A 72,089-nucleotide genomic window follows, 5' to 3' on the forward strand; every position below is an offset into this window, starting at 1 on the left:
ATAATAATAATAATAATCAAGTAAGCATAAACCATAGCTGGAATATAGTAGCTACCCAGGTAATTATAAAATAAGACTATATCTGTATAAAAATTATTGATTTTAACATTTACATCAATTTTAGAAGAAACACAAAAATAGAGTAAATTAAAATAATCTAATTTGTAGTTTGGTAAAGGATATTCATTTACAGACAGTTTCAAGAAATTGAGGCAGATAGACCAGCATGTGGTCCTCTTTTGACTCATTCAAAAGAGTCATTTTTACCCCAGGTCAGTGCATCTGAGAAGAGCTCCATCACTTCATTTCACTCAATGGCTGCTCAATTCTTCTAGTCAAAGAGCCCCACCAGAACATATAAAAAAACACAAAGGCCACAACGGAAAAGCAACACCATGTTTAGTGAATTAAGAGGCTAGTTCTGAAGACCCAACTCGTGTCAATCACCTATGCAGCTCTCAGATCAGAACTATAGAGAGGAAATGTTAAAGATGTTCAAGGAACTCAAAGAAACCATAAAATGGCAGCCAATAAGACTAACGTGGGTATTAGAAGTAAAAATGTGAAAACGTAAAAGAATAACAGAACTTAAAAACTTGGTAGGTGAAATAAAAAACTCATTGGAAGACCTCACCAGCAGAGTAACAGATATGAGAATAGAATCAGTTTGTTGTAAGATGAGCTGCATCTAACTAACAGCAGATGATTTAAAAAAAATAATAAATAAATAAATAAATAAATAAATAAATAAATAAATAAAAATAAAAAGATTCCTAAAAGTAATGAGGAGAAAATGGTGGGGGAAATCCTCAAAACAGACAACAATAGAACTTTGGGATAAATTCAACAGAAACTATGTAAGAATTACAGGGTTATCAGAAAGCCAGGAAGAAAGCCCCTTTGAAGAACTAACAAGGATATCATCTGGGAGCTCATTTTCCAATGTTTTGAGGAATATCCGTATTGTTTTCCAGAAAGGCTGTACAATTCAGCATTCTAATCAGCACTGAATGAGAGAGTTCCTTTTCTCCACATCCACACCAGCACTGGTTGTTCTTGTTTGTTTGTTTGTTTGTTTTCTGTAATGGATGCCAGTCTCTGTGAAGTGAGATGATACCTCATTGTTGTTTTTACTTACATCTCACTGATGTAGAGCATTTTTTTTCATGTGTCATTTGTCCATCTGTGTTTTTTCTTTGAAGAAGTGTCTGTTCATTTCTTCTTCCCATTTTTTGATGGCATTAGATGTGTTTTTCTTGTTAAATTCTGTCAGTACCTTATATATCTTAGACTAGTGGTGGGCAACCTTTTTTTCCAACTGAACCAAATCTCGCTAAAACCACGATTGAAATTTATTTTGAGAGCCACACAGGGCGTGCACTGACAGAGGCTAGGAGCAGAGTCCTGACTCCTGGAGCGGCTGTCTGGCACACAGAAGAGCCAAATTAAAAGTGTACAGAGCCGCATGTGGCTCGCGATCCACAGCTTGCTGACCACTGTCTTAGACATTAGCCCTTTATCTGATGGGTATTGGGTGAATAATTTCTCCTATTCCATCAGTGGCCTTTGTATCCTAGTCGCTATATCCTTTGAGGGGAGGAAGCTTCTCAGTTTAATGCTTCTTCTTATTGCAGTATAATGCTTCCACTTCTTTGGACACTAGATTAATTTTTTAATTTATATTTTGAACTAATCAACCATATTATGTAACAAGACTTTTAAAAAGTATAATTACATTATTAAAATCTAGCTGTTGTGCATAACTTTATAATAAGACTTTATATGAAATAAATATATTTTAACCTCGAATCATTCATAAAATTTGGTGGTCTCAAATCAAACTCACTAGGTTGATTGTATACTTAGCATATTTTGGTTTGAATATTATATTGGGCATCATGATAAGCTTTATGAGCATGATTAAACAAAATATAACTAAATCATATGTTGCATTTCTAATAATTAATTCCATTTATATTTTCTCAAACATGGAAATAGTCAAAATGGCTGATTTTTTAAAAAAAACTTGTTACACTTAGCAAATAAATAAAAACATAGGGATTCCAGAATAAGTCCATAATGGTGGTCTGAACATTTCAACTGAGAATAATTAGGTTTCATTTTAAGTGTTAATTAACCTACCCTGAAATTGAATGCAATATGGAATAGAGTAGCTACATTTAGTTTTATTCATTTGTGATTGTTTATTTTTTGCCCTATTAAAATGGTTATCACTTCTAAAACTTTTGCTGGCATCTGCATTGATGGTTTTGTTTTGTTTTGTTTTGTTTGTTTGTTTGTTTGTTTGGTTTTTCAGGCCACACCCATTTGATGCTAAGGGGTTATTCCTGGCTACACGCTCAGAAATTGCCCCTGGCTTGGGGGGACCATATGGGACACCGGGGGATCGAACGGTGGTCCTTTCCTTGGCTAGCGCTTGCAAGGCAGACACCTTACCTCTAGCGCCACCTTATCTGTCCCAGACAATTTTTTTTTGCCACAATCTAAGAATATAATTTTGCAGTAGCAAAAAAAAAATTACTATTACTTTTTACAAAACAGAATATGGTGATTAAATTATTTTAGTATTAGTGTCACTATACAAATATGAAAACTAACTAAAGCTCCTCTCTCATATTTTATATTCTTTTAGAATTGTTTTACAACACAATTTTAGGACATTAGTTCAATCTCTGGACAGGGATAGAACATCCCGTGCCATCATATAGGTGTCTTTGTTAAGCCAGCACCAAAAGAGAGCTTTTTCTCCATTTTACCATGTCAGGAGTTCTCATATTTAAATTAGTAAATAAATATTTAAGGTAGTATGGACTGTGGTAATGTTATTATTTCTTGTTTTATAACTGAATCAATATTTTAAAAACAAACAATTCCTTGATTATTATTTTACCATAATAATGATTCCAGATAAGGAAACATGAAATAAGCTTATTCTTATGTATGTTTTTCATGAGTTTAAACTCTTAAATTTAGCCATAAGACATCCTTTCACTCACCAAGAGTTAAGGCATGAAAAATGTACCCCATTCTTTCATTCTGAATGTGCTTTCACAAGTGTGAGAGCAGCTTCATACCTCATGTCAGCATCTATTAGAAAGCTCCATGCAATGTCATATGACACAAGATGACCTGACCAATATAATCAAATACAATATTGTATCTGGGATGATGATGAGATGCAAGATTGTACATTTGCACCACAGCAAAAATGCCTTGGAAAAGTATATTGAAAATTATTTTGTTGTAGTAAAAATTAAAAATATCATGATTTTCTTCTCAAAATCTCCAAAGGAATTTCAAAGTTGATTCGTAATTTATTTTGCCACAGCTTTGAGAAAAGCTTTTATGTTAATTATTAAAAAAATTTAATTAAAAATTCTATGCAGAATAAATATTTAAAGAGAATAAATAAAAATAAGTATAAAAATATTTAAATATATTTATTTTATAATATAATGTAATAGAATATAAATAAACCATATTAAGACTAAAAGTAGTTCAGATTAATTGGGTATTAATTTCTTTACAATTTTGTCTTAAAATTTCTTAATTAGTGTTTAATAATATATAACATAATATTCCTATAGATTTAATAGTCTTCTAATAAATAAAACAGATTCAAAGTTTTGATTCTTTAACATAAACATTTCAAAACTTTAGCAGTTTATATCAGATATTGGTCAATTTCCCAACTGAAGGATCATCTTCATAATTGTAAGAAATAACTTTATAAATTAATGACAAAAAATGGAAAGGATAAAAATTTTGGACTATGAGTGACTACTTTGTACACTTAAGTCTATAACGTATAAATAACTTTTTGCAATACTAATATGATGGTGTGTATTTTACACACTATTAAAGAATATAAATGTTTAAAATGAACAACTAAGGAAAATTTAAGATTAATAGTTGAAAAACATTAATTGCTAGAATTTTTTTTTAATGCATAATTTTTTTTTATTTAAACACCTTGATTACATACATGATTGTGTTTGGGTTTCAGTCATAAAAGGAACACCACCCATCACCAGTGCAACATTCCCATCACCCAAGTCCTAAATCTCCCTCCTCCCCACCCAACCCCCGCCTGTACCCTAAACAGGCTCTACATTTCCCTCATACATTCTCAATATTAGGACAGTTCAAAATGTAGTTATTTCTCTAACTAAACTCATCACTCTTTGTGGTGAGCTTCCTGAGGTGAGCTGGAACTTCCAGCTCTTTTCTCTTTTGTGTCTGAAAATTATTATTACAAGGGTGTCTTTCATTTTTCTTAAAACCCATAGATGAGTGAGACCATTCTGCGTTTTTCTCTCTCTCTCTGACTTATTTCACTCAGCATAATAGATTCCATGTACATCCATGTATAGGAAAATTTCATGACTTCATCTCTCCTGACAGCTGCATAATATTCCATTGTGTATATGTACCACAGTTTCTTTAGCCATTCGTCTGTTGAAGGGCATCTTGGTTGTTTCCAGAGTCTTGCTATGGTAAATAGAGCTGCAATGAATATAGGTGTAAGGAAGGGGTTTTTGTATTGTATTTTTGTGTTCCTAGGGTATATTCCTAGGAGTGGTATAGCTGGATCGTATGGGAGCTCGATTTCCAGTTTTTGGAGGAATCTCCATATCGCTTTCCATAAAGGTTGAACTAGACAGCATTCCCACCAGCAGTGGATAAGAGTTCCTTTCTCTCCACATCCCCGCCAACACTGTTTATTCTCATTCTTTGTGATGTGTGCCATTCTCTGGGGTGTGAGGTGGTATCTCATCGTTGTTTTGATTTGCATCTCCCTGATGATTAGTGATGTGGAACATTTTTTCATGTGTCTTTTGGCCATGCGTATTTCTTCTTTGTCAAAGTGTCTGTTCATTTCTTCTCCCCATTTTTTGATGGGGTTAGATGTTTTTTTCTTGTAAAGTTCTGTCAGTGCCTTGTATATTTTGGAGATTAGCCCCTTATCTGATGGGTATTGGGTGAATAGTTTCTCCCATTCAGTGGGTGGCTCTTGTATCCTGGGCACTATTTCCTTTGAGGTGCAGAAGCTTCTCAGCTTAATATATTCCCATCTGTTAATCTCTGCTTTCACTTGCTTGGAGAGTGCAGTTTCCTCCTTGAAGATGCCTGTAATGTCCTGTAATGTTTTGCCTATGTGCTGTTCTATATATCTTATGGTTTTGGGGCTGATATCGAGGTCTTTAATCCATTTGGATTTTACCTTTGTACATGATGTTAGCTGGGGGTCTAAGTTTAATTTTTTGCAAGTGGCTATCCAATTCTGCCAACACCACTTGTTGAAGAGGCTTTCCCTGCTCCATTTAGGATTTCCTGCTCCTTTATCAAAAATTAGATGGTTGTATGTCTGGGGAACATTTTCTGAGTATTCAAGCCTATTCCACTGATCTGAGGACCTATCCTTATTCCAATACCATGCTGTTTTGATAACTGTTGCTTTGTAGTACAGTTTAAAGTTGGGAAAAGTAATTCCTCCCATATTCTTTTTCCCAATGATTGCTTTAGCTATTCGAGGGTGTTTATTGTTCCAAATGAATTTCAAGAGTGTCTGATCCACTTCTTTGAAGAATGTCATGGGTATCTTTAGAGGGATGGCATTAAATCTGTATAATGCCTTGGGGAGTATTGACATTTTGATGATGTTAATCCTGCCAATCCATGAGCAGGGTATGTGTTTCCATTTCCGTGTGTCCTCTCTTATTTCTTGGAGCAGAGTTTTATAGTTTTCTTTGTATAGGTCCTTCACATATTTGGTCAAGTTGATTCCAAGATATTTGAGTTTGTGTGGTACTATTGTGAATGGGGTTGTTTTCTTAATGTCCATTTCATCCTTATTACTATTGGTATATAGAAAGGCCATTGATTTTTGTGTGTTAATTTTGTAGCCTGCCACCTTGCTATATGAGTCTATTGTTTCTAGAAGCTTTTTGATAGAGTCTTTAGGGTTTTCTAAGTAGAGTATCATGTCATCTGCAAACAGTGAGAGCTTGACTTCTTCCTTTCCTATCTGGATTCCCTTGATATCCTTTTCTTGCCTAATCGCTATAGCAAGTACTTCCAGTGCTATGTTGAATAGGAGTGGTGAGAGAGGACAGCCTTGTCTTGTGCCAGAATTTAGAGGGAAGGCTTTCAGTTTTTCTCCATTGAGGATAATATTTGCCACTGGCTTGTGGTAGATGGCCTTCACTATATTGAGAAAGGTTCCCTCCATTCCCATCTTGCTGAGAGTTTTGATCAAGAATGGGTGTTGGACCTTATCAAATGCTTTCTCTGCATCTATTGATATGATCATGTGGTTTTTATTTTTCTTGTTATTGATGTTGTGTATTATGTTGATAGATTTACGGATGTTAAACCAGCCTTGCATTGCTGGGATGAAACCTACTTGATCGTTGTGGATGATCTTCTTAACGAGGCATTGAATCCTATTTGCCAGGATTTTGTTGAGGATCTTTGCATCTGCATTCATCAGTGATATTGGTCTGTAATTTTCTTTTTTGGTAGCGTCTCTGTCTGGTTTAGGTATCAAGGTGATGTTGGCTTCATAAAAGCTATTTGGAAGTGTTTCTGTTTGTTCAATTTCATGAAAGAGTCTTGCCAAGATTGGCAGTAGTTCCTCTTGGAAAGTTTGATAGAATTCATTAGTGAATCCATCTGGACCTGGGCTTTTGTTTTTCGGCAGACATTTGATTACTGTTTTAATTTCATCAATGGTGATGGGGGTGTTTAGATATGCTACATCCTCTTCCTTCAACCGTGGAAGATTATAAGAGTCCAAGAATTTATCCATTTCTTCCAGGTTCTCATTTTTAGTGGCGTAGAGTTTTTCAAAGTAGTTTCTGATTACCCTTTGAATCTCTGTCATATCAGTAGTGATCTCTCCTTTTTCATTCCTGATACGAGTTATCAAGTTTCTCTCTCTCTCTTTCTTTGTTAGGTTTGCCAGTGGTCTATCAATCTTGTTTATTTTTTCAAAGAACCAACTTCTGCTTTCGTTGATCTTTCGGATTGTTTTTTGAGTTTCCACTTCGTTGATTTCTGCTCTCAGCTTTGTTATTTCCTTCTCTCTTCCTATTCTTGGTTCCCTTTGTTGAGCATTTTCTAGTTCTATTAGCTGTGTCATTAAGCTACTCAGGTAAGCTCCTTCTTCCTTCCTGATGTGTGCTTGCAAAGCTATAAATTTTCCTCTCAGTACTGCTTTTGCTGTGTCCCATAAGTTCTGAGAGTTTGTGTCTTTATTGTCATTTGTTTCCAGGAACCTTTTTATTTCCTCCTTGATTTCATCTCGGACCCACTGGTTATTGAGCATGAGGCTGTTTAACTTCCAGGTGTTAAAGTGTTTCTTCTGAGTCCCTTTGGAGTTCACAAATAATTTCAGAGCCTTGTGGTCAGCGAAGGTAGTCTGCAAAATTTCTATCCTCTTGATCTTATGGAGGTATGTTTTATGTGCCAGCATGTAGTCTATCCTGGAGAATGTCCCATGTACATTGGAGAAGAATGTGTATCCAGGTTTCTGGGGATGGAGTGTCCTATATATATCCACTAGGCCTCTTTCTTCCATTTCTCTCCTCAGGTCTAGTATATTCTTGTTGGGTTTCAGTCTGGTTGACCTGTCCAGTGTTGACAAAGCCGTGTTAAGGTCCCCCACAATTATTGTGTTGTTGTTGATATTATTTTTCAGATTTGTCAACAGTTGTATTAAATATTTTGCTGGCCCCTCATTCGGTGCATATATGTTTAGGAGAGTGAATTCTTCCTGCTCTACGTACCCCTTGATTAATATAAAATGTCCGTCTTTGTCCCTTACAACCTTCCTGAGTATAAAGTTTGCATTATCTGATATTAGTATGGCCACTCCAGCTTTTTTTTGGGTGTTGTTTGCTTGGATAACTTTTCTCCAGGCTTTTATTTTGAGTCTATGTTTGTTCTGACTATTCAGGTGCGTTTCTTGTAGGCAGCAGAAGGTTGGATTGAGTTTTTTGATCCATTTAGCCACTCTGTGTCTCTTAACTGGTGCATTTAGTCCATTGACGTTGAGAGAAAGAATTGTCCTGGGATTTAACGCCATCTTTATTTCAAAATTTGGTGTGTCTTTTGGGTAGTCTTGTCTTAGATTAGGTCTTTCAGTTTTTCTCTTAAGACTGGTTTTGTGTCTGTGAAGTTTCTGAGCTGTTTTTTTTCTGTGAAACCATGTATTCTTCCATCAAACCGGAAAGTGAGTTTTGCTGGGTATAGTATTCTGGGTGAAGCATTCATTTCATTCAGTCTTGTCACAATATCCCACCACTGCTTTCTGGCATTGAGCGTTTCTGGTGACAGGTCTGCTGTAAATCTCAGGGAAGCTTGCTTGAACATGATTTCCCCTTTTGATCTTGCTGTTTTCAGAATTCTGTCTCTATCTGTGGGATTTGTCATCGTGACTAGGATGTGTCTTGGGGTGGTTTTTCTGGGGTCTCTTTTGGTTGGTACTCTTCGGGCATGCAGGATTTGATCACATATATTCTTTAGCTCTGGAAGTTTCTCTTTAATGATGTTCTTGACCATTGATTCTTCCTGGAAATTTTCTTCCTGGGTCTCTGGGACTCCAATGATTCTTAAGTTGTTTCTGTTGATCTTATCATAGACTTCTATTTTCGTCTGTTCCCATTCTTTGACTAATTTTTCCATTGTCTGCTCATTTGCTTTAAGTTTTTTGTCCAATCTCTCCTGCTGTATGGAATTGTTATGTATCTCATCTTCCACAGCACCAAGTCTATTCTCAGCTTCTGATACCCTGTCCCAGAGCTTATCCATTTTGTCATTCACTTCGTTTACTGACTTTTTCAGTCCTGTTAGTTGACATGTTATTTCAGTTTGGAGTTTTGTCATTTCTGCCTTCATATTTTCTTGGTTCTTATTAGTGTTCTGTTCAACTCGATCCATGGTTTCTTGGAGTCTGTTGAGCACCTTCCATATTGCTAGTCTAAAGTCCTTATCTGAGAGGTTGATTAGTTGTTCAGTCATTATCTGGTCCTCAGAATTGTCATCTTCATTCTCTATGTCTGATGCTGGCCTGCGTTGTTTCCCCATTGTCACACTTGTATTGTGGGTTTTTCTACGTGTTGTGGTGGTATTCATTGTCTATGTGATGTAGGCAGCACACTCCTCTGGCTCCTCCCTTTCTGGATGGGCTGACTTGCCTCTAAGGGAGGGGAGTCCTCCGTGGATGAAGCCTCACACTGGGTCAAATCTTAGGCCCGAGCATGCAACAGAGAAGACAGTCCAGAGAGAAATGTTTGCTTCTGTGATATAGCGCCGTTCTTAGTGTGATTTTTCCTTCTTGTTGCAATGGAGTTCTTTCCTTAGAAAGAGTGCACGGCCGCATAGCGAAGCGGAGCGGCCATGCTCCTCTGAGCCTCTTTTTGCCCCACTCGCAAGAGTTTCACGCAAGAGGACAGTAGACAGACATAGACAGGTCACACTCACAGTCTTTCACAGCTGAGCCCCACTGGGCCGGTGTACTTTCGCGGATTTTCCCCGCCTGGTGTCACACACAGGGAGCCAGCTTTTGCAAAGGTTAGCCGGTTTTTATGCTCTGAAGTCCCTCCCTGAAAATATATTGCACATCTTCTTACTAAAGTACATGGTGAAGTGCTCTTAAATTTAGCAATAAGGGTAGGACCATTTCTTGGTAACAGGAACCCCTTCAGAGAGTATATGATGAGATAACAATCCAATGGATCATTCCATTTTAAAAATGGCAAGGACTGAACTAGACATGGGGGAAGGTGGAGTATGAGCAATTTAATTAAGGCGAGAGCAGAATACTGGCAAGAAAATGAAGAACATCAACACAACCCTAAGTTGGTTCCCCAGAAATACTAACATAACCGTTCCATTGCAATCTTCCTCTATTACAACCATCTTTGAGTCAATATATATTTAAATAAAAATAGTACTAACCATTTTTATTTTTTCTTTTGCAATGCTTTTAATCTTATATTTTATCTTTATTCTTAAACTTTTTCAATTTTTTTTTTGTTTTTGGGCCACACCCAGTGATGCTCAGGAGATACTCCTGGCTGTCTGCTCAGAAATAGCTCCTGGCAGGCACGGGGACCATATGGGGCACCGGAATTTGAACCAACCACCTTTGGTCCTGGATCAGCTGCTTGCAAGGCAAACGCCGCTGTGCTATCTCTCCAGGCCCAAGTTTTTCAAATTTTTACCTATGTGACTTCTGACAGTTGTTGTATAACTTATATGTTCTTTTTTATGCACGTTTGTGGAATGTCTTGTATTTTTGAAAATCTTATTCCAATTATATTTTAACTCTTTAAACATAACATTGACCAATAAAATCAACTATTTAGTGTTTTGAGGTGGGTATGTCATATCCTTTTATGCTCAGGACTTGCTCTTGGCTCTGTGGGTAAGGGTAAGTCTTGAGATTTTTTCAGTGGACTATGTGTGTTCCCAGGGATTAAATCTTTCATTGGTTGCTTGCAAGGCATTTATCTTACACCATGTAGAATCTCTCTGACTCCCAGATATCTTTTTAACACTATTTGCTCTTGTAACAATATTCAAATGTGATATTACGTGTTTGTAATTTCCAGCACATAATATTGTTGGATTCAGTTGTTACTAGATTTCACCAATGGAAACATTATCTCCTGTGTATCTGACTTTTAATCAATGAAGGCATTACACAGATTATTGATTTTAAACAGATTTCTTGGCAAGAGGAATGTGACTACAATTTCACAGAAGATTATTATAATACTTTCAACAATACAAAAGTTCTATTTTCATATATTCCCTAAAAAGAATGGATTTTTTTTCTAGATAGTACATTACAAGTGATGGAAAATATTTGCTATTCTTATTTTGTGCCTGTATGCTTTTTATTAGAATTTACCACCTTGCTATGAACTTAGCATTATTCTCCTATCAAATAGACCCTCAGAGTTCTAAACCACTGAGTCTATGCTTATCATATTCAGTAGATATTCTCTAAATTAAAGTCTATTACATGTCTTAGCTTGCTGCAAACCAGCCCTGAACGGGGCTGGATGATGGTGGGATGGAGGATGAAGTCTTTCTCCTCCAGCTCAGACCACGCATCTGCCACCTTGTTCAGCCGGCGAGTATCTGGGTTCAGGAGAGCGGCAGGTAGAAAACTCACAGGCAGTCAGGCTTCAGGAAATATCAGCTTTATCGAGTGGATAAGGCTGAAGTAAAAGCCCCAGAATAAACCCCAGCCAAAAGCCCTCACCTTCCACAGACCCTTGCTTTTATACACAAGAATCAGATACCACCCTAGGGTGGGAGCAGAATGCCAAGTAATAAATAATCCAATATACTATTACCAAGTCACACCCTAGGATAGGGCACATTATTGATTAGGGTAGGACCAGTAACCCAACATTAGCTTATCTTCCTTAAATCCCTTTTTGGAAAAAATTAGTTGCAATCTGAATGTTCATTTCTTACCAGATCATTGATTCACTAAAGATCATTATTTATATTTGATTTAGTATTTGTTTTTAAGGTTTTGAATATTACCCAACTGTACTCAGGGGTTACAACTGGTGGCACTCAAGGGTCCATATGTTGCCAGAAATTAAACCCTTGTAGGTCTTGTTGCAAGGCATGCACCTTTTTTTGCTAAAAATCTTTTTAGTACTTGCTCAACACTTTTTTTATTAAATATATTTTTTATTTAAGTAACATGATCATATTTGGGTTACAGTCATAACCAGAACACCCCCCTTCACCAGTGCATACCCCCTCCCCACTTCCCATCCCCTGCCTGTGTTCGAGACAGGCATTCTACTACAGTAATTTGTTTTTAAGTTCAGTAAGTTGTATTTTTTTTCCTTAAAGGATAAGAGTAAAAATTATAGTAAAGGTGTGATAGTGGCAATCGCCAATGTTTGCATAGATCCAGAAAAATGGAGAAAATGGAAAAAAAAATCCTTGACCTGATTACAAAAAGGCCTCACCCCAGAAGTCTATTGGCATAAGACAGACTCTGGGTTCCAGACATACCAGTCTATCCAACTCCAGTTCTTCTCAAGGTCCCGGTGAAACTTTTTCACACTTTAACTATAGTTGGTATCAGACTCTTATATTTAAAGACTCTGGATTCTGTGCATTTCTTTCATCGATGTCAGGCTGATGTAGAGCATCCTCTAGTTTCAGCATATCATTAAATGTAGAGCGATCTGCCCTGCATGCAGACTGTTGCTGCTTGCTCAGCATTTTTAATTGATTTAGACAACTAGTCTTCCAGCTATTTATCTTTCATTTTTGCCAAAATAAAGAATTCTATATAATATTTATATTTCATATTAGAATTGGTGACTGTCTGGACACATCTAAATAGGCGATGAGAAATCTCGTATTTCACTAACACAATTTAAGGTTATTTCCACTTAATGTAAGTAACCTCAGAGATATTAAAGAATCAGAAGAACCAATTCTTTTCTTTCGAACTTTTTACTGCCTTTTCTGAAATATACCTGATTCTAGCCTAGCTTTTCTGCTTCATTCCTCCATTTCTACTCATAATAAAGGCTGCTGTGATAAAAATCTGTGTGAAATGATCAGCTATCACAAAATAATCTCATGCTTTCAGTCTCAAAGGGTTATACATACTTATTGATTATTTAATGTCTCAAGTAAGTACAGAGATATCTATTTCTACAAATTTATAGCAAGTATAAATATATATATATTTCTATAGTATAGATACTATATATAAAATATACTATACAATTTAGATAATGCATGTTATCTTAACTAAATTGGGACTCCATTTCCCAGAACTCCCTTCTCTGAAATGCATTGAGAAGCCTATGTTTCCCAGAATGCCTCATTTGTGCTTTTACTCAAAGGTCATGACTAGGTAGGCACAAAATTCTTTGTCTCTGCACCAATTATTTTGTATCTGGTTCTTCTTTGGCTGTCCTGGTAGATGTGAGAGAGACATCAGTCTCACTTGAACTCTGATTTTCATTGCTAATCCTCTCTGATGGTTAATTTTATGTCAGTGTGACTGAGGTCACTCTCAACTCTATTTCTATGTGTCTCAGTAAGGTTTTTTTGGGAAGATGTTTCAGTTAGATTTATAAAATTGAGTCAAGATTTTCCTAGCCAATGGGGTGGCTTTGAATCAATTGGCTTCTCTAGTGGAATCAAAACCAAATAAAGGAATCATGTACTTTCTGCCTGCATTCACAATCAGAGTTCCTTTTGCTCTGAGATATGGGAACTTCCAGTTATAGACCTCCGGACTCAGACTGAAGCTCATACTGTACTCTCTTCTGTACTTGAATTTTTAAACTGGCAGCAAACACCACTGGTGTCCCCATTTTTCATGCATTTCAAAGGCCACTTTCTGCATAACAGATGTGGAAGACTTGTGGGCCTCCAGAATGACCCCAGTTGATGCTCTTGATAAACTTATTGGTGCATCTATCAACTTTATCACAACCTTCAAAGAGAAGAACAACTCATAAATATGTAAATTTACAGACAGATCCAGCATGGCCTCTCCCTTAGGAATAATAGAATAAGCCCTTCAAGAAGAATTGAAGGTGAGGCTCATTGACATGACCACGGAGAAACTCTTTCCAGTTCTGATTATCTCTGCAGGGGATGCAGGTGGGGTCTCAGATGGAGGGAATCATGCATTACCTTGACCATGAGTCTTCTCAGGTTATCCCTCCCTCGCTGTTGGATGGAGGGCACCATGCTTATGTATTACCCTGACCCTGTGTCTTACCTGGATGTCCTTCATTAAGTCTTGACTGGAGTCAATTATGCCTATGCATTACCTTGACCTTGTGCCTTCCCTCAATTCCTCCATCTTCCACTCCCTTCTAATTTTTCTAAACGTGTTTCTTCTCACCTCAGATCTAATGGAATAACAAAATCCAGAGCCTTGTATGTAACTGTTTTACCAGCTTTCATGCTGATATCAGTGCTTATTTTATCAAAGGTTCCTTGTTCTCTATCATTCATCAAATTTGCTGATCAAACTCTAATTATGTATAGTGATAGGGAATACCAACAGACAGATTTTATTTTTTTTATTTTTTATTATTTTTTACTCTTATTTTTAGTTTTTTTCTTTTATTTATTTTTAATAATATCTTTATTTAAACACCTTGATTACAAACATGATTGCGATTAGGTTTCAGTCATGGAAAGAACACCCCCCTTCATCAGTGCAACATTCCCACCACCAATTTAAAAGCCTAATGATACTCATCTGCAGGCTGGTCAACAAAATGACCTAGCTTCATTGTGTTTCTAGCATCTTCCTCTCAAGAAAAAAGAATTTGTTTTCTTTGGTTAGCTGTAATGTTTAAATTTATTTTGTATGAAAAGAGCTTATCTGATCCCTGCTTATAGTAAAATCTCAAAGTTATCACTATTGAAAGCTACAACAGTAATTGTAGTAGTAGTAGTAGTAGTGATGGGAAAAGAATTACCTGCATCTTATTAAAATTTTGGAAAAGAGTCCTTGAAATAAGAACTTATGATGAGCCATGTAATAAATATTTGCTCTAAGTAAAAACTCTTCAATTAAGTTACATGTTTTGTCTAAGTATACTATTTGCTGAAATATAAAAGTTTCTTTTTTAGAATGCACTTAGATGGAATATGTTTGTGTTATAAAATTGATATACATTGCAAAAAATGCATTGAGAAATTATTTAATCCATATATTCTTATATTAACATGAGTAATAAAGGAATTTTTTTGTTGTTGTTTGTTTGGTTTTGGTGTTTGGGCCACACCCAGCAGCACTCAGGGTTTATTTCTGTCTCTATGCTCAGAAATGGCTCCTGGCAGGCTCAGAGGACCATATGGGATGCCAGGATTCGAACCACTATCCTTCTGCATGCAAGGCAAATGCCCTATCTCCATGCTATCTCTCCAGCTCCGATAAAGAGACTTTTAATAAAAGTCTTTGCTGATCTTTCTTGTGGATTACAAAAAATATTAATGGCAGATACCTATATTTTTAACTTTCTAAGAGTAGCTATATCCAGTAGTAAGATGTTATAATAAATGCTTTTAAGATTTACTGTCACTTTAATTGGTGACTATGAAAACATTTTGTTTTAATTAATGTGTTCGGTTACATTTCTTTTTTTTTTTTTTTTTTTTTTTTTGTGGTTTTTGGGTCACACCCGGCAGTGCTCAGGGGTTATTTCTGGCTCCAGGCTCAGAAATTGCTCCTGGCAGGCACGGGGGACCATATGGGATGCCGGGATTTGAACCGATGACCTCCTGCATGAAAGGCAAACGCCTTACCTCCATGCTATCTCTCCGGCCCCATTCGGTTACATTTCTATAATCAATTTTTTATCAAAGGATTCAATTAAGGTTAAAATTACCTGCCTTAGGCAATATGTAATACTGCAAATAAAACAAAGGTACACAAAAAAAGTGAACTATATCAGGGACATTAAGTTCGCTTATTCTTTTTCTCATTTACTTGTTTGGTGGTGGATTTGTGGAGATAAGGGGGGTATATTAGCTATACACTTATACAGGTTATCTTGTACAGAATTTGCTCAAACTCCTCATACATAAAACACTTCAAAATTCTGTTTTCTGATATAAATATTGGGAGTTAAATTAAGTGAGTTACTCTTGTCTCTGCTTTCAATCATTAGTATAAATCATCCATGAGAGGCATATATATTATTAATCTTCATATGAAATAAACCCTGTTGTTGTATGATCCCAGGGCAAATACCTCACCAGTACATTTGGTATGACATACTATATCCTAATTATATTCTGAATTGAAGTTTCAGTGTTCTCTATATCTCTTGAAGACAAAGAGGGCAAAGTCTTTGAGGAAGTAAAAGCTTCATAGGGTTGTTGAGTTCAACAGTTTACAAAGGAGCAAGAAGGAAACAATTACTCACTGATTTTCAAATAAGAAAATACTTTACTCCTCTTGGTTGTAAAATGCTGTTATATATTTTTTCAGAATAAAAGACATACACACACAAGGTTTAAGTCACATGAATTTCAAGCATATGACTTCCGTGACTTTCAGAATTGAGATGCCTTAAGGATGAACAAATAAATAATTAGTTCTGTTTTTTCTTCTTCTTTCTTTTTCTTTTATTTTCCATTTTCTTCTTTTATTCCTTTTGGGGGCATACCCAGCAGTGCTCAGGGGTTATTTCTGACTTTGTGCTCAGGAATCTTTTCTGGCAGGTCCGAAGGATCAAATGGAATGCCAGAGATTGAACCCAGGTCAGCCATGTGCAAGACAAATGCCCTACCCACTGTGCTATCATCCAGCCCCTATCTTTTTCATCCTTGCAAAGAAATAGAAAAATCAGTTTGCATTGCATAATTTTTAGCAAAAATTTAGAATTATTTCTTCTGCATCACAAGAAAAATGGTCGGAAAATAAAGTATTTGCTGTATATTCAAAGATTTTGCAAATAAGTGAAATCTGGTATTTCTTCTCTGTACATTTGAAAGGCACAACTAGTTTGCCTAGGGGGTCTTTCTGCATTCATCTCTGTACTTTAGTTATTTAAACAATCTAAAGGGAGTTTGACTTTTTCCAGGGAAAGAACTTGGTTTATCCAAACAATTGTCAGATTTTATAAAAGATACTTAAGCCAAGCTGTTCTTGACATTTACTATTTTATTTAAGTAACCAGCATTGAAAGATGAGACAAGCTTGAATCACTGGGTGGAAATGAATACAATTTTAAGTTACTTTTAAGCTATGGCTAAAGGAATCTGAAATCTTTAACCCTTGGGTATGCATCGGTGAAAAACCTAACTATGTAGCCAGCTAATGGAAACCAATATTTGTGTGTTTAAATAGTATGTGCTATATAATAACTGGTGAGAATTTAAGTTTTATAGAGGAGTACAGTGTATCAAGCTTATTCATTAGCCCAAAATGTTCTTCCTCTAATAATCTCTTCTGAGACTCTGCAAGGTTGAAAAAAAAGGTTGAAGAATTGTTAACAGCAAACATCTTGAAATTGTGAATAGAAGAGAAAATGAATTCATGATTCATTTCAGTTATTTGAAAACAAGTTAGATTATCTTTAAAAATTGTCAAAATTTGGGGCCGAAGTGGTAGCACAAGTGGTAGGGCTATTGCCTAGCATGAAGCTGTTCCAGGACAGACTTCGGTTCCATCCAGGTATTCCATATGGTCCCCCAAGCCAGGAGTGATTTCTGGGCACATGGCCAGGAGTAACCCCTGAGTATCACCAAGTGTGGCCCCCAAAGCAAAAATAAATAAATAAATAAAATAAAAATTGTCAAAATTTAAAATAATAAAATATTAATTGGATCAGGACAGTAACCCTTGATGGAGCCATTAGCATCAGCATGGTCACTCCTTTTGATTATGGCCCTGTTGTGTGTGAACAGTTGTTAGTCTTTGAACTCTTGCATTGGACTTTAGTCTCTGTTGTTTGAGAAACACTGGGTGTGGCCTCAGGCCCATCTAATCACTACTTGGGAGTCATTTCCCTATACATAAATGATAAAAAAAATCATTAGTAATATAGTTTGAAATTATTTTATTTGCATTAATGTGTTTGTCCCTTCTTAAATTGAAAGAACTGTATTCGCAGGAGAGCACAGTTCTAAAATCTGAGGCAAACTTACAGTCATTACAAGAAAGGGTGACATACCAACAATAAACCATAAAACCTATCATTGGTAGTTTCTACCTGCGGAGAGAAGAGCCACACCCCACATTGCTCAGGGGTTACTCCAGACTCGGTGCACTGAGGTCACTGCTATGATACTTAGGGACTCCTGTGATTTCAAGGAGTTTTGCAGACAGAATCTGAGTATTCTACATGCTGAGTGTATGTTACAACTGTTGATCTATCTCTTTCTTCTTCATTACCATTGTTTTTAAACACACAGTAAAGATTGTCAGTTCCACCATGAGATTGGGACAAGGGAGAAGTTCTGGGATAGTCTGAAATGACTCACACCAGCCATCTATGCCCATCAGGAGCTTGGCAGGTAGAATTAATCTTCAGGGTCATCCTACATCAAGAGAAAATGTGTGCAATCTTTTCAATCCTTCACAGCCTGTTCACCAGGATGAGTGGCTATGTGAGGTCTGGTTCTGCTAGGAAGGGGTGCATTGCTGAAGGCTCCTCACACATGTCAACTCAGCAGGAATTTAGCTAACAAAGTCCATTATACACTTCACCAGCCCCAACAATACTGGAATGGCCCCACTTGTGCTGAGATAAACTCAGAGTAGCAGTAACCACTGCATAAATGGGAAGAGAAAGAGAAAGTCCATCAGTAACAGCTATAGAGAGGACGTCTATCCTACTTTGTTTCTTAATGTTTACAATCAGTAATATCTACTTTAGTAATATACTTTCAAATTGGCTTTATTTTATTTTGAGGGCTGGAGATTGAGCTCAGTGTCTCCCTCCTGATCACCTTAGTGAGTCAAATTAAGGTAAAAGCAGATAGACTCACATGTTCCATTTACTTTGCCTTCTTCCTCTTCTAGGTTGCAATAAAGTGTTTGCCATCATATTCAGGGCTGAAGCTCACTCATTTGCTGATGTTGCTCATCAAAGGTTTCATGCTCAGTTCACAGCTCCCACACTTGGTTTGGCACCGGGTAAAACTCTATTGTGGAACAGGAAGTTTCACATAGCAGAGCTTGGCATATGTGGGTAATCACATGATTCAAACTCATAGCGCCTCACTTTCAGAGCGGACATTTTAAAACTTTAAGGGGTGCTCAAACTTTTTAAACAGGGGGCCAGTTCACTGTCCCTCAGACCATTGGAGGATCTGACTATAGTAAAAACAAAACTTATGAACGAATTCTTATGCACACTGCATATATCTTATTTTGCAATGAAGGAACAAAACAGATACAAATACAATATGTGGTCCGCGGGCCATAGTTTGAGGACCATTGCGAGCCATTCTCTGGGCCAGAGGTAATCTATGCTTTTTATTGTTTTTCCTTTGCAGTGTGAGGGAAGGAACTGAGGACCAGGCATGTGCAAAAAACATTGGGTCTACAACTTGAACTACAGACAGTTTCCCAAATAGTTTTTATGAGTTTTACTGCTTTAATTTTGGATCCCATTACAGGGATCACTCCTTGCTCTGTTCTCAGGGATCACTTGGATAGGATATTGGGGAATTCTATGTAGTATAGAGGATCAAACTTAGGTCAACAACACATAGAACAAGCATGTAAACCTATATACAATCTCTCTAGTTCTTGATTTAAATTTTGATGTTTAAAAATGATAGGTGCCTGAATGGAAGATGAGGGCAGAAAGGACAGAAAACAGAGGGTAGGGCAAAAGAAAGCTTTTACAAATTTGAAGGACCTTTCTAGAAAAGCAGGACTATAAAAGAAAGCGAAATAAAAATAATAAAATAGTAAATGATAAAATAAAATTAAAAACAGAAAGGCATGCAATGATTTCTAGACTTTATTTAGAGAAAGTAAACTTAGCTTTAAAAATTAGATTAGAATGAGGTTGAGCTAGTTACTTAGTTAAACAAAGCTAGGACATATAACTTCATTTAACAGACGTGTGTGTTGTGTTCTTACATGTGTGTTGGGGTGTAGTGAAGGGTTTAGTTGATGAAAGTCATACTCCTTGAAGTGTAAATCCCTAAAAAATGTAAAGTGAGTTTCATAAAAACTTGCCTTGATACTGTTTGTAGTTTTAGAATGTAAGTTGGAGTGTCAATAAAGTTTGCATTTGATATTGACCTAGCAACTATGATGCCTTTTTAATTCTGCTGTTAAGTTTTTGGTAAATATGTAACTACAGATAGTAAAGTCTTATTATTATTACTTTTATTGTGATTTTATATCTCATGATCAGTATTAGGCTCCATTGTCACTGCTTTTAGTAACCCATTCTTTGAGCAAGGATTTTGGCATAGTCTTTACATATGGGCCAGATGAAGCAAACTAATCAAGAATAAAAAAATCGTAGTGAATTTGTACATGGATTTCTCAAATTCCAAAGCTCATGTGCAGTGTTTTTAATATTGTTTGGCATTTGAATACTTTGATTTTCTATAATTTCAGCTAGAAAATGATAATTTAAAAAAAATGGAGACAAATTTAGATATCTTCAAGACTTACTCATGACCCTGTGCTCTGGGAATACTCTTAGTAGTGCTCCGGTGAGTGTGATTATGTCCTGCTGGGATTGAACTGCTGTTCGTCAGATGCAAGACAATCCCTGATGATTTTTCTCTGGCACCTATGTGAGTTTATATTTTGTTTGTTTGTTTTGTTTTTGAGCCATACCCTATGGCATTCAGGGTTACTCCTAGCTCTGCGCTCAGAAATCATGCCTGGCAGGCTTGGGGGAACCATATGGGATGCTGGGAATCATAGCTAAATCTGTCTCAGGTCAGCAGCATTCTACACTGTCACTTTGGCTTCTCCTATGTGAGTATTTTTTGTTTTTTCTTTGTTTGTTTGTTTTGTTGTTTTGTTTTTTTTGGGGGGGGTCCACACTTGGTTAATCCTGGTTCTGTGCTTAAAAATTTCTCCTGGCAGGCTCAGGGTACCAGGATATGGGATGCCGGGGATTGAACGCTGATTTGTCCTGGGCTAGCTATGCTATCACTCTGGCCTCATCTATCCAAGATATTTTTTTTTGGACCACACCCTGTGACATTCAGGGGTTACTTCAGGCTATGCACTCAGGAATCACTCTGGTGAGGAATCAAACTGCTGTCCGTCCTAAGCTAGCACAGGATAGGCAGACGTCTTACTGCTTGCACCACTACTCTAGTCCCTATATGAGAGTTTTCATAAAGAATTTCATAGGGAACTTTAAATAAAGTATGTAATTTTTAATGATATTTTAGTTTATAATAAAGGAAGAGTGAGTAATGATTTCAAGTTATGATTTGATTTGATTGAAATTTAAACAAAGTAAGATATAAATGTATAAGTTCAACATAAAATACCTTATTTTTATTAAAATGAAATACAGGAATAATTCTTATGTTAAGACAACTATCAAAAATTAATACACATTTAGGACTTAAGATAATGTGTGGGGTGAGAGAAAGCCCAACTCAAAAAGAATGTGAAATAAAAATAAGTCATATCTGGCTAAATTCTGAAATGGAACATAATGTATTGGAGTCATAAGTACTTTATTTATAAGAGAAAGAATACATAAAGGAAATTTAATCTGAGGTTATGTGGTTTTAGTGAGCAAACATAAATGAAGTATGGACTTGAAAACTTATTTTCAATAGTTTTTGGACTAACCAAGTTAATTTGAGAATAATCATCAGATACATTATAAATTTCATTTAAACTACTTTTAGGGGAGATTAGGCATCTATTCATTTTAATGGATAATGTAATAAAATATTCAGTTTCAGTCTAAGGCATATTTTTGTCTTGTGTTAGATTAGAAGTTTTATAGGTTACAAAATTGTCTGTAAACTATTAACCTCATAAATAAAATGATTTTGGAAGGAGTAATAAATAGCTTTAAAAAGTCATAAACCATATAGAAAGGAACATTTCAATAATTTTAATTACAAGTTTTCTGCTTCTCCATGATACATAAATTTTATTTCTCATTTTACCTGAAATGTTACATCTTCTTATCAAAAAATCAAAGAACTTATATGCAATAAAAGGTTGTTTTTTGCATATTTTTCAAAACACGCTATTTAATTCCATAAAAATGAACAGTGAATAAAAGACCACAAATAGTGTAGTAGTTACTAGACAAATAAATATATTCTACACTGAAAGTTTCATAGTTATAAGATTATCAAATAGGAAGAAACTCTAAACAAAAATGGAATCTGTATTAATTCACTATCATATGAAATAATAGAGAATAAATATAAAGAATAAAGAGTAAAATTAATAGAAGAGAATTTAACTTTCAGCCATTAAATCTGATGATAATTACCAATAGGAAACAAGTATCTTCGCTAATTTTGAGGCTAATCTAAAATTGATGTTTGCCACTGAGAATGTAAAATCATGTTTATGAAAGTAATAGTTTCAGTTTAAGTATTTGACAACAAACTAAAATATTAGTGACTTTATACATATGTATTATTTATTTTGATTTTATTTATTTCTGTATTATTTAATGGTTTTGAGGGTCACACTGAGGGGCTCAGGGGCACCTTGTGAAAGTTTTGGAGGACTATTCTGTGGTGGCTCTTAAACACAGCCCCATCTACCTTACCGTTTTTAAAATTGTGCCATTTAAGTTAAACACTACAACTATACTATTCTTAAGCATTTAGTAAGTTATTTTGCTAAAATATAGAAAATTAATATTTTGTAGCTTACATTTTTACAATTATGAGATATAATTATATTAATTACAATTACATTTTTTTTTTTTTTACTTTTTTGGGGGGGGATTTTTGGGTCACACCCAGCAGTGCTCAGGGGTTACTCCTGGCTCTATGCTCAGAAATAGCTCCTGGCAGGCTCGGGGGACCATATGGGACGCCGGGATTCGAACCAATGACCGTCTGCATGAAAGGCAAATGCCTTACCTCCAGGCTATCTCTCCGGCCCCTACATTTATTTTTTAATATTCAAAGATATATTTTTTGAAATATTGTGTAATGTCATAAAGGTGTTAATTAGAATTTGGTATAGACACACACTTTACATAATTTCTTGAAAATTCTCATCATGTATTCAATAAAATATTGTTTATGTTCTTGGAGTCTTTTACTGCACTTTGTAATTTTTTTCTTTATATATATTTTTTCTTTGCTCCCACTCAGCTAAGCTTCAGGGTTATTCTTGGCTCTGTGTTCAGAGATTACTCTTGGATCTGTATTTAGAGTTCATGCCTGGTGGGACTCAAAGATTTGGATGTGATGTTGGGGAGTGAACTCAGTACACAATATAGTCATGTATCTATACATTGCTTTCCCTATGAGCACATATATGATTTTCTAGTCCAGTTTAGTAATATTGGTTTTGTTGTTTTTTTGTTTTTGTTTGTTTTGTTTTGAGGACACCAAGCTATACTCATGGTCTCCATGATGCTGGTTTTTAACAATAAATATTGACACTAGTGAGTACTAATTTATTCCTAATATAAATTTAGGAGAAATGTGTACATCTTGAATTTGTAGCTAACTTACGGTTAGGATGTCCATATCGATAAAAAATAACCTGAGTTTCACAGACAATTGCCATTGAATCATCTTCTTGGTCAAGTTGGGTGACCAGAAAGTAAGTAACATATAGTGAGATTTAAAAATGTAAAAAAAAAAGTCACAACTAATAAAACTATTTTATTGAAAAGATTTTCAGTGAACTTAATCTATTCCTTTAAAAAAACTCAACTTATTTTCAACCCAGTGTCCTAATTTTCTGAGATCACAGGACAAGAATCACGTATATTAGAGTGAATCTGTTAGAGGTTAAAACAACAGGAGTTGTTTATCTAGTATTTAATTTATTTACCATCTATGTTATAGAAAATAGGCAGGTTAGAGCAATATATGTTAGTATTACACACCCAGAGGTATAAGGGACAACATTGAAAATAGAGATCAAATCAAGCATTAGAAATAGACAGAGCTCAAAGAAATATTTTTTATGCCCCCATTGAAGGGCTTGGAAAGATAGATATGTATTTTAGGTTCAAAACATGCAAATTCTCAGCTTTTTTAGTTCCAATAAGAAATGTTTCAAAGAATTATTTACATTTAATTTCCTTATAAAATGTAAATAGTACTTTATAAATTTACTTTAAGAGAGATGTCTGTGAATTGAGACTTTTAATTTTCCTTTTTTCTTTTTTTTTTGTTTTTTTGGGACACACCCTGTGAATCTCAGGGGTTACTCCTTGCTATGTCCTCAGAAATCACTCCTGGATTGGGGGAATATCTGAGATGCTGGCGATCGAACTGCAGTCCATCCTGGGGTCAGCCACATGCAGGGCAAAAGCCCTATCACTGTGTTATTGCTCCAGCCCCTCTAATTCTCCTTTTTAAAATATTTAATATTATTATTTATTCAATTTGTTATATAATGTGCCATAATTTTTTTTTCTTTAAGGTAGCCTTATTTGGACATATAGTAAAATCCTCTTGGGAGCTAGAAAGAGAGTATAAGAACTAAAGCGGTTGCATTTCTTGCAACCAAACCCATTTGGATCAGGACACACATATGAGAACTCTGACTACTGCCAGGGGTCTCTCCTGCAAACAGCAAAATGTGGTCCATCTGCCCCACCCCCTAAAAATCAGTTTTAAATGAGCATGGTTTATTATAATTATGAAAGAAATATTGGCATCGTTTTATCTCCACCATCTCTCCCCAAACAAAAATGTCAGAAACTTCTTTCTAATGTGCAAATGAGCCATTTGCGGTGTGGATGTCGACCCTTTCTTCCTAATTGATTGCTTTCTATCCATGGTCTTTAGACACACACTTGAAAGTAATGAATCATTCTATTCTGTTTACCAGCTGATTTTTACCAAGAGCTTTTTCAGCAAACTGAGTTTAGAAGAAGTAGACTTGCTTGAGTAGAAATTATGTCTGGTTGTGCTGAGAAATTACAGAAAAAGTTTCTAAAATTGAGACTCTGATGTACCATTTTGATATTTATCCCAGCACTGACTTCTATTTAGCACCAGATAAAAATTTATGATGAACAATTATTTTTAACTTATCAAATACCATTAAAGAAATACATGTAGCCTTATTGAGTTCATAAAATAAGCACATCAATTAAAATACATTTGATGCAATATTATAGGCTTTCCTGAACACCTTGAATTTACTATCAGTCTTTCTTGGCTGAGTGCTTTGAACTAAGTTCTCTTCAATAAGGTTTCATCCTGATAAGCTTAAATATAGTCAGTTTTGCAATTACTATTTTCTATCTCTCTGACATCCATTCCCTTGACCCTAAAACACTTATCTCTCCTCTTTGTTTTTCAAAGAAAGAACAGCAAATGGCACTACGTTAATCTCTAGACCAACGTCTTTTAAGAAGTGACTCTGAAAAGGTTTAATGTCACCATGACACCTTGTATGCATGGGGTAAGCATTGTCGTTTTCTACCTCATTTCCTTCTTCAGGACACCTTGACATTGGGAAATAATTTCACCCAGAGAGTTGTTTATTTAAGTGCCTGGCAGACCATAGACAATTGACTCTTCTTGGAAAGGCCATTAACAGGGAGACGATCTTCTAGATCAGAGTTTCTGTGGGAAACTCATGAAGTTAATGACTCAAGATGCTAAAGGTTAATGTCTGTTCCTAATATTCTCCAATCCAAAATCAACTCAATGATGGGCTAGGCTATAGGACTTTTTCAGTGTCCATTGAACAATTTGTTTATGAAGTTAAGCAGGAAACAGTTTTACCAAACCATAAAAAACAGGACATTAAATTCAAGAAGCATGGACTTGAGTCATGGTCTGTTATATAACCAAATTTTTTTTTCATTTTTTTTACAAAGCAGGCAATATTTTATTGCTTAGTTCTTCCTCTATAATTTATGAAACATAGCCTGACAAAGTCATTAGGATTTTAGAGAGGCGACTAATGGACATTGTTAGTTAAGTGTGCAAGGCTGTTTTCACTGTGATTACAATTGTTGAATTTCTGTAAGGTCTCATCCACAATATAAATATAAATATATATTTTGGGTGGGACATGTCCATTTATCTCATCTCACCATTTTTAATGAAGTTATCTATTTTGTAGTTCTTGAACTTAGTGTGCATTTTATTTATCTTGGATATTAAGCAATATTTGTTGTGCAAATATTGTATCTAGTAAAGGGTCTGTGAATTTTAGGCTGAATTTATTTTGCAATATAAAACCTTTATAATTGAATGTAGTTTAATTTGCTTGCTGTTGTTTTTCTTATCTTTGTCCTTGAAGACAAATAATTGAAGACAGTATTGAGAAGACTGTCCTAGAAAATTATTTTTCTTCAATCTACTTTTTAATCAGGTCAAATGTCAAGATTTTAAATACACTTTTAGATAATTTTTTTTTTGTACTCTGTGATATTTGAACCCCTTTTCATCCTTCATGTGTGAACGTTCTTGTTTTCCCAATACCGTTAGTTGGTTTGCTCCCTGGCATCCGATATGGTACCTGAACTTGTTAGGAGTGATTTCTGAGCACAAAGCCAGGAGTTACCCCTGAGATCCACTGAGTGTGACCTCAAAATAGGAAAAAAAAAAGAGAAAGAAAGAAAGAAAGGAAGGAAGGAAGGAAGGAAGGAAGGAAGGAAGGAAGGAAGGAAGGAAGGAAGGAAGGAAGGAAGGAAGGAAGGAAGGAGGGAAGGAAGGAGGGAAGGAAGGAGGGAAGGAAGGAAGAAAGGAGGGAAGGAAGGAGGGAAGGAAGGAAGAAAGGAAGGAAGAAAGGAAGGAAGGAAGGAAGGAGGGAAGGAAGGAGGGAAGGAAGGAAGGAAGGAAGGAAAGAAGGAAGGAAAGAAGGAAAGAAAGAGAGAAGGAAGGGAGGAAGGGAGGAAGGAAGGAAGGAAAGGAAAGGAAGGAAGGAAGAAGAAAGAAAGAAACAAAGAAAGAAACAAAGAAAGAAGGTAACAAAGAAAGAAAGAAGGAAGGAAAGAAAGAAAGAAAGAAAGAAAGAAAGAAAGAAAGAAAGAAAGAAAGAAAGAGAAAGAAAGAAAGAAAGAAAGAAAGAAAGAAAGAAAGAAAAGAAGAAAGAAAGAAAGAAAGAAAGAAAGAAAGAAAGAAAGAAAGAAAGAAGAAAGAAAAAGAAAGAAAGAAAGAAAGAAAGAAAGAAAGAAAGAAAGAAAGAAAGAAAGAAAGAAAGAAAGAAAGAAAGAAAGGAAGGGAGGTAGGAAGGAAGGTAGGAAGGAAGAGAAAGAAAACGAGGAATTTGCCTTTTTTTTTAAATTTCTTTGGCTATTCAAGGAATTTAAGAATTCAGGGCCCGGAGAGATAGCACAGTGGCGTTTGCCTTGCAAGCAGCCGATCCAGGACCAAAGGTGGTTGGTTCGATCCCGGTGTCCATATGGTCCCCCGTGCCTGCCAGGAGCTATTTCTGAGCAGACAGCCAGGAGTAACCCCTGAGCACTGCCGGGTGTGGACCAAAAAAAAAAAAAAAGGAATTTAAGAATTCAATACAAGTTTTAGTTTATTTTTTTCTAAGTCCATAAAGCACATCACCAGGAGGATGAAGGTCATTGGGGCCAGAGCAATAATACAGTCAGCAGGAAGAGCATTTGCTTTGCAGAAAGCTGAACCAGGTTCCATCTGAGGCATCCCAACTGGTTCCCCAAAGTACTGCCTGGAATAGTTCCTTTTATACAGCTCAGGGGGCGCTTCCTAGCATCCCTGAACTTTCCCCAGCTCCCAAAAGAAATTTTGAAGGATTTTGCATCTAATCAATGATGTTTGTGTAATATGATCATTTTGACAATGTTTATTATTTCCTTCCACAAACATGAAATAATTTCTGTGTTTCCTGGTGTCCTTTTCTTTAACTTCCAAAAGTGACTTAAGTGTTTTTGATGCCTAAACTTTTGGTGTCATTTGTTGCTACCTAGGTAATTTGTTTGTAAGTCCCCTGTGCTCAACAACTTCCTACCCTAGATTTTATTTTTGTTGTTTGTATTATTTTATCTGTTTCAGATTAGTACCAGTTTTACTAACCTGCCAGTTCAAACTTTCTTTGAATCTCAGCTCAACCCATGCACCCAGGGGACCGTATTCCTTACCTCTGGTCTTGTCTGGGCTTCTTTGTTACACAGACTTGAATCTCCTGAGGCGATGGCGATTTTCTCCTGCCAATTTTCTCAGGAGACCCCTTGGGAGGTGCTGTGCTCTGTTCAATTTTTAAACTTTCTTGTATTGATGCCATATGAGTGTTAGAGAACTGTACCTTTTTGTTCATTTCACCCTCCACATACACATCAGATATAGGTAATTTAAATGCCGATAAAGGATAGAGATTGGCAAACAATTATAAAAAGTTGCTTCTAGAGACTGAATGGTCGCATTTTCCATAGCAACATGTGTCCCAGAGAATTAATTCTCCAAGGTTTAGAGGAAAGACTGACTCCTGAATCCCATTGATTTCAGCATGCCTCTAAGGCCAAAATATAGCTTAGTTTAGTTCAGTTTTCTTTTAGAAAAATCATTTTTCTCAAGAGTGTCTGTAAGAATTACTGCCAATATACAGAAGTCACATAGCATTAAACATCTCACCCAATACTTTTTTCTTAAATCTTTACTTAATCACTGTGTTTACAAAAATTTTAATACTGGGGTTTCAGTTAGAATGTATACCACCCTTCACCAGTGTGATCTTCCTCCAATATTTTAATGAAACAAGAATATATAATATCAATTTCACCCTCTTTTTCTTCAAACATTTTCAGACTTGGTCCAAAATTGAAGTCTTTCACTATAAGGATTCTATTTTATATGTTAAATATAAGTGACTGACTTCACTAAGCACTGCCCAGTATGACTAGTACAAAATAGAGAAACAATTAAATTATGTTTAATTGTACTGATGACGGATTAAAGATACCTCATGTGCTGGGTGATTCCAATGTACATATTGAAAGTGCCCTTACATGTGGCTGTCATGACTTCCAATGCCCAGACATTGAGAATCAAATTATTTGAGACCATTTTACTTGTCTAGATTTACATATACATGGGAACCCTCAGGTAGTATAAACTAAACCTAACTCTTCCTGCCTCAAAAATCTACCTGAATATTTCCTTTTGAAGGACCACATATTCATCGATGAATTCTAGACACCTAAAGAGCCAACAGAATGCGAAGAAAAGTATTATAAGGGATTCTTGAATGATATAGATTTGGCCTAGAACTAGTGATTGTGAAAGAAAGAGCAACTATAATAAGGAATTAGGACATACATTTATGTAATTATTATATGCAGATATAATGTTGTGTGTTGCTAATCTTCTCAAGCAACCACATATCATGCCCATTTTTGTATGCTACCTTATGTGTAAAATAGAATATATTTTTGTTGTATAGATACCTCACTTTCTAGAATTATAACCCCCTCCCAAAACAGCATGATTTAGATTAAAGTAAGGCTAGTAAATTGAGAAAATTAGACTTTGAATAAATTATATGGGAATAAAAAAGAACATGCTATTTTTTTCCCCAACCAGTTGAGAAATGTATGTACCTAAAAGGAGAGAATGGTCAAATCTTACAAGTTTCAAAGATTTAATACTTGGCCACATGTGATGCGTTTTCAAACAGAGGATTAACCTCAGGAATAAAATTAGAATTAATTAGCTAGTAGCACAAGGTGAAAACATGGAGCAGCCTAAAGAGGACACATTTTAGATTTTTTTTTGTTCTTTCACAAAGAGAAACAAAAAAATGCAGAAATAGTATATTTGGAGATGGTTTTGGGGTCAACAAAACACTGCCTGATTTTATGGGTAATGGTGAACATTCTGACTCATTTCAGAGGAAAAATATAAAAGTAGTATTTCAAGATTTGGTAGGTTTAACAGAAGTTTTACAGTGGGAGAATTCTTAAGCTGTTTTATTTATTGACTTTGGTTTTGGGGTCACACCCTGTGGTTTTTAGGTCTTATTTCTGGCTCTGCAGTCACACTTATTGGGAGGTTTGGAGAATATATGAGGTAACTGGGATTGAAAATTAAAACCCCAGTCAGCCTTGTGGTATGAGGCACACTCCCCATCCAATGTATTATCTATCAACTCTAACTCATTTTAAGAATTCTGGGTCATGAACTAGTTTGGTCATTGAATCAGTGATAATGAAGGCTCAGACATCAATATTCTTAAAACTTCCCTAAAAATTTTACCTGAATAAGGGACTGTTGAGTTAGTGCAACAGGTAACATACATGAACTGACTTGACTTTGATCATGGTACTACTTATGGTCTCTGGAACTCCATTAGGAGTGATCCCTAAATTGAAGCTAGGAGTAAGCTCCTAGAATATCCCAGATGTGATCAAAAAAACATATGAATGCTACAGTTTAAAAGTAGTAATTTTAATATCACAAGTATTTATTAGAGATATGCATATATTGAACTATACCATTTCAACAACAAATTTACTACTAAAGTCATTATGATAAAATTATCTATGCTGAAAATGATGAGTCTTTTAGTGTCAAATGGTGATTATCTTGTTTTAGAACAGAATCTGGATTAGGTTTTCATTGTTTTACATATTTTTTCAAGGATGTTTCCCACCACCAGATTTGGTGATGAGAGGTAAAAAATGGAATATATTTGATATTTCCTTTCTGAATGCATGTTCATGATTAAGGAAGTAACCAGAGAAATAGTTTTATTTTCTTGTTAGTAGAAGTAAGAAATAGTTCCCTAATATCAGCCAAATTTTCATGGGCTTCTGATAGAGAAAAAGGGTCACCCTGTACACTACTACCTCCCCATATGGATCCATGCCTCTTTCTCTTGTTCTTTTTTGACATGGGTTTGACATGTCTTTCATAGGTTCCTATGGATATAATTGTGAACCATGGAACTGAATGTTGAATTATCTAAATTTCCAATAAAATACTTTGAACACAACTACAATTCCCATCTTGGAAGCATTTTTTTCCCAGTACCATGCATTTCTCACCTGTTGTCTTTTCTTTTGCTGCAAACCAAAACAAAACATCTCCACCACCAGCATTTCTAATTGGTAATTAGTAATTGGTAATACCGAAACATTATTATTAGCATATAATTAGAAATTTTGGCTACATGCATGCTTCTATAAAGAGCAAAATATATAATTAACAAGAGTCGTTTTGCATTTTAGAACTCTAAATATACCATAGCTAATACAGCATGTGTATTATTTGATTCTTTATTTTTGGGGGGAGCAAAATATCAAATTACCAATAATGCAATCAGCATTATATTTCTTTTTAAGCAGAGAAATCAGTTTTAGAATTTTGTTCATTTTTTCCACCTGTAACCTAAAAAAGCATGAGTTTCAACCTGTTCTGAAACCTAGCAAGCCAGCAAAGCTGGTCACAGAGATTGAGGGTGAACAGGACAGAGGCAAACACACTTAGACGTGTCTAAACTTAGGGTTAGTCCACCAGCCTGGCTGGCTAATCTTGTTGAAGTTGACTGAGATGCAATCACATAACATATGCATACCTTAAGATCAGAGGCTGGGGTATTTTCTCATAGCTAACCAGTTGGCGCCCTTAAAAGTATAAAATTGGGACAATTCCTGTTCTCTTTTTTGCCCATGTAGTTTACATCTAAAACACTGAGGCGTCTTATATTTTGTTCACCTGACACTTATATTTTTTTTCTGCAGTCTGTAGAAACTATTCTTTCCTACTAGTTTGTTCTTTTCTGGGTGCATTTTTTTTTTTGCAAACCATTTGATTTCTAAAACCTAAACAATCCTATCTAAGTGTATATTCAATTCTTGGTGGTTTTGTTAGGGAGGAAATCCCATATTTTTAGATAGGATAAAAACAAAACAAAAAACAAGCCCTCACATAACAAATCCATAATTAACAGTGAAGTTTACCTTGATTTTTCTACAGGCATTTGAACTCACTGAAATCAGACAATAAACAAGTCCATTTGTCCTCCACCTTCAGTTATGCAAAGGGATTGAATGACTGATTGAATGAGTGACTGAGGTACATATCTTCGATCTCCACTGACCTGCAGCCATTCCCAAGAAGGCTCTTGTGAATGGAAAAAATGCACCTTCTTCATCCAGAGCACATCAGCCTACATCCAAGAAGCCTTTTCCATTTATGATTAATATATTTTGTCTGTCCTTTTCACTTCCTTTAAACTGGCACAGATTCTTTTTGGGGGTTTCAGAAAAGGCCTCTCCTTTGAAGTAAGTATCATACTTTAAGTTTGTTTGGGCTGGAAATGTGATAGGTACTTCCATTCTTTCTTCAAGTCTGTACACAGACAACATAACATATGTGCCGTAATGGAGTGTGTCGAGCAGGAGAAGCCGAGCCATTAGGTAATGCATTAAGCAATGCCTCTCGAACTAGTGCTCTGGGCATGGCTGGATCTTGGAGAGGCTGGTCTATACAAATAGAGCCCTTGAGATGCATTTCTCTTGCACTCTCTTTGTTGGCATTTTCTGATGTTTGCAGATGCTCTGTGAGTCTTTTGATTGATTCCATTTGGTTGGTTCAATGAGCATGTTCAACGGCTTTGTTCTCTGTGAGAGCAGATAGCAGAGGCCTATAATAGAATGTTTCCACCTGCACATAAAGATCTTATCATATATTAGAGCGAGCTTTATCATAGTCAGTGCTGATGGATTTTTGGAGACTCGTTAACTATTAACAAAATGCTCTTTTAAGTCCTCTACTAGTCCATAAACGTCAAATGCCCATTGCTGATTATCTATAATCTTCCCCCACCACAATAAAAATCTCTCTCTGGCATCTTGCATTTAATTATCTACATGCATTAAATACAAAACATTCGATTAGCAATAGTCTGAACCATTGTCTAAAAATGGGCATTTTGGGATGTTGACTAGACAACAGGTGTGATACATTATAAAAGATTCACTTTTAGCTATTGCTAATTCTTCTTTATTTATATATATAGACTTAAGCAATTTCAACATTTACTCACATGCCTATTGTTACTGCAGAAAATCTCTTCAGAATTTAATTAATAAGAGGGATACAAAGTAAAATTCTACTTGATAAGTTGATTTATATTTTTGACAATTATATTTTACATTTTTATTTCAAAAAATAAAGAAAACGTAATTCTATAACTTAAATTTTACATATAAAATATGTATTAAAATAGAATAATTATGATGTTCATGATTCTGGTGTCAGAAAATTTTTATAACATAAAAGAGTTTTTTTAATAATAGAGGAAAATTAATAATAAACAAGATTTAGAAAATTTCAGCAAAAATGTTTTAGCATAGGGAGAATTTTACATGTGGTTCATTGGGCATATGTATTGGAAAGCACTGGAATATTATACAAATACAACTTGAATCTATTAATCATGGAATAGACAAATGGTGGAATATTGTTTTAGCAAAATTCTAAAGAACAGTAATCAGTAAATATGATATTTACACATTATAAACTTATGGATCTTTTGCTTGCAATATGTTTGTTGATGTGTTATCTAAAGAACTAAATAAGATTAAATGGGGTTTTATGGGAACAAAACAGTCCTGGTAGTATTGGTATTCTTATATAAAGAAGAGAAGGAAGACCTGCGCACACAATAAAGGTGTTAAGAAGTTTAATATTTTTCTTCTACCATATATCTCTGACATTCTTAATCTCTATCTTCATGAATCTCTATTTTCTCTATCTACAAATATAGATATATATATGCACATTTGTATATGTATTCCTATTATTATATTTTTCTGTTGAAATTTATTTTGTACTTTTTCGTGGTAGGTAAATCACAGTAAAACTACCTCAAAATAGTCACTTTATAAAGATAACACATTATGTTCATTGAGTTTTAAATACCAATTATTCTTTCTACAGACAATTTGCCAAAGAGCAAATGAATAATCTAAATAGGTATGTGGCAAAAATATAACTAAATGAAAGTAAGAAAAGGTGTTCAAAGTAGTTAAACTATTTTGTGATTATTCAAACAAACATAAAATAACTGTGCTTATCAATCTTAAGTTCCTTATTCAGGAATAAAAATGAGGACACAAACTTCCAAAAATTATTTAAATTTGATATGAAGTAATTTGCGTTTGCTTATACCTAAGAATTATATAAATTACCTCAGGTCATTTCCAATATTTACATACTATAACATCAATTTGTAAGATGTTTTTACTGTACTATTAAATCTTATTAATTTTGATTGTTTTTAATTATAATTTATTCACTATGGTTACTCTAGTATTTAGTTTATAAGCATTGATGTATAAATTTACAGACCCCAAATATCACCAAATACTGACCACAGAAGATAATAACAATAGCTGAAAAGTACTATATATTTATGATTTCAAATATCAGAGGACATTAGTTAGCAAAACAGTATTGTCCCTAAGCGACAAAACTGCAGTGGTTTCTGTTTAAATTTTAACTACAACAGGTAACAGAGTTGCATAGAGTAATTTAATTATTTGGTACCTTTACTCAAGTGTGACAATTATATCCACCTAAGCTAGGAGACCTAAAGATATCCAAGAGTAAATCCATAACATGTTTAATTTGGAGAGCTAATAGATTCATGTTTAGTTCTTTATTGAATAGCCATATTGGATTCTATCATGGAAACTTGGATGCTTAAAATATTTGAAGTCAGAAATAATATTTCATGTCTTTGATACTATGATTTTTATCTCCTTCTTACCAAATAAAATACTAATTCTACTTTAAATTTTACTTTATTGATGCTAATCTGGTCATAGATAAACAAAACTGTTTCACCACATGTCTATTCTTATAGATGACTTACAGATATTTATTTGTTTACTTAGAAGGTAGAAAAGTTTATTGGAAAGTAGAAGAGAGAGAAAAAGATACACTACATTTGGGGAGGAATTTCATATAGAACTAAGGTTACAGATAATTTGTTAAATTTTGGTTTTGGAACAGAACTGGTGGTACTCAGGCCTTACTCTTGTCTGTGATCAGGGATCACATTTGGAAGGGTTCAGGGAACTATAAGTGTTACTGGGTATTGAATCGGTGTACAGATTTGTGGTATAAAGATATTCAATGTTTAAAATTCAACTATTACATAAACTTTCATCTTTCCCTTAGTATTTTAGAATAAAGGCTATAATATTCAGAAACTCATTAAAACGAGTCTTTCAACCTTAAGTAAGTAAGCAGAATTAAATACTGGTATTAAAAACAAAGCTTTCAAGACAAGTAAAAGAGTTTAATCAAATTTTTTCATATACTATGTTTATATGTGTAAGTTTTTTTATTCAATGTTCTTTGCCAAAAGACCCACAATGATTTTATTAATTTACTTCTTCATGATTCAAACTTTATTTGATAAGATTCCAAAATACTTTAAAATGTAAATTATATTTAGTTATAAGCCACAGAAGCCCTCACATTAATTTTAAATTATTTTTTAAATTCAAAGCATTGTGATTTACAAAATTCATCATAGTTTAGTTTTAGACATATGATGTTTCAGCACCAATCTTATCATCAGTGTTAAACTCCCTTCATCAATATTCCCAGGTTCATCCCAGGCCACCACCTGTTGCCCCAGCCTGCCATCTTAACAGGCTTCTTTTTAAGTTTGGTTGTTACAGACTGGGTCTCATGATTTCACTGTTGTTGACTCAGTGCCTAGAATATTTAATTCTGCCTTCTTCCTACCACCAATGCATCTGACCCCTTGGCCCCTGTCCACCATTATTTCATGTCTATCTTTTCCCTCTAGCTCCATTTCTTTTCTTCTCCTCACTATACTCTGGGGCAAAGAGAATTATCAAAACCCCCATTGAAACCATTGTATTCCTTTATTCCTTTATATAATTACTCCAAATACCACATTTCATTCTGAATCTATCCTTCTTTTGGCTAACTTAGTTTAACATAACCTCTTCCAGTTCCATCAATGTTGCAGCAAACTGTACGAAGACATTATTTTTTACGCTATGTACTATTAGTATTATATATGTAGAATATAATACTATATAATATGGTATGTATATTATATTACATATTTTATGTTAAATTATATTTTATATGTAGTATAGAGTATTCCATTATAGATATGTATCACATCTTTATGATCCACTCATCTATTGCACATCTAGTTGGATTCAAAATATTTGCTGTTGTCCTGAGTGCTGTGATAAATAGTGGTGTGCAAATATCCTTTTGAATGAATGTCTGTCTTGGGAATAGATACCAAAAAGTAAAAATTCTGTGTGTGTGTGTGTGTATGTGTGTGTGTGTGTGTAACCTAAAATTAACATGTGCTCTTTTTCCAGGGATGATCATAAACCTTTGTTAATGGCTTCCAATGCCCATTGAAATAGTTCAGGTGTTAAGGCACATACCCCAAAATGCAGCCATCTTAGTTTAACTTCTGGAAACACATAGAGCCCAAGCTCCATCCTAAATGGCTCATGTAACTCCCATCACCAGAGAGCATCAAATTATTGGTCGACTCAGTGAATCAACAGCCTGGTTGGCTGCTAATGCCTAAGGTGGAGGGTCTCAGGATCTTCTCAGTGCCACTCTTACATCCAAAAATTAATTAAAAAAATTTAAAATCTCACAAACAAGTGCTAAGTAACATTTACTTTAAATATCCTTAAAGACAAAAGACTAAGATATGTCTCCTAAAGAAACTATTTGCACATAGATAAGCATCTTTCAGAAAGGTTCTCATTGTATGACCTTGAGTTCAACATGAGTGTGTCACACAAAGTTATGTCTAAGACAAACAGAAAAGTTTCTGATCTGTACTGATTTTGCTTTGAAACATCGAAGTATTGGTAAGAAAACTATGGATGAAAAAGGATGGCAACATGGCAGATTCATGCTCTGATTATTGACTTCTTAAATAATTTAGAGGAGAGTAATGTTTGGTAGCTTGTCAGTCAAATTAATTTAGTACACATTACCCATTTTATGGATAACCTAGCTATTAAATTAAGAGTTTAATTTCCTTTTAATGAATAACTTGTATTTAGATGTATTCCCACATGAAAATGACACCTGTGTATAGGAATAATGCTGCATAAATAAAAAACAATGAATAAAAAATCTAATACCTGTCTCTGAGTTTAAGCATATCTCTGATAAAGCCCAAAGACCATATACATAGGAATTAACTCAGTCAGTAATTTGCAAGGTCAAGAGCTTCAATCCCCTACTGTCTCCTTGCTTTTAAAGAAATATTGTTTTTATTTTTAATGTTTGTTTTAAATTTTTGGTCACATCCTGCTTTGTTCAGTAAATTCATTCTGGTCCAGAGATTATGCCTTGCAGAAATTAGGGATTATATATGGTGCTGAGGCTCAAACTCAGATCCGAGTACATACAAGACCAGAGTTTACTATTTTTGGACCCCAAGAGAAAAACTTTAAAGATAAAAATTCTAAATAGCACCAAAAATCTAAATAAATAATTTAACATGACTAAAGTTAAAAAATACATATTACCACAGCTATACCAAAATAAAACAAGAAATAACAAGACTAATCAAATCAGAATAGAATAAAATAGATAAATAATTTAGTGCCAGTAATAGCCAATTAGTAAGAAATCAGTCCATCTTTATGGTGATGAAGCACAATGTCATAACTTCTCTGGAATTTACTATTATAAATATGAAAATACTGCTAAATCATTTATGTAGCAATGACATAGTCATATGGATCTGAAGTAAATACTGAGCTAGTTTATATCATACAAATGACTATTTGCGAGAGTATGTGTATATATCGATAGCTCATATATATGTGAGATTCTTTTCAACTTTGTAAATTCTTAGAGCCAACCTAAATTTCTACAAATATTTACTAAATAACATTTTGTAATATTCTTTTTTTACAAAAGCATTTGGAAGAACAAAATACAATAGATCTGCCTGAACTAATGACAATGACACAGTGTTGATGACAAAAATAATGAGGGAGATAAAGAAAATAGGTAAGAGGAAGGAGGTAGAGGAAAAAGGAAGATAAAAGAAATAAAAGAGAAAAGAGTCTATCATTAATTATTACATTTACAGTAAAATTTGGAATGAATTTTGGCATGCTTTATTTCAAGTGCAATGCTCATCTTGAGAAGAATTGTAGGGAGTTATCAAAAGATAGTTACTCATGTTCTGAAAATGAAACAAAATTAAATGCCTATAATCCTATGAATTAATTCATAATTCAATTTAATATCCTTTAACTATTTGACACTTAAATAATGAGCTTTCACCTTTCTATGTAATATTTTAATGAGGCTTACCCAAAACATTTTAAACTATGTTTCAATTTCAATAAGGACACATTTCTAGGAAATAGTGGGCCAAAATTAATTTTAAAGGGTTTTAGGTATATATAAAGCAACTATTTTTTGACCACAAATCATAATCTTCTAAGGCGTACAAAAATACTCTGTATTCTTTTTATCCTCTTTCTGATATTTTTGAAGGTATCAAAGTTAAATATAGGGAACAATAAAAGACAGAGAAAATAAAATTTTAAACTATCTGGGTTTGACAGAAGTTTTACTATTATTGTGTTATGTGGAGGGACTCGGTGTTGCTCTGTTGAATCTTGCATTTTCTTGATAACCCTGAGAAATAAAATGCATCAGTAGGACTCTAAGTATAGTTTTATGGGAAAAGAGAACAATATGAAATTGACACTTGTGTTCCCATTGTATTTGTTATTGAGGTTATTTTGAGGCATAATATCTACTTGCTCTACATAAGAACAAGTTTGTTTTTTGTGACTGCCAGACCTACAGAGTCAATAGAGTTAGGAGAGAGTGTAGAAGTCTGAACTGTTTTGCACATCATGAACTAAATTGTCAATGAAGTCATTCCCGAGAAGCTTTATTATTAGTCCCTGTGTGAGAAGCAGAAAGAACAGCTTGATTGTAAGGTCCCAAACTGAGTGTAGAGAATGTGGCAGTGACAGAAATCGCTCCTTTTCAATATAAATGTAAAATATTATTGCAAAAGCCATTGCAAAGGAATAAATATGGAACTCCACAATCATATTTTCACTTTTCCTGACTTTAACTGCACTTGGAAAAATAGCTTTTTCTTTCCTTTCTACTAATGTTCTTTAAGTCTTTGAGCATTTTTCTTCATTTTTTTGCCTTAGCCCTAGAGTGTTGAATACTAATCACACACCTAATGCATTGGAAATGTCCATAAAAATGTTTTTATTTTATCAGGTAATAGATTTGTGTTTTCTGCATCCTCCATCATCAAGCACTTTATTCCAAGTTAAACTGAGTCAACGTATTTAAAGATATTTGTACAACTTTTGTGGAAGATTTTACCAGGTTGATTGTATCAATTCAAACTGTGTAGAACAATTGGATTGCTAATTTTTCTATCAACTAGAAGAATAGGCAATTTCTGTCTTCATTTATCAAGTAGAAAACAACGGAGTTCATTTTATACTCTAAGATTGGGGTTAATTTTCATTGTAAATGCTATTTTTAAAGTTAAGAAACTATTCCAATAAATTTATTATTACCTTTAGAGGAAAAAATCTCTAGACAATATTTGTTTTATTTTCATAGATGTGTGCTATTATTTTTCATACAAATAACTAATTAAAAATTAGATCTCTGTCTTATCTTCTCTGACTTCTCATAATGTACATTGGGCACGTTAATGTACTTATTTTTTATTTTGAACACTGACCATTATTGAATCTTTATGTGAGATTCATGTCAAGAATCAACATGGAGTCAATCCTTATTTGCTTGGATATAGACTTTTCTCATCCAACAATACTGTTTTCACAACTCTGTAGTTGTAAATTTTCTTCAAAGTTTAACAAAACATGAACTGTGGGAAAGAAAATATATGAAATGTCACTCTTCTAATAATGACTTCAATAGTATCACACTCAGTAGTGAAACGTAGTCTGAGCCTCACATGCATGTAAGAACTAATAAAGATCTTTCTAAAACCAAATTCAGGAACATCTTGGTCTTATTGGATTTGAGTTTTGACAAATGGTAATCATATCTGACCCCATGTTTTTCATAGAGAGAAGAAACTACTGTGTCCAAATCATCATCTCTGAATGCTTAATAATCTTTTTAAATAAGCTTTGAAGTTCTCATTACCCCCAATATTTATGGTTTGTCATTCTAGGAAAATTCTCAGGCTTGGTTTTATGGGGGTGGTATTTGAGTCACATATGGTGGAACTCAGGGTTTACTCTTGACTATACACTCAGGTATCAGTTTTGGTAGGTTTGTATTAATTTATTGGTATACTGAGAATTAAAATGTGGTCTGTAAGCAAATAAGCACGGAAATGTGGAATTTTTACTGAGAATGCAAGACCTAAACTTACCACAATACAGCAGAATCTACATATCAAAATGGCATATCTTAGGAAGACTTCAATGAAAACCTTACAGAAACTGATTGGTTAGCATTAAATGAACACATGTATAAAGAATGGATGGATAAATGGATGGATGATGGATGGGTGGATGGATGGATGGATGGATGGATGGGAGTGTGGATGATGGGCAGATTTAAGGATGATTGGTTGGGTGGATGGAGGGATGGATGGATGGATGGATGGATGGATGGATGGATGGATGGATGGATGGATGGAAGGGTGGGTGGGTGGGTGGATAGATGGATAAATGAGTGGATAGATGGATAGGTGGGTAGGTGGAAGGATAAATGGATGGATGGATAGATTGGGCACAGTACATGCAGTAGAATTTCTCTTACCTTATAAATTTATTAAGACATTTCAATCTCTATACAGAGAGGACACTTCAAAGTCACTCATTTGAGGGGACACTTACCCTACACTGGAATACTTTCTATGATGTTTATATGAGTCCCATACCTTTACTGATCACACTGAAGATGCTATTTCTTTTTTGATACTTAAAAGAGAACACTTTTGAAATCTAGAGCCACATCATATTATTTCCTATGATCCTTACTGACAGCAACTGTGTCATTTTCTAGAGTCATTGTTCTACTTAGGGTAAATTATTTCGTTAAATAAGCCAGAAATCAATAATCATTCTATGAATATTCCAGAGAGGCTTTCATCTCAGATAGTATCCTATGGGGACAATTTGGATAAATATTTTAAATATAAACAGCCAGATGTTATAATAATGGGACTGCAGTGTTCAAAGTCATCACACAAGTTGTAAAAGACTATGAGAAAGATTTCTAGTGCCGATTGGCAAGATTATGTCCCGGATTTTTGAAAAGTGTATGCTATGTAGCTCATGTAAAATAATAAAATTCATGTTTTCAGCTAGCTTAGACCATGTACATTTCAAGTTGTTTTCACACCTGGTTAAAATGTTATTTTTGGATTTTTTGAGTGGCTCATTTAAAAGTTCAACAGCAATTTGGCCCATGAAATAGCACTGTTATGATAATACTGTAATGAGATAAGATTAAATGAATCAGAAATGATGCATTGATTCCATATTATAATATTCATGGGTTCAACATTAAATGGTTGGAATGTTCTTGGTCTGTAATCAAGGATTCTCTATTTTCAAACATTTTTAAAAGCTGATGTTTGCCAAGAAAACATTGTTGCTAGGCTGGCTAATCTCTATTCATTAGAGTCTTGTAGGAGTTAAGCTTTGCGAGTTAATAGGCCAACTGAATGCTGCAATTCTCACTAGGACCAGTCAGTGGTCTGTCATGACCATGGAAACATTATTGTAAATGAGGGACATCTAAAACACAGCCATACACCTAGCTTCTTATACCCAGGCCTTTTTTTCAATGCTTCTTGACAAGTACAAGTTGATGTAAGAATTTCTATTTCTATGACACATCTAATTAGTATTCAGAATAGATCCTTAAATTTGGTTGTTTTTGGTGCTAAAACTGAAATAATATAACCATTTAAATGTGAGAAAATCTCTCTCTTCTTACTTTTAAGCAATAGAATGAACATTTCTACAGGGTTTGCCAAGTGAAAAAGTGTTTAATTAAAGTTAGCCATTTTAATTACAAGAATTTCAGCTTTGAGATAGGCAGATGAAGAGTTGCAGTATTTTTTTTTGTCAGAGTTCTTTTTGTGGTGGTTTTCCCATCTTATATAAAACTTCTGAACTAAAATTGGCTTGAAGCTGTGAAGTACATTTTTCTTTACATCAAACAGAAAATATCACTACATGTATATTGAAAATAAATTGGAACTTTGGAAGAGATGACCTTCATAAATGTTTAGAATTGATAAATTAGTCAAATGTACTATGACTTAGTAATAGATTTGATGTTGACATGAAGCATCTGTTTTGCTATTTTACCCTCTATCCTTTCCCCACTGGCTTTCTGTATTGCATTTTTCTGAGACCTAGGTTTTAACTTGATTTTATTGTCACTGAAATAAATCTTTTTTTTTTCTCAGAAAAGCTAGTTTGTCCAGTAGTGAAATGCTCAGGGATCTTAGGGGTGCTGTGTTTGCTTGCTTTAATAGTTCACTCCTGCCTCTTTGTCCAGATTTCTCTCAATGGAACATAGTCTTGTTCCAAAATAAACTTAGAAACTTTGAGAGCTTAAAAGTAATCAATCAATAGTATAATACAAAAGATAACTTTATATAGTAATACAAATGTTGATTTACAATGATGTTTACCAGAAACGTGCAATGTTATAAAGTGTACTATAAATCTGTAACTAATAAAATGTCTGTTACAACTTAGAATCACATAATTGAGATTTTTATACCCACATTTTTAGGATACTGAGAAGTAAATTTAGGAAATTGAAGTAAGCACAGTAGGACTCCATCTCTTCAAAAATCTTTCGGAAGAAAATAAACTTTTCCTCAAACAATATTGGAATGAAAAGAAAGAAAATACATCTAGATTTACAGAAACACTTTTTACTGGTGATCAGTAATAGATTTGTTTAAAATCACAATAATGCACCTTGAAACTTTGAAAAAGTTCATCCCATTCCTGCCCCAAGGAAGGGATACAGAGACAATCATTGCAAGAGATATTTTATCTTAATGAATGGGAAATCAAAAAATTTGGAAGCTGAGCCCCACAATGTCATGAATACTTCTTTGACAAAGGTAAAAATCATACTAAAATGGAAAAGCCAGATTTCATAAGTTTGTGCAACTCTCTAGGCCTGTTCCCTGTTTCAGGAGCAGATAACAAGGTATAGAGATAGACAGAGCAGGCTTTGGTGTTGGTAATATTCATCAAATGCACAAAGCCAGCTTTCGGATCTTGAAGACAGAAGAATATAGACTTTGCCAATTTGTCCTCTGACTCAACCATATGTCAGGCAAGGTGTTAAAAGAATTGTTTCCCCAACCCTTAAGATTTGAAAAGAGCTGTCCATATATTAAATGCATTTTATGGTACCCTCTTATGATATCATCATGGATGTCTAAATACAGGGCAAAAATCTTAGAGATACGACCAACAGATAAGAAAAGAACAGAACAAGAAACTTACATCAAGGTGGTGTCAAAAAATCCTTGCTCTGTCTTTCCAAAAAGATAATTATCTTTCCAAAAGGATAATTTCTGAGAACTGAATTAACTGTATTTTTTAAATGGTAGTAATTTCTATGGGAGGTAGTTGGTTTATAATCTCTGCGTATAATACACTTTTGTTATTGTTCACACTCAGTATTCATTGTGGAAGTAGAATGCTGAGATGGCTTATTATTTAGTGGAGTTGAATCATGAGGAATTGCACTTTTGAGAACATCTTTTTTATTTTCAGGAGGACAATAATATTTTGTATTGAAGCAAGGTTAATTAGATCATTGCTTTTAGATTGCCATTCATCTGTCAGGAAATTGTCAAGCAAATCATTTTTTCAAAAGTTATATTGACTTATTCTTTTATTTATTTTTTTTTTTTTGGATCCTTTACGTGACAGAGCTCACTCCTGGCTCTTAACTCAGAGATCACTCATGGACGGTTGTGTTCAGGAAATCAGATGGGGTTTCAGAGACCAAACCCAGATTACAGTGCAAGGTAAGCACCCTACTCTTTATATTCCTGCTCAAAATCCTCAAATAATTTTTTTTAATTTTTATTGATTCTTCTTAAATTTTAGGCACTCTGGTACACATTACTGTTAATTATCAGGTTTCTTGCATACATCATCATCACACTTTCTACCATGTCTGGTTCTGGTTATTGGCTCGGTGCTTCACTGTTCTCAACCCCTCAAGCCCCCAGCTCATCCCCTACTATTCACTGAACAAAATTCCTTTCTGTATACTAGTCCTTATACTCTGTTTAATGAACTGAAAGTCCTCATGCGGTCAAGTGGGCTCTCCGTGGTTACTGAATCCCACACTCTCCTTGCTGCTTATTGGGAATCACTGTGTTCCACTCTCTTGTTTTCAAAGCACGTTGGCCAAACATTTCATTCAATAAAAAACCAAAGGGATATTAAATTAAAAAATTTAAAACGTCAAGTTGCTTCAACTTTCAAACAGGAATAATTTGACACTGTCAAAATGCTACAACAATTTGCAGACTACCAATTTCTGCACACATTTCCTTGCACACGGGTAATGAGAGTTGGCAGGACACAGATTGTATTATGTGGATTTGAGGTCTTCTACCCTCTAAGTTTATTTTGACTCAGCCTGTGATTCATTCACTGACAAGTGGCAAATCTCTAATAAATATTCTATTAGGCTCTAATAAATGAATGAATGGCTTCACAGAGATGGGATCTCGTTAATTTCATGTGCTAGAAATTCCCAATTGTCCATCCTAATATCTATTGTCCTTTTCATAAGATATCACTGAATTTAATGTAACTTGCTTTTCAATTACAGATGTTTATCATGCATAAGAAGGAAAGTTCAAAAATATCAAACACTAATCAATATATAAAACAGGTTTCCAAAACACAAATTAAAAAGTGGCAGCATCAGATATAGTAGGATCTCCATGGATCCCTTTTGTGAGAGCCATGCCTGCACACCAGTGTCAAACTAAGCATGTTGTTCTTTTTATCTAGAAATAATCAAGGACTTCAGCCAGCACATCCATTTTTTAAGTAGAAGCTTGGAATAAAGGATTGGTGTCTTCTCCCATTTTTCAATAAAATTTTACTAGCATTCTATAATTTTTCTCTTGCCACTTACAAGAAAGTTAACCAAAAGGTTGTTGTGGGAAAACCAATGATCTTAAGCAAATTTTTTCGTTTCTTTTGTGGGGGGTAGCTTGGTAGTTTTCAGAGATCACTCTTGATGGCCTCAGAGATCTATATAGGCAGCAAGCAAGGCAAATGCCCTCCCTTCTGGGCTATCTCTATAAGCCTGTGATTCTAACCAAAGTTATTAAATTTTCTTTTTTCGCATTAAAATTGGTTAGTCTGATATAATAAATTGTTCATCCAGACTCAGAAGAACCAGGGATAGAAACAATAACTTCCTTTCTACATTTTATTTTTTAACCTGCATATATTATTCTACTTTACCAGAATGATAAATTAGCAAGCATTTGATTGAATTGTTGTTTCCTCTAAGAATCTTCATTCCAAACCCATAAATAGATAGAAGCTTTTTGAAATTAGGAGACTTTAGTCCAGATTGAGGTCAGGGGTTTTGTCTGTATTTTTCTCATCTCCACTGAAACATCTCATCTACCGAAATGAAGGTACATTTTCATCTATCTAAATAAAATGTAATACATGGGATGTGTGAGGCAAACATGATAACCACTACACTACAGAAACAATATATGGGATATGCTGAATCATTATTTTAAGTAAGTGAGTACTTACCTAAAAAGAAACATATCTATAGTCCATAACTAAAATGGAAATGGAAATCTCAACATCCAGGTTTTTTCTTCTTTTTTTAAATTTTCTTTTTGGGCCACACCTGGTGACTCTCAGTATTATTTCTTTTTTTTTTCTTTATTTAAACATCTTGATTACATAAATGATTGTGATTAGGTTTCAGTCCTGTAAAGAACACCTCCTTCAGCAGTGCAACATTCCCACCACCAATGTCCCGAATTTCCCTCCATCCCACCCCACCCCCACCTGTACTCCAGACAGGCTTTCCAGTTCCCTCATTCATTCACTTGATTATGGTAGTTCTCCGTGTAGTTATTTCTATAACTGCACTCACCACTCTTTGTGGTGAGCTTCATGAAGTGAGCTGGAAGTTCCAGCCCTCCTCTCATTGTCTCTGAGAATTGTTGCAAAAATGACTTTTATTTTTCTTTAAAACCCATAGAGGAAGCTTTTGTTTTCATTCTCTGTGGATGGTGTTTGCTGCGAGGTTTCCCCATTGCCATGCTTGTAGTGTAATTTTTCCTGCGTGTTGTGGTGGGGTTCTTTGGTTAGTGCAAGGTCGCTTTTGCTACCTCTAGTTGACAGTCCTCAGAGTGAACAAAGGCACATCAGGGCAGAGCCTCCACAGGCCAGAGAGCTCAGCTTATTAGATGGCGACCTCCGCAGTCAGAATGTACTCACTGGGCAGCTTCATAATGCAGTTTTTTGGGGGTGCACTCCCTAGGCCTCTGAAGAAACCTTCAGGGATTCAGAAACACAGGCAGACAGGTGCAGAAGAAGTTCCCTTGAAGTCCTCAGAGTGAACTATTATTTCTGGCTATGAGCTCAGAAATTGCTTCTGGCTTGGGAGACCATATGGGACACCAGGGGATTGAACCATGGTCAGTCCTTAGTTAGCATGTGCAAGGCAGATGCCCTACCTCTTGTGCCACTGCTCCAGACCAACATCCAATATTTTTATATCCAGAGTATGTCCCTAACATCATGTGATATTCCTTCCAGACCCTAAGACTAGCTTTATCTTTCTGAGTATGATAGAATAAGTCATCCAACCCTTTTTCATTGACTTCATCATTTCAGTTTGTTCTTCCCATCTAGAAACCAAATTATTAGTAAGTATTACCTCAAAAGCTTTTTCATATTCAAACAACAATGAATTCATTACCTGTTAAGTAATGATTAAATTTCTTTCCTAGTTCTAGAAGTCTTTTTATCCTCTGACTCCTGACAAAAATCTTAAGGATTTTGCTTAAAATAAATAGTCCCTTTAAGAAGACTGTACCCTGTCTTGTCTGTATGTCATAGCACAGATAATGTTAATTGCCACTACACTCTGGGAACTTGCAAAAAAGCTTTCTTTATATTTCTATTCTGATATCACCACTTTTATAATTCCCAGCTCCCTAAATCTGCTGAACAAACTGCCGCTTTAATTATTCATTGAGTTCTAATTAGGTCTATCTGTCTGCCACTGAAAATGAGCTTATGCAGTGACCAGACATTTTAGAAGATGGCTTAGCTTTACTGAATGGATATTACAGTCATTTAAATTTTGAAGCAGCAATTGTAGGCATCTATTACAAAAAGCACATAATATATATTAAAACAGATTTCTTAAAACAGATTTTAAGTAATACTTTTAATAAAAGATTTATTTTGCTTTATTATTGGTTGAGAAACCATTTTTCAAATAGCAATTTAAAATTATTTTCTAGTCATATAAACAGAGTAAAAAAATTGAAAACTAATTTGCTGTAAGACTTCCCAATAAGTGGTCAATGAATTATATAAGTTGTTAAGTATTTCTATGGGTACATATTTCTACTGTAAATTAAATGATACTTCTGAAATGCCAAATGAGCTTTTGAATGCTATATTTACAAATGAGTCTGCTCATAAGAAGCCCTGCAAAGTTTTACTATTAATTTCCTACTCTGTGCACATCATATTAACAATGCCCTGCTATGTAAGAGCTTCATGATTTGGGAGTGCTCCAGAACACTTCATATGGATATTTTCTCTTTTTTTTTTTTTTTTTTTTTTTTGTGGTTTTTGGGTCACACCCGGCAATGCTCAGGGGTTTTTCCTGGCTCTGTGCTCAGAAATTGCTCCTGGCATGCACGGGGGACCATATGGGACGCCGGGATTCGAACCGATGACCTTCTGCATGAAAGGTAAATGCCTTACCTCCATGCTATCTCTCCGGCCCCTCTCTTTTTTTTTTTTACCAGCAATGGGATATTTGCATGTGATTTAACCTCAGCAGTAATTAGTTCTACTTGTTTATGCAATATACCTTTTAAGCCAAATAAATATGACAATGTTTATAAAGATATTAAGAACTACAGAATTATAGAATTATAATAGCTTAAAAATAGTTGTCCTTTTTACCCCCTCACACATCGACAAGATTGAGTTTATCTGGGAATCTTACAGTGTCTACATATAAGATTCTTCCAAATTATCATCTAGAAGTCCCACCTGAGTTGACAGAGAACAACCCAAAGAGAGTTGCTCATTTCACCATATACTATTCCTTTTATTCTAGCCCACATTTTTTTTAATTTTTGTATGCTGAAAAGCCATTCAATTACTTCAGGGAAGGATTCTATTGAATTCCCTGGAAATTTTAACAATTTATTTTTTGCCATTAGCCCATGATTTCCAGACAAGACCTTACAGAGACTTGGCATGAACTAACCTCTCTCTTGATACTTCTTCTCAAATAGCTAAGTGTCTTTGTCCTTTGTGGGCTGATTGTGTGGCTTTGGAATTCAACTCTCCTTCACTACAGTATAAATGGTTTCTTCCTATGTGTTTGGTGTCATTAGGTATATTCTATTCATAGAGAAAGTTATCCTAGGTTGACTCAGTTTCTGCAATGTTGCGTCTTGCTGCAAGCTTCATGAAGAACGTGGTGGACATGCCGGTGACTTTAAAGGCCTTCACCTATGTCACTTTCCAGAAGTAGAGCTGCAAGATCTTGCTGTTGAACAAGTTCTATAGGCATAACTTTACTTGTGGCAGCTCCAACAATTTGAACCTGCCTGGAACACTAAGCTTCTTCCCTGCTGGGACATGGGCCTCATCCCCTTATAGCCCCACTGGCCAATGGACCCTACTCCCAGATCTCCCTGCCATCCCCTCACCATGGGGATGGGTCAGACATTATTTTTTTTTTGTGGTTTTGTGTCACACCTGGCAGTGCTCATGGGTTATTCCTGGCTACATGCTCAGAAATGGCTCCTGGCAGGTACAGGGAACCATATGGGACCCCGGGATTTGAACTGATGACCTTCTGCATGAAAGGAAAATGCCTTATCTCCATGCTATCTCTCCGGTCCCGGGTCAGACATTATTAATAGTACTATCTCACAGTAAAAAAAAAATATTTGTGCTGTTATTTAAAATATGAGGGTGATACATCTACTTAAGAGAATGGCTATAGATCTGGGGGTGCTAAATTGATTTTGTAAAACTACTTGAGAGTGAGTCTGGATTTGGTTCACCTGAAAATGTTTTTAAAAAAATCTTATTTTACTGGATAGAATTGCGTATACAAAAGCACACTTTCATCTAGAGGGGTGGGGGTTGCTAAATTAATTATCCCTGTTAATTTCGTTGATTTTACTTAGAAGTACAATTATAGCTTTATGTAATTTCATTGTCTCTATTTTAATTATCATAGTTAAATGGAAAGCATTCACATTTTAATTTGGTCTGTAGAATCAATATTCAATCATGGCTTTTACTGCTTGTTTGAATTAGCCTTCAAAGAAATGGAAGGGCACAATGCCTAAATAATTTGGTACTATTTTAAAGCTTTCTGAAGAATGAGCAATATTTAAGGACATCTAGCTATCAAGTATTTTTTTATATTTAAAGCTGGATCAGGAAGAATACAATTCTAGCATATAGATCAGGAAAATGAGTTTTCTTCTGTGAACAAATGCCCACAATGTGTTCACACACACACACACACACACACACACACACACACACACAAGTTCCTATTTTTTAATTTAACATTAACCATGGCAGATTTTTACCTTTGCTATCTGAAAGTATCAGAAATGGGAATTTCCATTCTAATAAGATGAGCTCATCAAACCAAATAGCAAATCATACTTTCTTTGTATCTCATCTTGTACCCAGCAAAACAGTAGTGTTCAGACTCCTGCACAGACTCCTGGGAATATGTTCCAGAATCTATTGATACCCAATGATCTTCAGAGATAAATGTTAAATAAGATAAGACAAGGTAGATTATAAAACATGGCACATGGTAACAAAAGGATGTTAGGAAAATAGATGCAAAGAAGGAGGAGTTGTGAACCTGGGCATAACAGATACAAGAGCAAGAAAATAGGTTTACGGTGTCCTCCTGACTTTGAGAAAGTAGAGCAGAGTGAGAGAATAAATAGTGGCTATTCACTGATGGATGAGTTCTGGTTCTTTCTATTTCTTTTCCTTCTACTAATGCATCACACAGAACTGTTCAAAGAGAGATCTCACAATTCTTACTCTACCTCTTGAATTTCGTAAATCTGTCTGCTATTGTTCTTGACTCTCAGTCAAAGCAGAAATACAGACCCAGAGAAGCAACCAGGAGGGTAGGGTCTGTACTGAGGACTGAAGGCTTCCAAAGTCCCCTTGTGTCTACCCTTGGAGTCTCTCCCTAGGCAAACTTCATCTTCAACATCTCTCCCAAGGCAAACTTCATCTTCAACATCTGGGGGGTGGAGGGCACAGTTTGGAGTTCTAAGCAGCAGACATTCCCATTTCCAAACAGCTGCATTTATGTTGGCAACACAGCTTGATTGATTGGATACACTATCCAGTTGGGTAGAGAAGGTAGAATTTTCTCCAGAGGGAAAATAGCATTTTCCAATGGTTCTCTGGTTCTGATCTGTTTCAAATGGAATCATTTGAAATCAGTGGAATAAGTTAAACCTGCCACCAACACGCTACGTGTGAAGCCCTTTCCTGTAGTTTAATAATGCTACTGGTCTTTATATTCAAAGGGTGTTGGTGCTTTCATATAAAAATGAACTTTTATGTGTCTGTGAAAGGCTTGCATTGTTGGGCTGAAAAGTATCTGAAATATGTTAAAAATATCAATGCATATTAGTATCAATATTTTAAATAACTTATCAGTGAGGCTTTTACTATGGTACATATTTAATAAGATAAATGTTCTTTGATAATTTTTAAAAAGTCTGTTCATTGTAGAACTTGGATTCCAGATAGCTGAATGCAGTTAAAAAGAGCATTTATGATGCTGGGCTCAGAACACTCCACATGCCAGGATATCTGGGTCTTTGACTGGTATGTTGGGGGCTCTGGGTAGGACAGCTAGCCACAGGCCCCCTGGGCTGAACTCCTAGTCCAGGGGACCAAGATCCCCCCAAACCTGGTGGGTCTTCAGGGCCACGCCTGGTCAATCGGGCCCTGGGGGGAGGGGGGAGAAATCCCTCCCTATGCATCCCAAAACTACAGAGGCGCAGCTGGGCTCAGAACACTCCACATGCCAGGATTTCTGGGTCTTTGACTGGTATGTTGGGGGCTCTGGGTAGGACAGCTAGCCACAGGCCCCCTGGGCTGAACTCCTAGTCCAGGGGACCAAGATCCCCCCAAACCTGATGGGTCTTCAGGGCCACGCCTGGTTAATCGGGCCCTGGGGGGAGGGGGGAGAAATCCCTCCCTATGCATCCCAAAACTACAGAGGCGCAGCTGGGCTCAGAACACTCCACATGCCAGGATTTCTGGGTCTTTGACTGGTATGTTGGGGGCTCTGGGTAGGACAGCTAGCCACAGGCCCCCTGGGCTGAACTCCTAGTCCAGGGGACCAAGATCCCCCCAAACCTGTTGGGTCTTCAGGGCCACGTCTGGTTAATCGGTCCCTGGGGGGAGGGGGGAGAAATCCCTCCCTATGCATCCCAAAACTACAGAACCGCGCGTGGGCGTGTACTTCATGTATTAAGAGTATTCCTTACTGTTATGTTACGGTTTACGTATCCAGAATCTTTATTTTGTATTGTGCCCTTTCCCACATCCCTACAAATCTCTTTTTTATCCCTTTACTCTCTATCCCCCCCGAAAACATTTCTAATCTACATTACTCTTTTTAATCAGTAGTGTACAAGCCTTATCACAGACCAAAGGCGTGTATTGTGTGTAACAACCCCAAACTGTTTCAAGATACATAAAATGGACACGTATTTCTTTAGAATATTTTGTGTTTTTTCTCTGACAGCTATAATTCTTACTAAATGCTGTCTTATATAGTGATGATTCTAACCACTTTTCATCTTCTCTTTTTGAGCTGTTTAACAAGGAATCTTAGAGAAAGAGTCCCCCAGATTAATGCTTATGATTGAACCATAATTGTTCTTATCACCCCCATATGCACCAAGAACACCACGTGGCATTGCTCCTTTTTTGCATAGGCACATTAAAATGGGAAAATAGTATACATATATATAAGATCCTATCTAATAGAGATTGGTACAGACAAATCTTATAGTGCAAAGGGACCTTACACCCTGAACATTGACATAACGACCTGGCACAGACCTCAGAAGAAAGGGCATTTCCCTGAACCAGGGAAGCCATCCAGGCTGGTCTATAGCATCACATGGAAGCAATCCGCTACCAAGGAAGACTCTACACTGCTCAGACATTGTCCTGAACAAAAGAGACTTCCATTAACACTGAGAAGACTTAACAACAACAACGACCTGCTTACAGGACAGAGCTCCCTGCGTTGCACTTTGACTGTGAGGTGAAACCAGAGGACGCTCCACATCCTGACTTCAATGTTGGATATACAGATTCCAGGATCTTTAATACAGAAGCTTGATACCAACAACAGAGACTGTGTGAAAAATATAAGTGTGTTGGCACTACAGACAAAGTCTTGGATTGGACGATCTAGCTTGCCTGGAGCCTAGAGTTGGTCTTGTGCCAGGAAACTTCAGGGGTCGGGTCTTTTTGTATTTAGACCAAGGTTATTTCTTTCCATGCCCCTCATATTTTGGTGGGCCTATGCAAACAACAATTGCCACTCTAACACCATTTTTGCGGTGCTCCTTTGACTCTAATCTTTAAAAAGAACCCACTTAAAATTTGAGGTTAACTTAAGCTAATATGCATGAATATGGAAATGTAAAAAAAATGCTATGCCTATAATGTCTAAGGAGTTATGTAAGTTTTATGGCTTTAGATTGCCTTGTGTGCTGTTAAGAAATATTACAGTGTGTTACAATCTTAATGTTCTTTGGATGAAATTTCAAAGTTGGGATATCAGCAAGGGGACTTCTGAGAATTATGTTATGTATTGTCCTTCCATTGTAACTTTACCTTGTCCTCTTTCTTTGCATCCTTGTTCTCATAATTAAAATAAGAAAATTTAAAAAAAAGAGCATTTATAAGAAGCTGAAATAAAGTATTTGCCACTATTCAAATAATACATACAATTCAAAGCTTGTAACTGTGTGTATTTATTATAAATATATTTAATTTCTAAATTTTTAAAATTTGTTTTGTATTTCATTTTTTCAGTGCATTTTATTTTAGCAGGTTGTAGACCAGGGGATTCCCCTAAAATGTATTGAAAACAATAATTAAAATTATTGGAAAAGTAGATTCATTTTATTATTTCTTCCTAACATACACAAATCCCTTAAAGCAATTTATTTGGAGCCGGCGAGGTGGTGCTAGAGGTAATGTGTCTGCCTTGCAAGCGCTAGCCAAGAAAGGACCGCGGTTTGATCCCCCAGTGTCCCATATGGTCCCCCCAAGCCAGGGACAATTTCTGAGCGCTTAGCCAGGACTAACCCCTGAGCATCAAATGGGTGTGGCCGAAAACCAAAAAAAAATTTTTTTTATTTGACCATTCTTTTAAAATTTGAATTTTTTTTTTTTTTGGTTTTTGGGCCACACCCGGTGACGCTCAGGGGTTACTCCTGGCTATGAGCTCAGAAGTCACTCCTGGCTTGGGGAACCATATGGGATGCCGGGGAATTGAACCGCGGTCCATCCAAGGCTAGTGCAGGCAAGGCAGGCACCTTACCTCTAGTGCCACCGCCCGGCCCCAAAAATTTGAATTTTTTAATTAAAATAAAATGAATATTAAACCTCTGTTATTCATTTGTACTAGCTATGTTGCCAATGTGGATCAGTGTGATTGATAATAATCATATTGAACAGAGAATAATCAAATAGTTCCTTTTATAGCCTGTTTCTGGGGTCTGTTGAGATAATACAGTGTATAAGATATCTGTGTTACATGTGACTGATTTGATTTCAATCTTATTCATTATACATGAAAACTTGAGCCAGATCAGGAGTGATCCCTGAGCACAGAATCAGGAGTAGGCCCTGAGTGCCATGAAGTGGTACAAGCCCTTTTGCCCCAAAGAAAAAGATGCTTTCAAATTGATATAAAATAGCGCTGATCATCCAATAAAATTTGCAAAATAAACATTTTCAAATTAATTTTTAAAGCTAAACAGGTCAACACACAACTTATTCAATATTGCTTGAACAGTATCATATCTAAAACTTCAGAATACAAATATTGTAATAGTCTCCAAAAGAGAGGCTGCTTGCACTGAAATTATTCTAATCAAAATAGAGTAAACACACACAAATGTAGGTTGAAAGAAGAATTCATGTGAACCGCAAGTTCCAGGAAAGTGAGAGGAAGTAATTATAGCATTAAGTTGGTATTAAAAGAAGCAAAACACATACTAGATTTTTGTCAAAAGGTCAACAAAATCATAACTGATAAAAATGACCTTACTCCTACAAGCATATTCTCGACTTCCTAGGGAGGTACAAAATTCTCAGTAATTAGTATTATTTTTTATAAACTTCAATTAAGACACTTAGGATTAAATAATGCTGCATCATTTTTGAAAGAACAGGTATTTACAACCCAAGACTATGTGATGTGAAAAGTCAGGTCTAGAATACTACAGGTAAGGAGCTTGTCTTAAGGTAACCAACTGAGGTTTGATCTCTGATAACATATATGATCCCTTTGGCAAAATTGGAAGTGATCCTGAGCACAGCTGTGTGTGTTCATCTCAACCCCCCCTCCACACTCCAAGATAATATTATATCATGATGAATATCTTCTGGTCAAGGACAGACTCTGCTAGGTTATTTAAGGTGCACAAGGGGAGTGGAGAAAAAGTTTTTAAAAGACTATTGGAAAACTTCTCTCTAAGGGTCCTGCCTATGTGCTTCTGAGCAAAGTGACTGACACCATTTAACAGAACATATTTGCTGTGATGTATGTAGTCAGCATCCATGAAAGATGCAGATGGTGTCTACCTCTGAGCAATGACCAAACCAGATGCTACGCATTATCAATATTGGAGCTCCTCAGTATAGGATTCTTTTATTGGAACACAATTAACTCTCATGTTGGTCTTTATTAACCGCAGGATATAGGAAATTAGAGGGCTGGAGTTAAAAGTATGGAGTTAAAGTGTTTGCTAATGTGAGTTCTATGGGTAATAGAGTCTCAATTCTGCATCGGGATTTCTATATATTTAGTAATCATAAAAATGTGGCATACTCAAATATTAATTTTAATTAAAAGGTATAAAAGTCACCACTTTCATTAAAAAGCCAAATTTATTTATTCTTGACATATCTCACTTTGGGATAATGTTATAAATAATTCTCTGGTGATCCTTTTATTTGCTTTTTTTTTCTGACATAGAATGAGACATAAACTTTTATGTTAAAACATAAACTATGTAAATATAAATTTGAACTTTTTTAAAAAAAATAAGTGTAATTATCATGTCACTTTTAAAATATGTAGACTTAAAATTCATTAAATATTTAATGTTTCAAGTATTTGTGTTTAAACACCTATATTTCTACAATGTCAAAGTGCAATCATCAATAGCTCGGTAAAAATACATTTTAACCTGACAAAATGAAATATTTCAACCAATTTAATATTTTATTAGTTCGAATTTCAATGCTGTGATATATCTTTTTTAAGGACCTGCAAGATGAGGAAGATAGAGAATTGCCATTTGCTCTAAGGCTATTTAATAAATGTCTGAGGCACTAAGTTAGACAAAGGTGAACCAACTAATTCCCTGGTAAAATGTTCAAAAAGTGTTTATTGTAGAGTTGTGGCAGGACTCTATTAAACTTGATAGAAATAATGTGTAGCCAGCTGTGAAATATTTCTTTATTAATTTAGAATTGGAGTTTTAGTTTCTGAAAATACTTCCTTTATATATCTAATTTATTTTCTTTCTACTTTGGGGCGGGGGAGAATTGGGTCACACCTGGCAGAGTTCAGGGGTTACTCCTGACTCTACGCTCACAAACCCCTCCTGCTAGGTTCGGGGGACCATATGGGAAGCTGAGATTCGAACCACCATCCTTCTGCATGCTTGGCAAATGCCCTATCTCCATGCTATCTCTCTAGCCCACCTTTCTACTTTTAACTATGGTGGTATTTTTATTTTATTTGGTTAGGTTGGGCCACACCTTACTATTTTATGTGATTACTCCTGGCTCTGTCTTCAGAAATCACTTCTTGAGGTGCTCAGAAAACAATATGGGATGCTGGGGATCAAACCCAGAAAATCTAAGTGCAAGCAAGACACATGCCCCAACCACTATACTATGGCTCTAACCCCAAATTTTTGGTAAATATGTTTTATTTATAAATGCAAAGAAAAATAAAAAGTTTAAATTGTATTCACTATTAAGATTCATAAATTTCATCCTTATTAACTGTAATAGAAGAAAATTATTTTGATCAATTGTTTCTCTTGCTTATTAAATAAATATTTGAAATGCATAAGAAACACAAATTAGAGTGATATTTTTTAGACTGCCAGCAATCTTTTCAAAGACGCTGATAATAAGCTTTCTTTTATTCTTTTCTTTTTTCATGAATGTAATTTGGCAGCAAAAGAAACATTATGCAAACTAGATCTAACATATTCCCTCTTTGTCCAAATTTGACACTTGAAAATAGTCTGTGCCCTTCTGGCTTCTGGATTCCCTGAGACATATTTGCTCAGCAAATTGATAAATTATCGAAGTGTCACCAGAAACCATCCAACAATGTACTTCATCACAGTTGCTTTCATGTTAAGGTTTCTATTGCTCTCGATTTAAAATTAACATCTGTTTTTGGGCTAGCTATCGGTAGTTTAAAAATGAGTAAGAGTCTTCTGATAACCAAAGTCATGCCAGTGAATGAAGAAGAGTAAATCACTAGTTGCAAAAATCTGAGATACTACATTGTAAATATAAGCATAAATCTTGGTTCCTTGGCAGACATTGAGCAAACTTAATTTGGCTGACTGTCTTAAAAGGGAGAAGTAAGGAGAAGTAAGTTTTCACACTTTTCTGCATTTCTCATACAGGTTAGTGTGAAGAAATTGGTCTGGAATGCTTTCTTTCAAAAAAATATTTGGGGACTTGTGATAGCACAGCGGTAGGGAGTTTTCCTTGTGTGCCACGAACCCAGGACAAAGTTTGATCCCTGACATCTCGTGTGGTTCTCTGAGTCTGCTTGGAGTGATTTCTGAGTTCAGAGCCAGGACTAACCCCTGAGTGCCACTGGGTGTAACCCAAAAACTATAAAACAAAAAATTGTAGTTTTTAAAAAATAATATCTTTATTTAAGCACAATGATTACAAACATGCTTATAGTTGGGTTTCAGGCATAAAAAGAACACCCCCTTCACCAGGGCAACATTCCCAACACCAATGGCCCCATTTTAACATGTGTACCTTATGCTGTACCACTGTGCTATATTCTGGTCCCCTTTATTTATTTTTTTTTAATATAATTTTTATTTTGATCATAGTGGCTTATATATTGTTGACAATAATATTTTAGGTACATATTTACATAAAATCAGGGGGGATTCCCATCACCAAATTGTCCTCCCTACACCTCCGTTTCTGTCCTACCTCACATTTCCTTTTCCCTCACCCCAAAGCGGCTAGAATATGTGGTCCCCTCTATATCTAACCCACTACTTAGTAGTCTTGCACCTGTTTGGTCTTGATGCCTCCCTTATTTCCCCCTCTAACTGGAGGCAGGACTAGCTAGTTCCAGTTGCGTGGTTTTGTTTGAAAAAGAGAAAAGTAATAAACTGGGGTAAGAGTCTAATACCCCAAAAATGAGCGGAGTCCTTCTAAAGGCTCTCATCATCAATTTGGGAGATGGAGAAAAAGAAGGTGAAACACTCCACTAGTACCAAAAGAAGTGTCAAATATCCAGTGAGGGCTCCAGCTATATCGATAGGCACCACAAAGAACAGACAAAACAAACAAACAAACAAACAAAACAAAAACAGACAAACAAAAATCACGCCATGGTCTTGAATTGAGAAACATGGCATAGCACATAACGAAAGAGAAGAAAGGAAGAGAAAAAAAAATAAGTATAATTGGGGACAACACTTTCAATAATCATACCCAAACAGAGAAATCGACCAAAATAGATAGGTAAATCAAAAATAATAATAACAATAATAAATGAAGGTAATATATATATATATTTATATAAAAAATAACCAAGGTTTTGTGCTTTTTGTATTTTTGTTTTTTCCCTCCTGCCCTGGCACAGTAAATATTGGGGTCATTCGAAAAGGTATTCACTTGGCCTAAGAGATATGGGGTTTCTCCGTCCTTGGAGCATACTGTCATGGGATCAACTCTAGACTTTGCTCAGGATCCTTTACTTTCCCAGTGGTGGTTTTTTTTTTTTGTTTTTTTTTTTTTTTTGGTGTGTGGAAGACTTCTGCTCTGTGTTTAGAGGTCTCAGTATCTGCACAGATCCTGAGGTGGGACTTATGATGAAGTCAGTCTTTGTGGTTCTAGAGGTTCTGTTACCTCAGTGTCATTTTAATCCATCTTCTGTGGTTGGTGATCTTGGTCTTTGCACTGAACCTAGGGTGGCACCTAGGATAGCGTCTTTCTTTGTGCTTCCAAAAGCCCCATTCCGTTACAATTGTCTCTGCCGGACCTTTGGGACTGGGGATCATGATTATTGTGCAGGTCATAGTTCAAGCCCTAAACTAGGGCTTTTTTATTGGTCCCAAGATGTATACAGTCTGGTCGTGGTTCTTGCAGCCAGTCATCTGCAAATCCCAATCCTGGTTTTTGGACTTACCAAAGGGTGCCAAGACTTCTGGTTTTGTCTCGTCATTAGTTAGTAAGGTAGGCTAATCTGCTCTAAGGTCAAGATGTTCGCATTTTCCTCGTTGTCAGGATATCATGTTAGAGCTGGGCCTTGTTGTTGGTCCCGCCGTATTAAAGCTGTCTCGGATGGAGTTTGTTTCCTGCAGCTGTTGTGAAGAGCTGTGCCGTTTCTATGTTGGGGATCAAGGGTTCAAGGCTGGATGAATGGTATCTAATCACGTGAGGTCTAAGTTGATTCCACATGACATATTTTCAAGGCAGGAGATATCCCTATATTGTAAACAACTATGAGTTCCTATCTCTAGTAGATAAGAGCTCTTTTTTTATATAAGTAAGATTTCCCCTTTATTTAGTGTGCCTTTGCAGGGGGAAGTGGTGCTACATTATAATGTCTGTGTATTTGTGGGTGGACTGATGGGATAACAGAAACAGGTCACATACCCAAAAACGAAGAGAAAAAAAGAAAAAAAAAGGAATTAAAAATGTATGTGCTCACAAATATATATGTAGGACAAACATTTAAAAAAGATAAATAAATAAATTTAAAAAAAGAAAAAACAAACAAACAAAAAAAAAAGAAATAAAATGAGTTAGCGAAGTTTTTAAGGGACCAAAGTGGTGCAGAGGACTACCTTACATTTGGGGGAGAGCAGGTAAAGAGGTGGTGTATTACAGGTCTTATGCCTATGTTGGAAGTACAGTTTTTCCCATTGTCTTTTGGGTTTTTCTTGTGGTGTGTGGGTTCCCAGGCATCTTCCTAACACACCCCCTGACCTTCTTCAGATTGGTAAAAATTTGCGGCAGGGAGGTCTTGGAAGAGTTCTTGCATTGGGGATACTTTTGGACCTAGGCCTGGTTTCAAGGAACAGTCCGCGTTAGGGGGAGTTGGTAGGGAGGGCCTCGCAGCATGAGTCCACAGGGGAGTTGGCTGTCTTTTCTTGCAGGAGACGAGGTGTGGGTTTATCTGGGTGTCCCCTCGCCTGGGTGCTGGGTACTGGTTCGTTGGGTAGGAGGTCGATCTTGATGCCCAATAGAATAAGGACTGAGGGTGAAGAGTTTTAATATGGAGGGAGATCTGGATGGGATTGAGGAATGAACGGATAGTTGGATTTCCAGAGGGGAGAAAGGGGAAGGTATATGGGAAGGGTATGAAGGGAGAGAAAAGAGAAAATACCTTAGAGAGAAAAGGGGAAGAGAAAGGGAAAAAAGTAATGAGCAGAATAGAAAAAAAAAGTAGTGAGAAGAGAGGAGAGAATAGCAAGGGAATGCTGGTTTGATTGAATGTGTTCGAAGAATAGAGCCTGTAATTTAAGTCTGTACGTCGCAGGTACTGCTTCGGTGGTCTGACTGGTCACGTGCTTCAATTCCTAAATGAAGGTATTACCTAGAGATAAAGTGTATGTTAAAGGGTTTTCTCGTGGTCATCTCGTAGTGCAAGCAAGGTATGGTATCCCGTGTGGTATCCCGAGTTGCCACCTTAGTTTGTCCGCCCTTTGTATCCAAGGGCGCCTGTGGACAGAAAAGCTGAGAGGTTATTTAAAATATAGTAAGATAAAGGCATTAAAAGGTAGTGTTATGGTATGTTGCCATTGCAGTCCGTGATTTCCCTTGGTGTTCTATACTTGTGTTCCAGTATACGAACTCTAAGGGATTATTGTGGGCCTTTGTTGTAGAAGTCTGATTACATACCTGTTCTCTCTATGATGCCATTTCTGTTGTTGCTGTTTTCTTTGTGGTATAATGTGTAGTCAAGAGTTTGTGTTGTTCCTTTTTCATGTATTTTGGACAGTGCTCCCACGTTTATGTTGACTATTACAGTGTTCTGAGTTTCTACCCTGTTAAACCCTGTTATTAGATTGTTAGGTATTAGTTGTGTATAAAATATGTGTTCTAGGTGTTTCAGAATAGTGCTACCATTCTGTGTTTATCTTTTGTCTTCTGACTTACTTCGTTTAACATAACATGATCTAGGTCCATCCACGTTGCTGCAAAGTCTGTGATTATATCATTTCTGACTGCCATGTAATATTCCATTGTGTATATGTACCACATCTTAATGATCCATTCATCTGTTGTTGGACATCAAGGTTGGTTCCAAGATTTGGCTATTATACTGAGTGCTGCAATAAATAGTGGGGTGCATACGTATTTTGGAATGAATGTCCTTCCATTTTGGAGGTATATGCCTAGGAGAGCAATTGCTGGGTCAAATGGCAGCTCAATTCTGAGTTCTTTGAGCACTCTCCAGACTTTTCTTCATAGATGTTGGACTAGGGGGCATTCCCACCAGCAGTGGATGAGAGTTCCTTTCATACCGCATCCTCGCCAACAAGGTTGTTTCTATTATTTTTGATGTGAGCCAACCTCACTGGTGTAAGGTGGTATCTCATTGTTGTCTTGATTTGGATCTCCCTGATGATGAGTGAAGGTGAGCATGTTTTCATGTGTTTGTTGGCCATACTACTGTCTTCCTCAGAGAAGTGTCTATTCATTTTATCTCCCCTTTTTTATGGCTTTATTTGGTTTTGGGGGGCTCAGCTTTCTGAGTGCTTTGTATGTTCTAGATATCAGCCCTTTATCTGATATGTCAAGTGAAAAGATTTTTTCCCATTCTGTTAGCTGTCTTCTTGCGTTAAGTAGGGTTTCTTTTGCCATGCAGAAGCCTTTTAGTTTGATGTAGTCCCATTTGTTTATATTTGATGCTAACGTTCTTGCCATTGGTGCTCCATTCTCAAAGACCTTTTTGATATATAGGTCTTCGAGTGTTCTGCCTATTTTATTCTCGATAAACGTTATAGATTCAGGTCTGATTTCAAGGTCTTTGATCCATTTTGAGTTTACTTTTGTATAAGGAGTGAGATATGGGTTGATTTTCACTTTCGTACATGTGGTTTTCCAGTTGTACCAACACCATTTGTTGAATAGGCTTTCTTTGTTCCATTTCAGATTCTTGCCTCTTTTATCAAATATTAGTTGGCTGTATATCTGGGGGTTTATGTCTGGGAATTCTGTTCTGTCCCACTGGTCTGAGGTCCTGTCTCTGTTCCAGTACCATGCTGTTTTAATTACTATGGCTTTATAGTATAGTTTCAAGTTAGGTAAGGAGATGCCTCCCAGCTTCTTGTTTTTCAGTATGTGTTTGGCTATCCTGGGTCTTTTGTGGTTCCAGATAAATTTTGTGATTGATTGTTCTATTTCTTTAAAGAATTGTGTCTGGATTTGGATAGGGATTGCATTAAATCTATGTAGAAGTTTGGGTAAGATAGTCATTTTGACTATGTTAATTCTACCTATCCATGAGCATGGGATGTTCTTCCATTTCTTTAGATCGTCTTCAATTTCTTTCTGAAGTGTTTTGAAGTTTCACTGGTATAGGTCTTTCACTTCCCTTGTAAGGTTGATTCCTAGATACTTGATATTTTTTGATACTATCATAAATGGGATTGTATTTTTTATCTCTCTCTCCTCAACTTCATTGCTTGTATATAGAAACGCTACTGTCTTTTGTGTATTGACTTTGTATCCAGCCAGTTTGCTGTATTGGTTGATTGTTTCTAGGAGTTTTACTGTGGACTCTTTAGGGTTTTTGATGTATATCATCATATCGTCGGCAAATAGAGCTAGCTTGTGTTCCTCTTTCCCTACTTGAATTCCTTTGATTCCCTTCTCTTGTTGGATTGCTATTGCTAGGACTTCTAAGGTTATATTGAATAAGAGTGGAGAGAGTGGACAGCCTTGCCTAGTTCCTGACCTTAGTGGGAATGCTTCTAGTTTCTTGCCACTAAGTATAATGTTGGCTGTAGGCTTTTCATAAATAGCTGTAACTATCTTGAGGAAGGTTCCTTCTAACACTATTTTGATGAGTGTCTTTAACATGAAAGGCTGTTGGATTTTGTCAAACGCCTTCTCGGCATCGATTGATATAATCATGTGGTTTTTGTCTTTCATGTTGTTGATGTGATGTATCATGTTTATTGATTTGCGTATGTTGAACCAACCTTGCATTCCTGGTATGAATCCCACTTGGTCGTGATGTATGATCTTTTTAATGAAGTGTTGGATTCGGTTTCCTAAGATTTTGTTGAGTATCTTTGCATCTATGTTCATTAGTGAGATTGGTCTGTAGTTTTCTTTTTTGTTGGTGTCTTTGCCTTCTTTGGGAATGAGTGTGATATTAGCCTCATAAAAGGAGTTGGGGAGGATTCCTGTTTTTTTCTATGGTTTGGAAAAGCCTATGGAACAGTGGTAATAAGTCTTCTTGAAATGTTTGATAGAATTCACCTGTAAATCCATCTGGGCCTGGGCATTTGTTCTTAGGGAGTTTTTTAATTACATCTTCAATTTCCTCTGAAGTGATTGGTCTGTTTAGACTTTCTAGATCTTCCTTTTCCAGTCTTGGAAGATGGTGTTTGTCCAAGAATCTGTCGATTTCTACTGGGTTCTCTAGCCTAGTTGAGTATAGTTGTTCATAATATGATCTCATGATATGTTGTATTTCTTGGGGTTCTGTTGTAATCTCTCCCCTTTCATTTGTGATCCTAGTGATTTGGGTGTTTTCCCTCTTTTTTTTGGTGAGTTTTGCCAATGGTTTGTCTATCTTGTTTATTTTTTCGAAAAACCAACTCCTCGTCTCTTTGATTTTTTGTATTGTTTTCTTAGTTTCGATGGTGTTTATTTCTGCTCTGGTTTTTATTATTTCTTGCCTTCTGGTTGTGGTTGGATTTCTCTGTTGCTGTTGTTCCAATTCTTTGAGGTGATCTTTTAAACTGTTGGTTTTGTTGTTTTCCTGTTTCTTGACATAGGCCTGTATTGCTATGAGTTTCCCCCTAATTACTGCTTTTGCTGTGTCCCATAAATTTTGACATGTTATCTCTTCATTGTCATTTGTCTCAAGGAATATTTTTATTTCTTCCTTGAGTTGTTCTTTCATCCAGCTGTTGTTAAGCAGCATGTTGTTTAATCTCCAGGTATTAGTTTTCCTCCATTGCTTCTTCTTGACATCAATTTTAAGCTCTGTTGCATAGTGATCTGAAAGGGTACTTCTAATGATTCTTACCTTTGTGGTCTTATATAGGTTGGCTTTGTATCCTAAGACATGGTCTATTCTGGAGAAGGTTCCATGTGGGTTTGAGAAGAATGTGTATTCTGCTTTCTGGGGATGGAGGGCTCTATATAAATCTATTAGCCCTAAATATTCTAATTTTTCATTTAGAGCTCTTATTTCTTTGCTATTTTTCTGTTTGGTAGATCTGTCCAGTGGTGATAGTGGAGTATTGAGGTCCCCTACTATTATCACATTTCCCTTCATGTGTTTCTCCAGGTTTGCCAGTAGTTGCCTCACATAATTTGCTGATTCTACATTAGGTGCATAGATATTGACCAGGGTTAGTGTTTCTTGATCTAATGTTCCCCTGATCAGTAAGTAGTGACCCTCTTTGTCTCTGATCACTTTCTTGAGGTTGAATACAATTTGGTCTGATATAAGAATGGCTGTCCCTGCTCTTTCTTGTTTTCCATTGGCCTGAATAATTACTTTCCATCCTTTTATTCTAAGCCTGTGCTTATCCTGTAACTGTAGGTGTGTTTCTTGCAGACAGCAGAAGTCCGGTTTATTTTTCCTAACCCAGTTCTCTACTATGTGTCTGTTAATTGGAGAGTTTAGTCCGTTAACATTTAGGGAAATTATTGATAGAGAGGACAGTTGTGCAGTTGTATTGTGTGGAGTGGTTGTTGTTACAATCAGGGGTTTGGATTGTGTAGTTCGTCTCTGAGTAAGTCGCTTAGGATCGGCTTAGTTTGCACAAATAGTTCAAGTTCATTCATGTTTGAGAATGCTTTTAGTCTGCCCTCCCATATGAATGATAGTTTTGCTGGGTATTGGACGCTGGGTTGGAAATTTCTTTCATTCAGTCATTTAAATATGTCATTCCACTGTCTTCTTGCTTGAATTATTTCAAATGGGAGATCTGGTTTGATTCTTATGTCCTTTCCTTTGTACTTGAGGTTTTTTTTTCTCCCTTATTGCTTTCAGGAGTTCCTCTTCCTCTTTGTTTTTTGCCATTTGGATTATTATGTGTCTTGGTGTGGGTTTATTAGGGTCTATTTTATTAGGGACTCTCTTGACTTCTTGGATTTGTCCTGAATTGTCTTTCCAGAGGGTGGGAAAGTTCTCTGTTATTATCTCCCTGACTACCTGTTCTTCCCCCTTCCCTATTTCCTCCCCTTCTGGTATACCCACAATTCTTATATTGTTTTTTTGTCCTCGTTCATTAGATATTGGATTTTTCCTTCCAGTGCTTTGCCTTTTATTTCTTTGTTGGTTTCTTTATCATTTATTTATTGCAGTTTTCCTTCGAGTTCTTCGATGTGCTTCTCCAAATCTGTGTTTCTGCTCGTAAGGCTTGTTACTTTGTCTTTTAAATCCTTCACTTCTTTTTGTATGGAATCTCTCATGGTCTTTGACATTTCTTCTTTAATTTGGCTGATTCGTTCGTCCATGGATTTCTTATACTCGGTTGCTAGGGTTTCTTTCATTTCTTTTACTAATTCTTGCATTTCCTTCCTCATGACCGCTTTTAGGTCTTCTTCCCATGGATCTGTGCATTTTGGTGGACTTGGAAACTTGATAGGGTTTGTCATGGTGTCTCCAGTTATTAGGGATCTCCTTGATTTACGCATAATTCTTTGTATTTAGTGGTGTGTTTTGGAGTGCTGTGGCTTCTAATTTTGGCCTGCTTTGGTCCCCTTCCTGAAGGTGTTTCTAGAGGGGCCTGTTGGGTGAGTTTGTTGAACCTAGCCCTTTCTCCTCCCCTTTGCTACCTAGAGTTCAGCCTTCCTGCAGTGGGTCTTGTCCCTTTTCTGTTCCTTATTTCTGTCAGCGGTGCAGTTCCACTCCTGGCCACAATGGTTACTGGCGCTGTTGAGCCTAGCTCTCAATCCACCCTCCTTTCTCTGGGAGACAATGGAGCTCCGCCCCCTCCAAGCCTCCCTTGAATGAGTTCCCTCAGTCCAACCCTGCAGGCTCTGTCCTCGCCCTTGGAGAGTCCCTGGTCCACTCCAGGGTCTAGGGGTTGGACTGCTCTAGGTCACCTGCGAGTCCAGATGGCTGGCCCTATCTCCCCCGTCTATTCGGGTCACTCAACTTGCCTTTCTAGGCACCCACCTGGGGGAAAGGAGTCACTCAACCCTCTCCGGCTGGCACGCAGGGGTCCCTGGGGGGAGGAGCTGGCCCAAACGCCGTGCAAGGGAACAGGGAGTCGCCCAAGCCTCTCCGGCTGGCCCACAGGGGTCCCTGGGGGGAGGGGCCAGCACAAACGCCACGCAAAGGGACAGAACCTCACTCACACCTCTCCGGCCGGCACGCAGGGGTCCCCTCTATTTATTTATTTTAATAATGTCTTTTAGCACCGTGGTTACAGATGTGTTCATAGTTGGGTTTCAGTCATAGAAGTACACCATCTTTGAGCAGTGTAACTTTTCTGCCCCCCAAATTCCCTATTTCCCTCCTCTCCCACCCAACCCCACCCAATGCCTGTCTCTGGGAAAAGCATTCTGCTTCTCTATCATTGTCATGGTAGTTGTCGGGGTCACTCACCAATCTCTGTGCTAAGCTTCATATAATGGATTGTTCTTCTAGCCCTCAACTCTGTTGTTACTGGATGTTATTACCATACTGTCTTTTTCTTCCTCTCTCTTTTATATTTTTTGAACTTGTTTATTTGGTTAAGAGTGGCTTCTAGAGAGGTTGCATCACAGTGATAAAGCAGATTGTCAGTACTCAGAAGTAATGCAAATGGTCCGCATTCAGAAGTATGCGAACAGTCAGTGCTGAGTGTTATTGCTAATTGTAAGTGTTCATTGTTAATGCAGATGGTCAGTGTTCTGTGTTATCACATGGGAGACTCAAATTGGTAATCTACCTAGGGCCCCATCAGAACTAAACATGGCAGTCCAGACATCTAAAAAGTAGGAAACTCAATTTAATTGACAGTGCATCTATATTCTGATTGCTATTTAGTTATGTATGATGTTGTATGTTGTAGGCATATAAGGCCTGGTTCATATAGTTGCAATCTCTAAACAGGGCAAGTTCAGCCATATGCGTGTATGGCCAAACTTACATTAGACTTGGAAGAAAAAAGGCATATGTGACTTCTTCTTCTTCTTCTTCTTCTTCTTCTTCTTCTTCTTCCTCCTCCTCCTCCTTCTCCTCCTTCTTCTTCCTCCTCCTCCTCCTCCTTCTTCTTCTTCTTCTTCTTCTTCTTCTCCTTCTTCTTCTTCTTCCTCCTCCTCCTCCTCCTTCTTCTTCTTCCTCCTCCTCCTCTTCCTCCTTCTTCTTCCTCCTCCTCCTCATCCTTCTTCTTCTTCTTCTTCTTCTTCTTCTTCTTCTTCTTCTTCTTCTTCTTCTTCTTCTTCTTTGTTTCTGGGCCACACCTGGTGATGCTCAGGGGGTCACTCCTGGCTCTGGGCTCAGAAATCATTCCTGGCTTGAGGGACCACATGGGAAGCTGGAGGATCGAACCATGGTCTGTCCTGGGTCAGCTGCATGCAAGGCAAGCGCCCTACCACTGTGCCATTCCCTGTGCCTTCTTTTCTGATCGCATGTATGGTCTCACCTATACAATCAGATTCCAGTGAGATGTGCTTCGCATAAGGTAGTATAAACTGGTAAGCTGGTGGAAGAACTGACTGCTTAATTTTGCAGGTTCCTACACAGCACAAGTGCAAACTCTACGTAAAAACAGTGTTCTACATAAATGGCACTCTTGAGGCTGAAATGATGTGGACTGGTAAGGCAGTCCACAGATAGACTGAGCGGAAAAGTCTATCTGTGTGAACAAAGTTATTGCTAGTATATTTCTGTTTTTTGCACTGTATACACACACACACATATATATATATATATATACATATATATGTATATATATAATAACTGATGCCCACTTGCATCACTTGTTATTTCTAACAGTAACAAATATGGAATCAGACATTGACCATGTCATTAGCCAAAAGCTGATCCATAATTACCATGAAATACTGGGAAGTTTCTTGCTTTAACTTTACTTGTTATTCACTTTAAATATTGCATTTTCTCCTATTTTATTTTTTCACTTCAAAATAAAATATGTACAGTGAGTAAAAGGATTTGTTCGGGGCCAGGCGGTGGCGCTGGAGGTAAGGTGCCTGCCTTGCCTGCGCTAGCCTAGGACGGACCGCGGTTCGATCCCCCGGCGTCCCATATGGTCCCCCAAGAAGCCAGGAGCAACTTCTGAGCGCATAGCCAGGAGTAACCCCTGAGTCACAGGGTGGGGCCCAAAAACCAAAAAAAAAAAAAAAAAAAAAAAGGATTTGTTCAATTATATTAAACTATAGCTCACCCCTCCCACAATATGAGGGACAGTGATCTCACCCCCTGTTTAAAAAACAGAGATCTGATTTAGTTGAAGAATGATAGTAGTAAGTTTTCTCTTATCCTTATTTAATTATTTTTCTAGTTTACACTAGAACAAAACCAAAGCCATTGAATTCCCAGAAGATAAAGATTACATAGAAGAATAAAGGAGTATTACTCCAAGTAATATTTTTATTCTTGGAGGTGGGTTGGAGATAGATGAATGATGTAGAGATGGATAAAGTCCCTTAAATTTTAAATGAATCAATTGAAGATAGTCTCATAGAGAGTGCACTATACAAAATTGCATGCCTTAAGTGTGGTAGAACCGGGGCCGGGTAGGTGGCGCTGGAGGTAAGGTGTCTGCCTTGCAAGCGCTAGCCAAGGAAGGACCGCAGTTCGATCCCCCGGAGTCCCATATGGTCCACCCAAGCCAGGGGCGATTTCTGAGCACATAGCCAGGAGTAACCCCTGAGCGTCAAATGGGTGTGGCCCAAAAACCAAAAAAAAAAAAAAAAAAGTGTGGTAAAACCAAGTTTGATCCCGACCACCAAAAATGGTAATATGTATATTATATATACATATATTGATTCAAGCCTCATCAGGTACGATCCCTAAGTGCAGAGCAAGGAATAAATTCTAAGCAATGCACGATATATTACCCCAAATAAAATTAAACTATAGGTAAAAGTCATAGTGTCAATTTTTTTTCAATAAATTAATCCCTTTTGGATGAAGTGAAAGAAGACAACTTGGGGAAAATTTTTCAGAAGAAAACAGTCAGGGCAGATTGGATGGGTGAAGATAAACACTCACCAAATCTGACTATCCAATACTATCTCAAGACTCAATAAAGATAAACATAATTCCAAAGACATCAAATTCATGGCTTTGTGGATTTGAAATTTCTGTGTGATTTTTGTTCAACAGACAAATCTTAGGTCAATAAGCAGTTTCCTCATGTTCACATCATGGTCACACTGCCACAGCTGCTTCTTGGAAATGTATAACACATTTCTGCTGGGCTTGTTTCAGTTTTTATTCACTCTCCCAAATACTGGTCAACAGCTTGGGTTTCTTTATCTAAACTCTTAACTAACTGACCACTAAGTAAAGACTATATGTATAGTCCCTAAACACTATTAGCAGTGATGCCAGGGTGATTCTAGTTTTCAGCATTTGTCATTGAACAAATGGATGAATTTTAAGTCTTTGTGATAGATACTAATACAAGTAGTATATGTTTAGTGGTTGCAAACATAAGTCCAGGAAAGCAAATTTACATTTTAAAGTGTAACTGACGAGAGAATGGGAGGGAGTCTTTTTTGTTTGTTCATTTTGTTTGTTTTGGTTTCAGATCTCACCTGGTTGTACTCAGGGTTTACTATTTTTCTGTGCTCTGGGGCCACTCCTGATAGAACATGCAAGACTAAAGAGTACCTGTGATTTAACCTGTATTCACTTTGCATAAGGCAATAGACTTGCCCACTGTAATGTCAGGTCATGGAAATCGACATGTACTATCTTCTACTTCCATGGAAAGGAAAATCTCAAGTATTACACTAGTTTTTTAGTCCAATCTTCCTCATACACAAACATACAAATTAAGGGTTTGAAGGGTTTTTCCTTGAGAGTAAATATCATTTTTAATCTTTAAAGGTTATTTAAAATGTCCAGATAATTCTAAAAAAGAGTCTGATGTGCATTATATTGAGAGAATCAAGTAAAAAGTAAAATGGAGTCAAACTTGAAATATGATACTATTTTGTCTAATACCTATTTCAACTGTAAAATAATTTAAAAAAGGGAAAAGGGTACGTGATAAAAATTGAATTTATCTAAATTATGTTAGTGGATGGTAAGTAGAGAATTTTAAAGATTAAAAAAAATCCAATATTACAAAGATTTTCTTTCACACAGGATTAGCATGCTTAGAGCAAGCAAGGTTCTGATCATTCATTAGAGAGGAAATTAGTTGGGAATTTAGCTAGAATCCAAGCCACAGTAATGAGTTACAAATAATAGGGTAAGTTGGAGAAAGTGGAGATGACTTGTGTGATTCTTTTAATAACCAGGATATGAAGGAAAATGATGACTTAGAACAGGGTTTGGTTCACTAGAATGTTTCTGAGAAGGTTATGCTGAAAATTTCCTGAGAATTGACAATTGAAATTTTTGCTATTTCCTTTTAGAAAATTCCCATTTGTTATATTCATGATGGTCATGGGGGAATAGAGACTTTTCTCCAGGAACTAGAGTATTTTATGGTTCCTCACAGGGTCACCCTAAAGAATGCTGCTAGTATTATAGCTAATGGCCCCATGCTAGCATAGGGTATATTGAATTAAGTCCTCAGGTTCCAACACCAGAATACTGGAAAGATACGGGTCTGGAATTGGATGGTGGTCTGGAAAATAATTCACACACACAAACACGTATAGAGAGAGAGAAAAGGATTTTGCGGAGTTTCCCCCATGTACCCTTTGCTACTAGAAAAGCAGCCAGCTCCCAAGAGATCCAGAAAATGTAAGGACCACGTTCCTCTCCAGAATTTAATCTGAGGGAAAATGTCACACTTGGAAAGTGAAACCATCTGGTCTCAAAACCAATCCAAGATGCCATTTTCAAAGATAATTCCATCCATAAGTAATATGCAACTACTGAGTGAGGTGTAAATGGATCAATCCCATAACCCCACAATAGGGGAGAACTGAAGGGAAATGAAAACAGAGGCTAATCTAGTGCCATATTTGTACACAGTCATGGTTGTTGAGTTTGACATCCCCTCTATAATCGTGATAGGAAAATATCAATATTTGTACAATCACAATACTTTTTTTGTTCTTTACATCTTATTACATTTAGAATAAATTTTATAATATAAATATAGATGTATATGATATATTTAAGATGTGCATATATTTATTTATATATTATATATTTGATATGTTATATATTTTATATATTATTATATAAATATACATTTATGAAGGGTTTATGAGGTGAACTATTTTGCAAAAGATGGAGAACATTATTTAAATGGAGCTTGCACATATTTAAATTGTATATATCAGTATGCAGGTGTATACCTTGTGTGTATGTAACAAACAAGGCATGAAGAATACTTCTCATTCTCATTCCCTGACAATTATTGTCAGGAGTTTCTGTCCACAGGTACTTACACACAACAATAAAAAACATTACATGAAGTTTTAAATACAGTACACAAAGTAGTAACTTGTTTCAGATGATGCATTTCTATGCAAAATATTATCAAGTTGTAACGTGGTAATTAATATAACTCTGTTTGTTTGTCTGAAGGACCATGAAATGGGACTTGAATATAACAGAGGCCAAGCATAGAAACTTGAGCCAATCCAAGAAAAGAAATTCCTAGAAGTAAGGAAACCTCTGCAAAATTGCTTGAGAAGTAGAAGTGATTCGAAGGATCATTAAAACATGAAGTTTCCTGAGAAGGAGGTAAAAAATTGTATATTTTTAGGAGGAAGGAGTAGTCACTGGTGTCAAAGGTGAAATTGTCTAGCAGATCATTGTGTTGAAAGATAGATATTTTATGAGCTATCTTGACTTGAATCTCTCTTCACAGGCCCTGAGCAAGAAAGCCTTTTGCAAGTGGGCTTTCAATAAATCTGGTACCACTTTGGGCAATAGAACTACTTTTCCTACTTTGCTAGAAAGGATAGAAAAGAGACTTCAAGAGGAAATAAGGTATAATTTATTTTTCTTTTGGGGGCATGTCTGGGAAACACACTTGGCAGTTCTCAGGACTTTCTCTTGGTGCTATGCAAATGGCTCACTCCTGCTTACTATTCTGGGTACAAGGAATACAGTCGTCATTGGTGCAGTGCAAAGCAAGCCCCTCACATATTGTTTTATCTATCTGGCCCCAACATTTAAAGTTCTTGAGATAATTTTATATTATATAAAATCATTTAACTTTGATTTTGAAT

Source organism: Suncus etruscus, chromosome 8, assembly GCF_024139225.1.
Source record: "Suncus etruscus isolate mSunEtr1 chromosome 8, mSunEtr1.pri.cur, whole genome shotgun sequence".
NCBI lineage: Eukaryota > Metazoa > Chordata > Mammalia > Eulipotyphla > Soricidae > Suncus > Suncus etruscus.